General features: G+C 36.7%; 2 protein-coding genes across 2 annotated transcripts; both read left to right on the top strand.

The window, feature by feature from the left end:
• The first annotated feature begins 42,747 nt into the window (after positions 1–42,747).
• On the top strand, positions 42,748–43,538 carry LOC149222861 (uncharacterized). Its single transcript, XM_089387697.1, has 3 exons — positions 42,748–43,127; positions 43,238–43,283; positions 43,362–43,538. Exons 1-3 carry the CDS (start codon positions 42,748–42,750, stop codon positions 43,536–43,538), a joined length of 603 nt encoding a protein of 200 aa, XP_089243823.1.
• A 4,386-nt stretch (positions 43,539–47,924) lies between these two features.
• Positions 47,925–67,531, top strand: LOC149222860 (cysteine-rich receptor-like protein kinase 44). The gene is made up of 5 exons (XM_089387696.1): positions 47,925–47,958; positions 66,333–66,569; positions 66,689–66,825; positions 67,002–67,160; positions 67,265–67,531. Exons 1-5 carry the CDS (start codon positions 47,925–47,927, stop codon positions 67,529–67,531), a joined length of 834 nt encoding a protein of 277 aa, XP_089243822.1.
• The last annotated feature ends 4,558 nt before the right edge of the window (positions 67,532–72,089 follow it).

Genomic DNA, 72,089 nt, shown 5'->3' with positions numbered 1-72,089 from the left:
AATCTGGCGAAAAATCATCAAAAAACTCATGCAAAATCAGCTTTTTTAGGCCCAGCGCAGGCAGAGAGTCTTTCCCCTGCTCTGGAACTCAGTCTGCCTTAAGGCTGCCTGAAATACAGTGCAGATTTCGAAAGGGGAACCTGCGCTGATGCCAGGGCGCCCTAATGAAACCCCTGGGGCCCAGAAACTCTGAAAAACATGCATGAAACTGAAAAAGGAAACCATGAAAGTAAAGGGCTAAGGTTTAGCTCCTACCTGGTCCAAACGGCGCCGAAAATTGTCCACAGAATCTCCCGGAATCAGCTGGTGAAAATCAAGGAAGAAGAGGCACCTCCAAAGCTCCAACAAGCAAAATGCAAATGAAATGGTAAATGAGAGGTAAAAACCCCTTTTTATGACTTTTTACACAGTTTAAAGTTAAATATTAGGGTTATAATCTCGTTTTCATGCAAATATTGTTCATTTCTAACAAAATTTGTTGCAGCAATTGAAGATGAAGTACTACATTTGAAAAGAGAAAAGCTAGTAAAAGTAAAAAAAAAAATTAAATTTGACCATGAATCGAGCAGTTTTACCACGGAATTTATGCTCGTTAAAAAATAGAAAAGTGTGAGCAGAGTTTTTTTCCGCCAAAGTTCAAGCTCATTAAAAAATGAACCTATCTCGGTAAATAGCCATTGCGATCGCAAATTTATAAGCCTTAAAAGCCTTGGTCGTGTTTTCATCCATCACCTCCATTTCATTTGGCCGATCGTTCACCCCCATATGTGTGTTTACCTATTTCGAGGAACAGCTGCGAAGAGTGATTTCACCTAGCCATCCTTGTAACACTACCGTGATTGGAAAATTCCAATTTGTACCTGGAATCAGTTGCTATCCCTGTTTATCACTCGTTCCTCAAAAGACGAGTCTTCTTTGAGCTCTTTTCACTGACTCGTAAAATATGAAAAGTTTGCCGAGTTTTTGGCCTTCTAGCTCGTTAAACGACCGAAAGCTATCCCTCCTCTAGATTTTAATCTTTTTGGACCTGAGGGATTATTGCACAAAAAGATCGAGCGCTTGACTTGTTCGGCTCGTAAAAGTACCGAACAGCCATCCCTTCTGTATTGTTTTATACTTTTTCGGACTTAAGGGATTAGATGACGAAAAAGGAATTATGGAGTTAACTTTCTGTACCTTTTCAGACTCTCTAAACATGAAAAGGACCGAGTTTTCTTTGTCGTTAGACTCGTTAAAATGATTAAATAGCGACAAACTTGTCTTTAGGCGAGAACGAGTTTCCCTATCGCTAGGCTCGTTAAATCATAGCGATAGGCTTGCCCGAAGGGCAGGTTATAGAACAACCATATGTTATCCTCCTCAAGCTTGACAAAAATAAAGAGGTACTGGTCAGAAATGACTGGGGAAAAATTGGGAGAACATTCAAGATTTAATGGTAGCAAGTCACTCTTGAACATGACACTTTTCCTCCGTATCACATCGGGTTGGGTTGTTTTCATTCACCGGTCTCATCACCATGGTCCTCGCCACACCATCCACATTTGGGGTAATGCTACCGATCCATCGCATCAGTGTCGTTATATGTTCAAGAGGGGTCATTCTGAAAGTGTCAACCGTGTCCCATCCACTGCCACACATTATCCTTCATCCATTCATGATCGCCACCCTGAATCATATGTCACAGTTTGTTTTCACCTCCACTAAAGTCATTAGCTCCGTTCCGTGTCATTGATGTGGGATTCATTAAGGCCCTCCTTTGACGGATCGCTTCTTGTCGACTTCAGCTCATTATCCAAGAAGTTGATCTAGGAACACCCCCATCAGTACTTTGAAGCTTGCATGCCTCAATGGCAAGTTTCTCACTTCCGGCGACAGGTATACATCAATGACCTTCGACCAGAAGATTTTGCGTGGCGTTCGACGCCAAGTCCTTTATTCACGCCACGTGAATTGTACTGCAGTACCTTGAGGGTCATCGTCATTATTGGTGATTCCTCTCGCGCTTGTTAACGGTTTTCATTATTGACCGGTAATCAAGCGATGTCTTTCCATGTTCGACTTCAGCGCAATTCTCACATGGATCGATTTGTACTTAGAGTGAAGATCGAACGAGTTTGAAGACCCCGGATCTAGTTTCATCCATCCAGGCTGCGATGTATATTCAGGAAATATAAAAGCATTTGCCATGTACATCATTGCAGCAGATGATCATCCTACTCAAAGGATGATAATTTCAGCAGAAAATTATCAGTCTATCTTCAGACGATCGTCTGTCATATGTACCAAAATGTATTTATAAAAAAGCTGAGCATGGGAATGCCCGCCTCAGCTAGATCATGAGAATAATGATGAATGAAAAATAATGTATTGTATTGTATTGTATTACAGGGCACTCTCCTCAGCACTGGAACGAACTTCGGATCCTCTAGATAAAGCATTTCACCCGATAAACGGCCTCATACATTAGGGGGCAACTGTTATAGACATTTTTGTGCCTCGCGTCATGGAGCATGGAATGTCAATAATTACAGGGGTCCTCAGTCCCTAAACATGTTGTTCTTACCCCTAAAAGAACAAGGTCATCAAACAACAGCACTTCCAATCAGTTCTCCACCTGAAAACACTTCAAAACAGGCTTATTTTGGATCATGTCAGCTGCTTAACTGAGCTTCTGCGCTGGAATGCAACTGTCCCACTCTGTACCTGCGCTGGAAGTCAAAAGTAATGAAGGCTACCTGCGCTGGGCGAGATTGGCCAAGTGGCACAGTCATCCTGCAAGGTGTCAATTGCCCAGGAAGCTTCCAAAATGACACTTGGTTCATGAGATTCGCCCTGTGATGAGTAAGAGGTACTTGATCACCATGTGTAAGCAAGGATCTCCAAGTGGACACACGAACTGAAGATTAACTGAAGATGGAGAGGACACTAGTCAGCTATATGCCAGCCTCCAGCTGACTCATCCTTTCCTCTTCCCTCCTATATATAGAGCTCTTCTATGAGGTCTAGGGAGGCTGGAATTTTGTGTAAAGCAAGGAGGTGCTGTTGGATTACAGTTAGAGCTATTGGGTGATTGTTTTACTAGAGGTGAAGAGGAGAGTTCTTGCTGCTGGGGAGGTGCTACTGGATTGGAGCCATCATTGGTTGTAACCTTCTCAGAACCCTGTTACTTCTATCAATAAAGTTTTGCATGTTCTCCTATATACTTGTATTGCATTGATGTATTGTATTTACATGTATATTTGATTCACTCTAATCCATGCATCAGTTATGAGTACATGTATCTTGTAGTTTCCTCTCTTGTTTTGTGCAGGATCTGTGTGTAGCTGGACCGGCAAAGAGAGCAAGGAGCTGGGAACAAGAGACAAAGAGAGAGGATCAAGATCGACCAAGCGAAGGATACCAGGTTGGTTGATCATTTCTTCCCCCTCTCTGTACTTTCATAAAGGAAAACATCAAAGCTTTACTTTCAGTTGTTGCTAAAGACTGTCACCTTTAGAGTAGGGATAGGGTCATCCGCATCGGATACTTTTCCCCACAACAATATTGCTAAGGTCTCCCAAGAAATATATGACACACATCCATGGGCATCACATCACATACAATTTTATCCTTATATTTTCCCAACTGCAACTCCACTTCACATTGTTCATTCACGAACAACTGATGTCCCTTTTGTAAACATGACATCTTGTAAGGTGTTGGATGTCTCATTGTCTTCAGCTTCAATTTCTCCACCACTTCTATAGAGACCAAATTATCAATGCTGCCACTATCAATGATCATCTGACAGCATTTCCCTTGAACCTTACACACTGTTCTGAACAAAGTCTTTCTTTGTGATGGTTCAACTATCTCCTTTGCTGGCTTGAGCAAAACTTTATTGACTACCAAAGATTCTCCTCTCTCTGGTACATTTTCTTCTTCTGTCACTGCTGCTGCTTCTTCCTCAACTTGAGCAACAATTGCATTCCTCTGACTTGTTCCTACATTCTCTGGGCACTCAAAAGCTCTATGTCCCAGTTTGTTACACCTGTAACATCTTAATTCTCTTCCTCTGCCTCTGCCTCCTCTTCCTCTAGAAAAACTCCCTCTGCCACCTGCATCACCTCCTATGGTTGCATGCTGGTTTGAGCTGCTGCTAGCTCCATATTTAGGTGTTGTAGATCTTCCTCTACCACCTTGACTTCCTTTTCCTCGAAAAGTACCTCTTCCTCTGGCAGACTGCTTCCTCATGAGTTTTTCTTCAGCTTTCAGTACCATCTGATAAGCTTCTTCTACTATTTTAGGAGACAGTATACTTATCTCATCTTGAATGTCCATCCTAAGACCATTCACATATCTAGCCACCTTCTCATCTATATCCTAAGTTTGTCCAGCTCTTATACTTACCTTATAGAATTCCTCTGTATATTCCCTCACTATCATAGACCTCTGTCTAAGATTCTGCATCTGTCTGAACAAGGTTTGCTGATAATTACTTGGTAGAAACTTACCTCTTAGCTTTGCTACCATCCTATTCCAATTTCTGATTGGTTGCTTGCCAAGACTCTTTCTTTCTGCCTGCACTCCATCCCACCAAAGTGTTGCATGTCCTTTTAGCTTGGTGACAGCAAACTTTACTTTCTTCTCATCTTTTGTTTCTTCATAATCAAAGAATTTCTCCATGCCATTAATCCAATCTATCAATTCTTCTGGATTCAATCCTCCTTCATATATTGAAACCTCAGTTTTTGACCTAGCTGTGGATCTCAACACTGATTGGAAGAATCTCATCTCAACAGTAACCGCTACAATTTCCTCCTCTGTTTCAACCTCACGCTTACTAACATCTCCATCATCTATATTTCTCCCTGCTGTTAATGCTTCTAATCTAGCCTGCATCTGTTGCATAGCTTCCATCACCTTAGCATTTGCAACTGGTCGTCCTCTTCTACCACGTCTTCATCCTCTTCCAACTCTAAAATCCTTATTGGACTTCCTTCTCTTGCTTCTGAGATTCAATTCAGTGTCAACAGGTTGCTCTGATACCACTAATGATGGCAGTCTGGGTGCAGGCAGGAATGTTAATCTCCCAAACTGTGAGATTATATCTTCTACTTTCGTTTCCGGGTGTAATATCTCGTTCAATGGACTCTCTATCATCCACCGATAACCTTTAGAGCTTCACTAAGTTAGCGGGCTTCCAAAAATTGTCGAGTTTCACTAAACTATCACCATATCGGACCCGACAGCAATACAAACCTTAGTTTAATAAAATTTGAGGTCCGTTTTTTTTTTAAAACCCGAAACCACACGAATTAATCGATTTTCTTTATAAATCGGGATCGCAACCCTTTAGCGGAAATACATAGAATTACACGAAAAACAACGCGCCAACACAAAAGGCCGGATTTAAAATATTATATACTCACGTTTATAATTGTCGTCAGCTCTTTCTACATCGTTGATATTATCCAAGATCCAATGGTCACAACAATCCCCGACCTCGAACCTGCTCCACCTCTGTCAACCATTGATCTCACATCAATAGATCTAACGGGCCACACGCATATCGGCCGGCTAACCTGCGCACTGGAAACAAGCCTGATAAGTGGATTCTCTCTCTCTCCTCTCCGCTACATGGCACAATATGTATGGAATCGGAGCCGAAAGGGAAATACTGCTTACGTTCTTTCGTCCGCCCGAAATCCTCCCGCGGTTTCTTCAAACCTCTTCAACTTGTTAACTATTGGTTAACCTCCACACCGAACACCATTGATCTACCTCACCTTTGTCTGTGGTCTTGCTCCACAATCTCGACCTTCCGCTTAATATACTCATGGTTTACGATAAACTCAATTAAAAATAAAACCACGAAATTTACCACAAACAACACAATTCCATCCAATTTCACAAAACACCATCTAAACCTCGAATTTCACAATAAAACAGAGATTTCAAAGGAGGTTATCCTTCGATATTTGACAGAGAATTTATCATTCACATACACATAACTAAATCTTCCAAATCTATTGAATTCGCTCCAAGGAAGCCAAATTTCTTCAACAGTCAAAATCCCTTTACAATAGCGTGAAAATTACATAGGTACTGGTTCATTCTAACAACCAGATCCTACTTCAAAGGCTAAAATTTATTAATCCTATATGTTCTGCGAGGCATTCTCCTCGAGAATATCCACTACAGCTAACTAACTAAAACTTATTACATCATGATCAAATCCTATATTCTAGCTCTAAGCTTAACTAGAAAAAACTTGGAAATTGATGGCTAAAGGATCCCACTCCTTTGCTTGTAATTTTTATTTTATTTTTGGAATAAGTTTGAAGCCTTTTTCCTCCAAGTCTCATGCTCTTTCATCACACTTGGATACAACAGGGAGAGGAAACACGGAAAGCTAATGCCATGTTACTTGAAACCGTTCAGCAGTTGCGTGCCGAGATGACCAATTTTAGGACAAATAATGAACGGTTGTGATTGGAACAGGAGAGAATTCTCCGGATTTTATACAACCGACAGAACCAAAGAGATCCAGAACCTAGTCCAGAGGACAGATAAAAGACCCCAACAGCTCAACATGCAGAAGAGAATGCTAAGTCAGCAGAAAAGCACAGAGAAGATGAAGAGGGGCGCTCATAGGGTCTCGTTGATAGAATAGCCCTCTTCTCTCTATTTAGAGGATTCTCTATATGAACTAAGATAGCTATAAATATGACTTGGACACCTTTAGATAACCTCTCATTTGACTATTATAATACCACTGCAGAAACCCTAGTTTTTTCAGTCACATGTGTTAGATAACTAGCCCAAAAACAATGCCAATTACTTCGATCTTCCTCTTCCCTTTCTCATTGGTTAGTAAGTTGCCTTCTAACTGACTTCACGCTCCCTTTTCTTATTCAAATTTCAACCAAATTACAGAAGATAATATATCTAAAATTATGTCTCAAAGATGAAACCTGAGCTTCCTATAAATAGTAGTTTTCCTCTATAAATTAGCCGACATGAGAGAGCTGAGCTGACATGTCTCTTTGAGTAGGTTATTTACTCCATTTTCTAGTTGACTTGAAGGAGTTGTTTTGTGCTTGGTCTTGGAGGGCTTACATATTTTTTTAATGACATACAAAATGTAAATACCCAAGAAGGGTCCTTCATACATGACATAGACTCACTTTGACTTTTAGGAAAAATATTTTGTGGTTTGCTAATATAACTATATTTTATTTGTTAAAATATATTATTAAGATAATCATTGGTAACTTACATGATGCATTTAGCAGACCACAAAAAAAAGGCCAGACATGTATTAACATTTCAAATCCATATTGTTGAGAAGTTTTGATTTTTTAGTTAGAATTTGATAATAAAAAATAAAATAAAAATGAGTCGAGAGGCTCATTATATAGCTTAGTATGATGTGTAACTTTGTCCCTCTGTCATTAAATTGAAATTTTGGTCATGTCAGCGAAAATAAAAAAAAAATAAAAAAAATAAATTAAATAACTATACAAAACATTTAAAAATTTACGTGAAGAAATATGATCCCTCTCTGCTCATGTTAAATCCATATTTAAAATGGATCAATGCTAGTTTTATCAAATTTTCATCTATATGTTTAAACTATGTTTTCTTAATTGTATATATCCAACCTACCGTACATCCAACTTGCAACATACAGAGAATTTAACCTCATAATTAATCCTCATCGTACTCAATGTCCTGTGATGCAAAAAAAACTAATGTCCTCTCTAAAACTATGGATTCTGGACTGGCTTCAACAATATATAGACCAACCTATGGAGCATTTACTCTGAACTTAAAATTATTCCTAAATTGTAGGGTAAGTGTAACACCCCAGGCTACGTAGATTATTACTACAGTTACTGAGTTTGATTTTATGTTTCACTGCATTTAAAATTTTAAGTTATGTTGTTGAAAATTACAATGATTATGGTTGGAAGGACAATATATATTATTTACCTGATTAATGCATAATTAGGAATTGAGTTATGTTAATTAAAATAACAATTGTTTCAATAATTTAAAAGAAACGGTTATCAAGAAACAGTTTCCAGTTGCCCTGGAAAGGGAAAATATAGAGTTGGGAAAAGATTGAGGGATCTCTCCTAGAGCTGGGTGGAATAAACCAGTGGGAAGAATGCTCAAGAATAGTTTAGTAAGGTACAGAACTTGAGACTAGACGGTAGAGTCCTGAGGTCCAAGGTGCTCGACTGTATCTGGAAATACAGTCACCTAACTGTAAGGAAACGGAAGTGCTCGGGGGAGAGTCTGCACGTAATCGCCAAACTCGTGGCTGGGAGGAGAGACTTTCAGACAAAGATATATCATACATAGATTATCAAGCAGCAGACAGATAAGTAAACTAACCAGATTTCTGAAGAATTATATATAGACACTTAAATCATAAACAGATAAGTAAGATAACCTGCATTCAGAAAATTATGGATATATGTATAGATATGCAAACAATAGACAAGTTAGTAATTTAGCATGTGTGTGAAAGATTATATGTTCTTAAGCCAAGGGTAAACAAGGGAAGCATAGTGCTTCCAGTAAACATTATACAAGTGTAGACAATATTAATACAATCTGAAATAAATCAAATTAAGACGTTCAAAATGTATACTTGAACCAATATACAGTACAAAATCGATAAGATAGGCATAGACACTAAAAAGAATATGCAGTGCAGTGTCTATTAAATGGGATTTGTTGCATTGCAAGTTGATACTCTTAAGGTATTCTATAAATGTTGTAAACAAACCTTAAGACTGTAGAAGCCATTTTTCTTAAACAGTGAAAAGCAACGTCCTCGGGAAGACTTGTATCAGAACCTAGGATAATCATGCTCTTTATAAATTCGGAATCGCCATACCTTTCCTATGCAAAAACCGGAGTAACATTTATGAATGGACTATTGACTGCTTCGTGAATGTTATTCAAATCAAGGAAAGTGATAACGACGGGAAAAAGAAATAATTTTTTTATACATAGTAATAAAATGGCGGACCATACACGGTATGATATGTCCAAATTCCTTATAAAAAAATATGGATATGTTCATTACAGCAGTAATAATATTAACCATGCACACGGTGAAATTATAATCTGGGCTGACCCTAAAACCCTTTAAAAATACACAAAAAATGCCATCAAACCCTGCTTCTCTTATTAAAGAGTCTCAGCAGAGAAAAATTTATAATACGTTCATATAAATATAAGTTTGGGTTCTGCAACAGCAAACTCTCGATTTTACCCAGTAAATTCAATGCAATATTATACAGAAGCTCAATTAAAAACTAGAGAAACATTTCGGCCTCAGTCTCGACCTTGAGATAAAACACATGTGTAAGACTTCATAGCAGAAGCGATAAGAAACCAGAGAGAAGATTCAGACCTGGAAGAGACAGAAAGGTACAAGAAATAAGGACTCAGCATATACCCACACAACCATAAATGGAACTGATGTGCTGGAGGGGTTACCTGCAAGACAACCCTCTTATTAGAACCATTGAAGATTCAGATCAGGCCGAGCAATTAAATTAATGAAACAACTAGAGGAGAAGCAATTACCTGTGCGTAGAGAGCTCCTGTTGCTAGCATCCCACCTAGCTAGCCGTAGAAGCCATAAACCCTTGCATCAGTATCCTTGAATACCAATCTAATAATTTCTATATAACTAGAATGCTAACGGGTTATATCTTCTACCTTTGATAAGACTGTAATACACCAAGCCGTCTCCCATGGTAGCTGAAAACCCGAGTTGTACCTGAGTATGGATGGCTACCAGTCAACAAGCAACTCAGTCAGGTAGCAGTCATAGAACCCTACCTCGGCAACATGAAAATTTGGATTAAGTAAAGAAGGAAACGAGATAACTTGCATATCAGGCGAACAGTGGTCACCATGGTGGTGGCATCAAGAGTTCCGGGCAAAAAGAGAAGTTCGCAAGGAAGAGCAATTGCGGAGCAGAAAGAACCTCCTTCCACCAGCAAGAAAGACTAGCCAACCAGTAGATGGGGGGAAGGGGTCTTGTTGATCAAATATCCCTCTTCCTCTAGCACCATCGGATGGCCTTCGTAGATCAACAATCAAGAAATAAACCACCTGTAACCGTCTATCCTGTCATGCTAACAACTGTAGGCCGAAGGATGGGCCTTAAAGATGACATGTTATCTGGCCTTTAGGTCATTCAATAGGCATATCGTGAAACGAGACATTTTCCATGAGATATTAATGTGAGCGTTAAGGATTTTAAATGAAAGGTTAGCCAACTGTGTACAATACAGTAAATTAATTAATACTTATTCTTGTATTTTGTATCCACCGGATACATAATTAATTACCCCGATTTTTTTATCAATGTCATTTTTATGTTCCGGGATTCCAACAAATATTTTTTTTTTATGTATGTAGTTGTTACAAATGGCATCAGAGCTCAGGTTCGCACACTGAGACTCTTTGGGGATATATATATATATATATATATATATATATATATATATATATAGGATTCCAACAAATATTTTTTTTTTATGTATGTAGTTGTTACAAATGGCATCAGAGCTCAGGTTCGCACACTGAGACTCTTTGGGGATATATATATATATATATATATGCAAAGGAAAAATGTGAATCTCTTATGAACTTAACTAATTAAATGTTTATGCGCACACAGAGAACCACAACAATACAAAAGGCCACAATGCAACGGAGCCCAGTACCACCAAACCCGCCAGAATCAACTTATGTGAATGCTAATCCTAACATTTGGATACAACTGGGAGAGGAAAGGAGGCAAGTTAATGTCATGTTACTCGAAACCGTTTAGCAACGGCGTGTTGAGATGACCAATTTGAGGACAAATAATGAATGATTGCGATTGTAACAGGAGAGAATTCTCTGGAGTTTATCCCAGTGGAACCAAAGAGATCTAGACCCCAGTGCAGAGGACAGAGAAAAGACCCCAACAGCTCAGCATGGAGAAGGGAATGCTGAGTCAGAAGAAAAGCACGAAGAAGATGAAGAGGGGCACTCAGATAATGTCTCTGACCAGTGCAAAACAAAAAGGCAGAAATCTGAATTACAAGGAGAATTTAAGAAAATTAAATCGTCACTCTTCGAAGGAGAATTTGAAGAGGCAGTTGACGCTTGGTTAATTGATTTGGGAAAATACTTCCAGATTTATGATTACACTAATAAAATGAAAGTGCATTTGGCAGTCTATCAGTTGAGGGGTAAGGCTACCTTTGGTGGGAGGAAATCAAAACAGTAGGAAAAATTGATGAGGAACAAGTTACTTGGAAAGAGTTTCAAAAACATTTCAAAGATAAGTATTTGTCCGAGCGTTACTATGATGAAAAAGCAAAAGAATTTCATGAGTTAAGGTTGGGAACTTTAACCATGGATGGATATGTAAAACGATTTACCTCCCTGCTATGTTATGTGCCTTATATGCAACAGGAGAAGACCAAAATTCAGTGTTTCATCAGTAGCCTACCCAACTTTATGAAAGAAAAACTAGAATTGGATTACTTAAGATCAATGGATGATGCAGTGCGAAAAGCCCGCATCTGCTACCAACAAATGGAAAAGAAAAATGAAGGACCTAAGGGAGGAGTGAACAGAAAAGGGAGGAACCCGATCCCAAATATGCCAAGAAAGTTTGCTAATAACATAAATGTGCAGCAAAAACCCTTCAAAAAATTTCCAGTAAAGAACCAGCCTAAAGTTGCATATTCTAAAAACAAACAATCAGAAGGAGCTAATAAATCAGTTAATGACTAGTAGTCAAAACCACCACTGTAATACTGAGGATGCGGAGAACCCCATTATTATAAAAATTGTCTGAATAAAGCAAGAACGGAACAGTTGTCAAACATGCAAGAAGAATCCATGGTCGGTGAGGTGGCGAGGAGCATGCCCAGAATTAATGTTGCGTTGGAGGATCATCAAGCAGAATACCAGCCCACTATGATCGAATGTGAAGGTATGATCGCTAAGCAATCTGTTTCTGTTTTGTTTGATCCTGGTGTTAGCCTAAGCTATGTTAGTCCTAAGGTGTTATAAAAATGTCGACTGCAGAGCAGTAAGTTTCCAAAACCATGGCTAGTTCAATTAACTACTGGAACAAAAAGAAGAGTAGTTGCAAAAACCCAACATTGCCCCATAACAATTTCAGGGAAACCCATTTATGTTCACCTTAATATACTCTCTTTGGGTTCTTATGACATTCTAATCGGGATGGTTTGGCTGGAAACATGTTGGTCTTTAGTGGATTGCAAGCAAAAAACTGTCAGTTTTCTCGCTGAAACAGGCCAAAGGAAGGAACTCGAATGAATTAAAACCAATACTAAGTTACGCCATATCACTGCTAGTCGGCTAGGAAAATGTATTAAAAAGGGTTGCCAAATATATGTTGTTCAGGTGGGATTTACAAACTCCAAAAATAAAATGACCTCCTTGGAAAACATTCAGGTCATCCAAGAATTTACCGATGTATTTCCTGAATCCATTCCTAGATTTCCACCTAAATGTGATATCAACTTCACCATTGAATTAGTTCTGGGAGCAGCCCCAGTATCTAGGGCTCCTTATTGAATGAGCATACCTGGGTTAACAGTATCTAGGGCTCCTTATTGAATTAGCATACCTGAGTATATCCACACCATTGTGTCCCTTTGGGGAGCCCCCGTATTATTTGTACGAAAAAAAGGATGGAACCTTGAGATTGTGTATCGATTACCGTCAGTTAAACAAACTTACGATAAAAAACAAATACCCTTTGCCACGTATTGATGACCTATTTCATCAAGTGCAAGGAGCCAAGATTTTCTCAAAGATCGATTTAAGGTCTGGCTAACACCAAATAAGGATAAAGAATGAGGACATCTACAAGACCATGTTCAGAACTTGTTATGGTCACTACGAGTTCGTGGTGTTGTCCTTTGGTCTCACAAATGCCCCAACTACTTTCATGAGTTTGATGCACGGTATTTTCCAACCCTATCTCGATAAATTTGTGCTGATTTTTATCAATGACATATTAATATACTCCAAGAATCAAGAAGAGCATAAAGAACATCTGAGGATTGTATTGCAAACAATACGGGAAAACCAACTATATGCTAAGTACAGCAAGTGTGATTTTTTTAAAGACTAGATTCAGTATCTGGGTCACGTTATATCAGCAGAGGGGATAGTTGTAGACCCGGAAAATATAAAAACATTATGGAATGGACCGCACCAAAGAATTTCGCAGATATCAGATCATTCCTAGGCTTGGTCGGGTACTACCGTAGGTTCATCGAAGGATTTTCCAAAATCGCTTTTCCCATGACTTCTTTATAGAAAAAGGGACGTGCTTTCAAATGGATAGTCGAATGTTAGCAAAGCTTTGAAAAATTAAAGCACCTACTTACCACTCCACTAGTGTTAAAGGTAGCTGATCTGGAAAAATATTTTTTGATTCGCACGGATGCTAGTAAAGAAGGTGTGGGAGGAGTAATAACTCAAGAAGGGAAAGTCATTGCCTATGAATCACAAAAATTAAAGGAGTATGAGCAGTGATACTCAGCTTACGATCTTGAATTAACAGCAGTAGTGCATGCTCTTAAAATGTGGCGACACTATCTATTGGGAAAGAAATTTCTGTTGTTAACAGATCATAGCAACCTTACTAGTTTTTTTAATCAGTCTAGCCTAAATGCCCAGCAGGCCCGGTGGACAGCATTCTTAAGTGAATTCAATTTCGAGATGAAGCATCTCAAAGGGAAGGAAAATCGAGTGGCCGACGCTTTGAGCAGAAAAGTGCATGGTGTTTACAAATTCCAAATCAGTCAGGTACGCTCAAACATCCCTTAAATCATAAAAGAAGCCTCATGTAAGGATCTGGAATACACTTTCCTATTGCAACAAACAGAAACAACTCTGTTAAAAGGAGAAAAATCAAATTTTGACATAAGTCCCAACAACCTCCTTATCTTCAAAAACAAATTATATGTTCCTAACCAGAGCATGGTTAAACAAATGATAATGGATGAATTTCACAGGAAACCATATGTTGGTCACTCGGGTTACCAAAAATTGTTTTCAGCCATCAAGAAAGGGTATTTTTGGTCTGGGTTAAGGAAGGATGTCACTGAATATTTATCCAAATGTTTAGAGTTCTGGTTAGTGAATATGGAACACCAGCACCCTGTCGGCTTACTACAGCCACTGCCCATTCCGTAGTGGAAGTGGGAGACCATATCTTTAGATATTATCACCGGTTTGCCTCGCACCAGAAAGCAGCATGACTCAATTATGGTGGTGGTGGACAAATTGAGCAAAATAGCTCATTTCATCCCTGTAAAATCCACTTATAAAACAGTGGAGATCGCTAACATATAAATGAAGGAAATATTCCATCTGCACGGAATACATAGGGTGGTAATTTCTGACAGAGATGTAAAATTTACATCTACATTCTGGAAAACCCTCTTCTCAGGACTGGGAACCCAGGTTCAATTTAGTACAACTTATCATCCTCAAACGAATGGACAAACCGAATGTGTGAATCAGGTGTTAGAGGACATATTACGTATGTTTGTGATGCAACAACCACATAAGTGGGAGGACTACCTCCACTTGGTGGAATTTTCTTATAACAACGGATACCATGAATCACTAGGCATGAGCCCCTTTGAACTATTATATGGGAGAAGATGCAGAGTACCCATAGATTGGAACAACCCAGTTAATAACCTAGCTTTGGGTCTAGACATATTAGCAGAAATGGAAGAGAGAGTTAAGAAGGTTGGACAAAATTTAAGGGCTGCCCAGGATAGGCAGAAAATGTACGCAAATAAAAAGCAGAACTGCTAAGAATTTCAGCCAGGGGATCACGTTTGCCTAAGAGTGAAGCCTCGAAAGAGTTCTTTACAATGGAGGGGTTGTGCTAAATTAGCACCCCGGTATTGTGGACCCTTCCAAGTACTAGAACGGATTGGGCCAGTCACCTATAAACTTGCATTACGAAGCCATATCAGGGTCCATAACGTTTTTCATGTCTCTTTGCTAAAAAAGTATGTGTATAACCCACAACATATAGTTAGCTGGGAAAATATTTAGGCAATCGGGTAAGGAGAATGCTTAACTTTTGGATGAATTAAAAAAAAAAACAAAAAAAAAAGACTGCGAATTTTGTATGTGATGGTCAAACCGAAAGGAGAATTCCTGCCAGAACCTATTTTTATTCTCGAACGTAGAGAAACAACCTTGCGGAGGCGGATCATCCCCCAGGTTAAAATGCAGTGGAAGCACTTTGGCCCGAAAGAGGCCACCTGGGAAGAAGAGGTAATTATGCGAGAAGCTTACCCAACATTACTTTCTTAATCTGGATAACACCAAGGACAGTGTTCCTTAAAAGGTGGGGGAGATGTAACACCCCAGGCTACGTGGATTATTACTGCAGTTATTGAGTTTAATTTTATGTTTCACTGCATTTAAACTTTTAAGTTATGTTCTTGAAAATAACAATGATTATGGCTGGAAGGCAAATATATATTAGATACCTTATTAATGCATAATTAGGAATTGAGTTACGTTAATTAAAATAGAAACTGTTTCAATAATTTAAAAGAAACTGTTATCAAGAAACAATTTCCAGCTGCCCCGGAAAGGGAAAATATTGAGTTGGGAAAAGATTGAGGGATCTCTCCTAGAGCTGGGGTGGAATAAACCAGTGGGAAGAATGCTCAAGAACAATTTATTAAGGTATAGAACTTGAGACTGGACGGTGGAATCCTGAGGTCCAAGGTACCCGATTGTATCTAGAAATACAGTCACCTAAATGTAAGGAAACGGAAGTGCTCGGGGGAGATTCTGGACGTAACCGCCAGACTCGTGGTTGGGAGGAGAGACTTTCAGATAGAGATAGATCATACATAGACTATCAAGCAGTGGACATATAAGTAAACTAACTAGATTTCTGAAGAATTATATACAAACCCTTAAATCATAAACAGATAAGTAAGATAACCTGCGTCCATAAAATTATGGATATATGTATAGATATGCAAACAGTAGACAAGTAAGTAATTTAGCATGTGTGTGAAAGATTATATGTTCTTAAGCCGAGCATAAACAAGGGAAGCATAGCGCTTCCACTAAAAATTATACAGGTTTAGAGAATATTAATACAATTTGAAATAAATCAAATTAAGACATTCAAAATGTATACTTAAATCAATATACATTACAGTATCGATAAGATAGGGATAGATGTAAAAACGAATATGCAGTGCAGTGTCTATTAAACAGGATGTGTTGCATTGCGAGCTGATACTCTTAAGGTATTCTATAAATGTTGTAAACAAACCTTAAGACTGTAGAAGCCATTTTTCATAAATAGTTAAAAGCAATGTCCTTGGGAAGACTTGTACCAGAACCTAGGATAATCATACTCTTTATAAATTCGGAATTGGCAGACCTTTCTTAGGCAAAAACCATAGTAACATTTATGAATGGACTATTGACTGCTTCATGAATGCTATTCGAATCAAGGAAAGCAATAATGACGGAAAAAGAAATAATTTTTTTATACACAGTAATAAAATGGCGGACCAAACACAGTATGATATGTCCAAATTCCTTAATTAAAAAATATGGATATGTTCATTAAAGCAGTAACCATATTAACCACGCACACAGTGAAATTATAATTTGGGCTGATCCTAAAACCCTTTAAAAATCCACGAAAAATTCCATCAAACCCTGCTTCTCTTATTAAAGAGTCTCAGCAGAGAAAAATTTACAAGACGTTCAAATAAATATAAGCCCAGGTTCTGCAACAGCAAACCCTCGATTTTACCGAGTAAATCCAATAAAATATTATACAGAATCTCAAATAAAAACCAAAGAAACATTTGTCTACCTCAGTCTCGGCCTTGAGATAAAATACATGTGTAAGACTTCATAGCAGAAGCGATAAGAAACTAGAGAGCAGATTCCAACCTAGAAGAGACCGAAAGGTACAAGTAGTAAGGACTCGGCATATACCCATGCAACCATAAACGGAACCGATGTGCTGGAGGGGTTACCTGCAAGACAATGCTCTTATTAGAATCATTGAAAACGCAGAACAGGCCGAGCAATTAAACCAATGGAACAACTAGAGGAGAAGCATTTACCTGTACGTAGAGAGCTCATGTTGTTAGCAGGCCACCTAGCTAGTCGTAGAAGCCATAAACCCTTGCATCAGTATCCTTGAGTACCAATCTAATAATTTATATATAGCTAGAATGATTACGCATTATATCTTCTGCCTTTGATAAGATCATAATACACCAATCCATCTCCCATGGCGGCCGAAAACCTGAGCTGTACTTGAGTGTGGACGGCTACTAGTCAACAAGCAACTCAGTCAGGTAGCAGTCATAGAACCCTACCTCGACAACATGAAAATCTGGATTAAGTAAAGAAGGCAACAAGATACCTTGCATATCGGGTAAACAGTGGTCACCATGGCTGCAGCATCAACAATTCCGAGCAGAAAGAGCAGTTCGTAGGGAAGAGCAGCTGTGGAGCAGCAAGAACCTCCCGCCACCAACAAGAAAGACTAGCCAACGAGATGATGGGGGGAAGGGCTCTCGTTGATAGAATAGCCCTCTTCGTCTAGCACCGTCGGATGGCCTTCATAGATCAACGATCGAGAAATGGACCTCCTATAACCCTCTATCCTGTCACGCTGACAACCGTAGGCTAAAGGACAGGCCTTGAAGATGACATGTGGTCTGGCCTTCAGATCATTAAATAGGCATATCGTGAAACAAGATATTTTACATGAGAGATTAATGTGAGCGTTAAGGATTTTAAATGAAAGGTTATCCGACTATGTACATCACATTAAATTAATTAATACTTATTCCTGTATTCTGTATCTATTGGATACATAATTAATTACCCCGATTTGTTTATCAATGTCATGTTTATGTTCTGGGATCCAAGTAAATATTTTCTTTTTTTATGTATGTAGTTGTTACAAATAGCATCAGAGCTTAGGTTCGCACACTAAGACTCTTTGGGTATATATATATATATGCAAAGACAAAATGTGAATTTATTAAGAACTTAACTAAGTAAATGTTTATGTGCACACATAGACCCGCAGCAATACAAAAGGCCACAATGCAGTGAAGCCAAGTACCACCAAACCCACCAGAATCAACTTATGTGAATTCTAATCCTGACATTTGGATACAACTGGGAGAGGAAATGCAGCAAGCTAATGTTGTGTTACTCGAAACCGTTCAGCAGTTGCATGCTGAGATGACCAATTTGAGGACAGATGATGAACGGTTGCGATTGGAACAGGAGAGAATTCTCCGTAGTTTATCCAATTGGTAGAGCCAAAGAGATCCAGACCCTAGTGTGGAGGATAGAGAAAAGACCCTAAGAGTTCAGCATGGAGAAGAGAATGTTCAGTCAGCAAAAAAGCACAAAGAAGATGAAGAGGGGCAATCAGAGGGTCTCGTTGATCAAATAACCCTCTTCTCTCTATTTAGAGGATTCTCTATATGAATTGAGATAGCTATAAATATGTCTTGGACACCTTTAGATAACCTTCCATTTGAATATTATAATACCATTGCAGAAACCCAAGTTTTTTCAGTCACATGTGTGAGATAACTAGCCCAAAAACAGTGTGAATTACTTCGATCTTCCTCTTCCCTTTCTCACTGGTTAGTAAGTTTCCTTCTAACTGACTTCACACTCCCTTTTCTGATCCAAACTTCAACCAAATTGCAGAAGATAATATTTCTAAAATTATGTCTCAAAGATGAAACCTGAGCTTCCTATAAATAGTAATTTTCCTCTGTAAATTAGCCGACATGAGAGAGCTGAGCTAACATGTCTCTTTGAGTAGGTTATTTACTCCATTTTGTAGTCAACTTGAAGGAGTTTTTTTGTGCTTGGTATTGGAGGGCTTACATATTTTTTTAATGACATACAAAATCTAAATACCCAAGAAGGGTCATTCATACATGACGTAGACTCAATTTGACCTTTAGGAAAAATATTTTGTGGTTTGCTAATATAACTATATGGTAAGTAAATAGATCATTGTTTTATTTGTTAAAATATATTATTAAGATAATCACTGGTAACTTACATGATGCATTTAGCAGAACACAAAAAAAGGGCCAAACATGTATTAACATTTCAAATCCATATTGTTGAGAAGTTTTGATTTTTTAGTTAGAATTTCATAATAAAAAATAAAATAAAAATGAGTCGAGAGGCTCATTATATAGCTTAGTATGATGTGTAACTTTGTCCCTCCATCATTATATTGAAATTTTGGCCATGTCAGCCAAAATAAACAAATAAAAAAATAAATTAAATAACTATACAAAACATTTAAAAATTTACGTGAAAAAATATGATCCCTCTCTGCTCATGTTAAATCCATATTTAAAATGGATCAATGCTGGTTTTATCAAATTTTCATCTATATGTTTAAACTGTGTTTTTTTAATTGTATATATCCAACCTACAACATACAGAGCATTTAACCTCATAGTTAATCCTCATCGTACTCAATGTCCTGTGATGCAAAAAAAACCAATGTCCTCTCTAAAATTGTGGAGTCTGGAATGGCTTCAACAATCTATACACCAACCTATGGATCATTTACTTTGAACTTAAACTTATTCTTGAATTGTAGGGTAAGTGTAACACCTAAGGCTACGTGGATTATTACTTCAGTTACTGAGTTTAATTTTATGTTTCACTTCATTTAAACTTTTAAGCTATGTTGTTGAAAATAACAATGTTATGGTTGGAAGGCCAGTATATATTAGTTATCTGATTAAGGCATAATTAGGAATTGAGTTATGTTAATTAAAATAACAATTTTTTCAATAATTTAAAAGAAACGGTTATCAAGAAACAGTTTCCAGCCGCCCTAGAAAGGGAAAATATAGATTCGGGAAAAGATTGAGGGATCTCTCCTAGAGTTGCGGTGGAATAAACCAGTGGGATGAATGCTCAAGAACAGTTTAGTAAGGTACAAAACTTGAGACTAGATGGTGGAGTCCTGAGGTCTAAGGTGCCAAACTATATCTGGAAATACAGTCACCTAACTGTAAGGAAATGGAAGTGCTCGAGGGAGAGTCTGGACGTAATCGCTAGACTCGTGGCTGGGAGGAGAGACTTTTAGACAGAGATAGATCATACATAGATTATCAAGCAGCAGACAGATAAGTAAACTAAGCAAATTTCTAAAGAATTATATATAGACCCTTAAATCATAAATAGATAAGTAAGATAACCTGCGTTCAGAAAATTATGGATATATGTATAGATATGCAAATAGTAGACAAGTAAGTAATTTAGCATGTGTGTGAAAGATTATATGTTCTTAAGCCGAGCATAAACAAGGGAAGCATAGCGCTTCCAGTAAACATTATACAGGTTTAGAGAATATTAATACAATCTGAAATAAATCAAATTAAGACATTCAAAATGTATACTTGAACCAATATACAGTACAGAATCGATAAAATAGGCATAGAAGCTAAAAATAATATGCAGTGCAGTGTCTATTAAATGGGATGTGTTGCATTGCGAGTTGATACTCTTAAGGTATTCTAAAAATGCTATAAACAAACCTTAAGACTGTAGAAGCCATTTTTCTTAAACAATGAAAAGCAATGTCCTTGGGAAGACTTGTACCAGAACCTAGGATAATCATACTCTTTATAAATTCGGAATTGTTAGACCTTTCCTATGCAAAAACCGGAGTAACATTTATGAATGGACTATTGATGGCATCATGAATGGTATTCGAATCAAGGAAAGCGATAACGATGGAAAAAAGAAATATTTTTTTTATACACAGTAATAAAATGGTGGACCATACACAGTATGATATGTCCAAATTCCTTAATAAAAAAATATGGATATGTTCATTACGGCAATAACCATATTAACCACGCACACGGCGAAATTATAATTTGGGCCGACCCTAAAACCCTTTAAAAATCCACGAAAAATGCTATCAAACCCTGCTTCTCTTATTAAAGAGTCTCAACAGAGAAAAATTTACAAGACGTTCATATAAATATAAGTTTGGGTTCTACAACAGCAAACCCTCGATTTTAGCCAGTAAATCCAATGCAATATTATATAGAAGCTCAAATAAAAACTAGAGAAACATTTGTCGGCCTCAGTCTTGGCCTTCAGATAAAGCACATGTGTAAGACTTCATAACAGAAGCGATAAGAAGCCAGAGAGCAGATTCCAACCTGGAAGAAACCGAAAGGTACAAGCAGTAAGGACTCAACATAAACCCATGCAAACATAAACGGAACCGATGTGCTAGAGGGGTTACCTGCAAGACAACCCTCTTATTAAAATCATTGAAGATTCAGATCAGGCCGAGCAATTAAATCAATGGATCAACTAGAGGATAAGCAATTACCTGTGCGTAGAGAGCTCATGTTACTAGCAGCCCACCTAGCTGGCCGTAGAAGCCATAAACCCTTGCATCAGTATCCTTGAATACCAATCTAATAATTTCTATATAACTGGAATGCTAACGGGTTATATCTTCTACCTTTGATAAGATCGTAATACACCAAGCCATCTCCCATGGCGGCCGAAAACCCGAGTTGTACCTGAGTGTGGACGGCTACTAGTCAACAAGCAAATCAATCAGGTAGCAGTCATAGAACCCTACCTCGGCAACATGAAAATCTGGATTAAGTAAAGAAGGAAACAAGATACCTTGCATATCAGGCAAGCAGTGGTCACCATGGTGGCGGCATTAAGAGTTCTGGGCAAAAAGAGCAGTTCGCAGGGAAGAGCAGTTGCGGAGCAGCAAGAACCTCCCACCACCAGCAAGAAAAACTAGCCAACCAGCTGATGGTAAGAAGGGGTCTTGTTGATCGAATATACCTCTTCCTCTAGTACCGTCAGATGGCCTTCGTAGATCGACGATCAAGAAACAGACCACCTGTAACCCTCTATCTTGTCACGCTAACAACCGTATGTCGAAGGATGGGCCTTGAAGATGACATGTGGTCTGGCCTTTAGATCATTCAATAGGCATATCGTGAAACAAGATATTTTCCATGAGATATTAATGTGAGCGTTAAGGATTTTAAATGAAAGGTTAGCCAACTGTGTACAACATAGTAAATTAATTAATACTTATTCATGTATTTCGTATCCACTGGATACATAATTAATTACCCCGATTTGTTTATCAATGTCATGTTTATGTTCTGAGATCTGAGTAAAGATATTTTTTTTTATGTATGTAGTTGTTACAAATGGCATCAGAGCTCAGGGATAAGTATATATATATCTATATATATATATATATATATATATATATATATATATCTATATATATATATATATATATATATATATATATATATATATATATATATATAGATGTATATAGATGTATACATATATATATTTATACATATATATATGTATGTACACACACACACACACACACACACACATATATATGCAAAGGCAAAATGTGAATCTCTTAAGAACATAACTAAGTAAATGTTTATGTGCACATAGAGACCCGCAGCAATACAAAAGGCCACAATGTAGTGGAACCCAGTACCACCAAACCCGCCAGAATCAACTTATGTGAATGCTAATTCTAACATTTGGATACAACTGGGAGAGGAAACACGATAAGCTAATGTCATGTTACTCGAAACCGTTCAACAGCTGCATGCTGAGATGACCAATTTGAGGACAGATAATGAACGGTTGTGATTGGAATAGGAGAGAATTCTTTGGAGTTTATCCAATTGGTGGAACCAAAGAGATCCAGACCCCAGTGTTGAGGACAAAGAAAAGACCCCAACAGCTCAGCATGGAGAAGGGAATGTTGAGTCAATAGAAAAGCACGAAGAAGATGAAGAGGGGCACTCAGATAATGTCTCTGACCAGCGCAAAACAAAAAGGCAGAAATCTGAATTACAAGGAAAATTTAAGAAAATTAAATCGTCACTCTTTGAAGGAGAATCTGAAGAGGTAGCTGAGGCTTGGTTAATTGATTTGGGAAAATAGTTCCAGATTTATGATTACACTGATAAAATGAAAGTGTGATTGGCAGTCTATCAGTTGAGGGGTAAGGCTACCCTTTGGTGGGAGGAAATCAAAAAAGTAATAAAAATTGATGAGGAACAGGTTACTTGGAAAGAGTTTAAAAAACATTTCAAAGATAAGTATTTGTCTGAGCATTACTATGATGAAAGAGCAAAAGAATTTCATGGGTTAAGGTTGGGAACTTTAACCATGGATGAATATGTAAAACGATTTACCTCCCTGCTACGTTATGCGCCTTATATGCAATAGGAGAAGGCCAAAATTCAGCGTTTCATCAATAGCCTACCCAACTTTATGAAAGAAAAACTAGAATTGGATTACCCAAGATCAATGGATGATGCAATGCGGATAGCCCGCATCTGCTACCAGCAAATGAAACAGAAAAATGACGGACCTAAGGGAGGAGTGAACAAGAAAGGGAGGAACCCGATCCCAAATAGGCCAGCAAAGTTTGCTAATAACAGAAATGCGTAGCAAAAACCCTTCAACAAATTTCCAATAAGGAACCAGCCTAAAGTTGCATATTCTGAAAACAGACAACCAAAAGGAGCTAATAAATCAGTTAATGACCAACAGTCAAAACCACCACTGCAATGCTGGGGATGCGAGAACCCCATTATTATAAAAATTATTGCATAAAGCAAGAATGGAACAATTGTCAAACATGCAAGAAGCATCCACGGCCGGTGAGGTGGCGAGGAGCATCCCCAGAATTAATGCTGCGTTGGAGGATCATCAAGCAGAATACTAGCCCACTATGATTGAATGTGAAGGTATGATCGCTAAGCAATCTATTTTTATTTTATTTGATCCTGGTACCAGCCTAAGATATGTTAGTCCTAAGGTGTTATAAAAATGTTGACTGCAGAGCAGTAAGTTTCCAAAACCATGGCTAGTTCAATTAGCTACTGTAACAAAAAGAAGAGTAGTTGCAAAAACCAAACGTTGTCCCATAACAATTTCAGGGAAACCCATTTATGTTCACCTTAATATACTCCCTTTAGGTTCTTATGACGTTCTAATTGGGATGGTTTGGCTGGAAAAATGTTGGTCTTTAGTGGATTGCAAGTAGAAAACTGTCAGTTTTCCTTTTGAAACAGGCCAAAGGAAGGAGCTCCAAGGAATTAAAACCAATACTAAGTTACGCCCTATCACTGCTAGTCAACTAGGAAAATGTATTAAAAAGGGCTGCCAAATATATGTTGTTCAGGTGGGATTTACAAACTCCAAAAATAAAATGACCTCCTTGGAAAACATTCTTGTCATCCAAGAATTTACCGATGTATTTCCTTAATCCATTACTGTATTGCCACCTAAACATGATATCGACTTCACCATTGAATTAGTTCCGGGAGCAGCCCCGGTATCCAGGGCTCCTTATCGAATGAGCATACCTGAGTTAACAGTACTCAAAATGCAGCTTCAAGAGCTTTTGGATAAAAGGTATATCTGCCCCAGCGTGTCCCATTGGGAAGCCCCTGTATTATTTGTACAAAAAAAGGATGGAACCTTGATATTGTTTATTGATTATCGTAAGTTGAACAAAATTACGATAAAAAACAAATACCCTTTGCCACGTATTGATGACCTATTTCATCAAGTGCAAGGAGCTAATATTTTCTCAAAGATCGATTTAAGGTCTGGCTACCACCAAATAAGGATAAATAATGAGGACACTTGCAAGACTGTGTTCAAAACTCGTTATGGTCACTATGAGTTTGTGGTACTGCCCTTTGGTCTCACAAACACCCCAGCTACTTTCATGAGTTTGATGCACGGTATTTTCCAGCCCTATCTCAATAAATTTGTGTTGATTTTTATCGATGACATATTAATATACTCCAAGAATCAAGAAGAGCATAAAGAACATCTGAGGATTGTATTGCAAACAATACGGGAAAACCAACTATATGCTAAGTACACCAAGTGTGATTTTTTTAAAGACTAGATTCAGTATCTGGGTCATGTTATATCAGCAGAGGGGATAGTTGTAGACCTAGAAAAGATAAAAACCATTATGGAATGGACCGCACCAAAGAATGTCACAGATATCAGATCATTCCTAGGCTTGGTCGGGTAATACCGTAGGTTCATCGAAGGATTTTCAAAAATCACTTTTCCCATGACTTCTTTACAGAAAAAGGGATGTGCTTTGAAATGGACAGCCGAATGTCAGTAAAGCTTTGAAAGATTAAAGCACCTACTTACCACTGCTCCCGTGTTAAAGGTAGTTGTTTCGGAAAAATATTTTGTGGTTTGCATGCATGCTAGTAAAGAAGGTATGGGAGGAGTATTAACTCAAGCAGGGAAAGTCATTGCATATGAATCACAAAAATTGAAGGAGTATGAGTAGTGATACTCAACTTACGATCTTGAATTAACAGCAGCAATGCAGCTCTTAAAATGTGGCGACACTATCTATTGGGAATGAAATTTTTGTTGTTAACAGATCATAGAAGCCTTACTAATTTTTTTAATCAGTCTAGCCTAAATTCCGGCAGGCTCGGTGGACAACATTCTTAAGTGAATTTGATTTTGAGATGAAGCATCTCAAAGGGAAGGAAAATCAAGTGGCCGACGCTTTGAGCAGAAAAGTGCATGGTGTTTACGAATTCCAAATCAGTCAAGTACGCTCAAACATCCCTGAAATCATAAAAGAAGCCTCATGCAAGGATCCAGAATACACTTTTCTATTGCAACAAACAGAACCATCTCTGTTAAAAGGAGAAAAAATAGATTTTGACATAAGTCCCGACAACCTCCTTACCTTCAAAAACAGATTATATGTTCCTAACCAGAGCATGATTAAACAAATGATAATGGATGAATTTCACAGGAAATCATATGCTGGTCACCCTGGTTACCAAAAATTATTTTTAGCCATCAAATAAGGGTACTTTTGGTCTAGGTTAAGGAAGGATGTCACTACATATTTATCCAAATGTTTAGAGTGCCAGTTAGTGAAGACGCAACACAAGCACCCTGCCGGCCTACTACAACCACTGCCCATTCTGTAGTGGAAGTGGGAGACCATATCTTTATATTTTATCATTGGCTTGTCTTGCACCAGAAAGCAGCACGACTAAATTATGGTGGTGGTGGACAAATTGAGAAAAACAACTCACTTCATCCCTGTAAAATCCACTTATAAAACGGTGGAGATCGCTAACATATAAATGAAGGAAATATTTTGTCTACACAGAATACCCACGGTGGTAATTTTTGATAGAGATGTAAAATTTACATCTACATTCTGGAAAACCCTCTTCTCAGGACTGGGCACCCAGGTTCAATTTAGTACAACTTATCATCCTCAAACGGATGGACAAACCGAACGTGTGAATCAGGTGTTAGAGGACATATTACATATGTTTGTGATGCAGCAACCACGTAAGTGGGAGGACTTCCTCCACTTGGTGGAATTTTCTTATAACAACGGATACCATGAATCACTGGGCATGAGCCCCTTTGAACTATTATATGGGAGAATTTGCAGAGTACCCATAGATTGGAACAGCCCAGTTAATAAGCTAGCTTTGGATCTGGACATGCTAGCAGAAATGGAAGAGACAGTTAAGAAGGTTAGAAAAAATTTAAGGGCTGCCCAAGATAAGCAGAAAATGTATGCAGATAAAAAGTGGAACTACAAACAATTTCAGCCAGGGGATCACGCTTACCTAAGAGTGAAGCCTCAAAAGAGTTCTTTACAATGGAGGGGTTGTGCTAAATTAGCACCCCGGTATTGTGGAACCTTCCAAGTACTAGAACGGATTGGGCCAGTCACCTATAAACTTGCATTACCAAGCCATATCAAGGTCCATAATGTTTTTCATGTCTCTTTGCTAAAAACGTATGTGTATAACCCGCAACATATAGTTAGCTGGGAAAATATTTGGGTAATCGGGTAAGGAGAATGCTTAGCTTTTGGATGAATTAAAAAAAAAAAAAAAAGACTGCGAATTTTGTATGTGATGGTCGAACCGGAAGGAGAATTCCTGCCAGAACCTATTCTTATTCTCGATCATAGAGAAACCACCTTGCGGAGGCAGATCATCCCCCAGGTTAAAATGCAGTGGAAGCACTTTGGCCCGAAAGAGGCCACCTGGGAAGAAGAGGGAATTATGCAAGAAGCTTACCCAACATTACTTTCTTAATCTGGATAACACCAAGGACGGTGTTCCTCAAAAGGTGGGTGAGATGTAACACCCCAGGCTACGTAGATTATTACTGCAGTTATTGAGTTCAATTTTATGTTTCACTGCATTTAAACTTTTAAGTTATGTTCTTGAAAATAACAATGATTATGGTTGGAAGGCCAATATATATTAGATACCTTATTAATGCATAATTAGGAATTGAGTTACATTAATTAAAATAGAAACTGTTTCAATAATTTAAAAGAAATGGTTATCAAGAAACAATTTCCAGCTGCCCCGGAAAGGGAAAATATAGAGTTGGGAAAAGATTGAGGGATCTCTCCTAGAGCTGGGGTGGAATAAACCAGTGGGAAGAATGCTCAAGAACAATTTATTAAGGTACAGAACTTGAGATTGGACAGTGGAGTCCTGAGGTCCAAGGTACCCGACTGTATCTGCAAATACAGTCACCTAACTGTAAGGAAACTGAAGTGCTCGGGGGAGAGTCTGGACGTAATTGCCAGACTTGTGGCTGGGAGGAGAGACTTTCAGACAGAGATAGATCATACATACATTATCAAGCAACGGACAGATAAGTAAACTAACCAGATTTCTCAAGAATTATATATAGACCCTTAAATCATAAACAGATAAGTAAGATAACCTGCGTTCAGAAAATTATGGATATATGTATAGATATGCAAACAGTAGACAAGTAAGTAATTTAGCATGTGTGTGAAATATTATATGTTCTTAAGCCAAGGGTAAACAAGGGAAGCATAGCGCTTCCAGTAAACATTATACAGGTTTAGAGAATATTAATACAATTTGAAATAAATCAAATTAAGACGTTCAAAATGTATACTTGAACCAATATACAGTATAGAATCGATAAAATAAGCATAGATGTTAAAACGAATATGCAGTGCAATGTCTATTAAACGGGATGTGTTGCATTGCGAGCTGATACTCTTAAGGTATTCTATAAATTTTGTAAACAAACCTTAAGACTGTAGAAGCCATTTTTCATAAACATTGAAAAGCAACGTCCTTGGGAAGGCTTGTATCAGAACCTAGGATAATCATACTCTTTATAAATTCGGAATTGCTAGACCTTTCCTATGCAAAAAACGGAATAACAGTTATGAATGGACTATTGACTGCTTCATAAATTCTATTCGAATCAAGGAAAGCGATAACGACGGAAAAAAGAAATATTTACTTTATACACAGTAATAAAATGGCGGACCATACATGGTATGATATGTCCAAATTCCTTAATAAAAAAATATGGATATGTTAGTTATAGCAGTAACCATATTAACCATGCACACGGCAAAATTATAATCTGGGCCGACCCGAAAACCCTTTGAAAATCCACGAAAAATGCCATCAAACCCTGCTTCTCTTATTAAAGAGCCTCAACAGAGAAAAATTTACAAGACGTTCATATAAATATAACCCCGAGTTCTGCAACAGCAAACCCTTGATTTTACTGAGTAAATCCAATGCAATATTATACAGAAGCTCAAATAAAAACCAAAGAAACATTTGTCGGCCTCAGTGTCGGCCTTCAGATAAAACACATGTGTAAGACTTCATAGCAGAAGTGATAAGAAACCAAAGAGCAAATTCCAACCTGGAAGAGGCTGAAAGGTACAAGCAGTAAGGACTCGGCATATACCCACGCAACCATAAACGGAACCGATGTGCTGGAGGGGTTACCTACAAGACAACCCTCTTATTAGAATCAGTGAAAATGCAGATCAGGTCGAGCAATTAAATCAATGGAACAACTAGAGGAGAAGCAATTACCTATGCATAGAGAGCTCCTGTTGCTAGCATCCCACCAAGCTGGTCGTAGAAGCCATAAACCCTTACATCAGTATCCTTGAATACCAATCTAATAATTTCTATATAACTGGAATGATAATGGGTTATATCTTCTACCTTTGATAAGACCGTAATACACCAAGCCATCTCCCATGGCGGCCGAAAACCTGCAATGTTCTTGAGTGTGGACGACTGCCAGTCAACAAGAAACTCAGTGAGGTAGCAGTCATAGAACCCTACCTCGGCAACATGAAAATATGGATTAAGAAAAGAAGGCAACGAGATACCTTGCATATCAAGCAAACAATGGTCACCATGGCTGTAGCATCAAGAGTTCTGGGAAGAAAGAGCAGTTCGCAGAGAATAGCAGCTGCGGAGTAGCAAGAACCTCCCGCCACCAGCAAGAAAGACTAGCCAACCGGATGATGGGGGAAAGGGCTCTCGTTGATTGAATAGCCCTCTTCCTCTAGCACCATCGTATGGCCTTCGTAGATCGACGGTCAAGAAACAGACCACCTGTAACCCTCTATCTTGTCACTCTGACAACCGTAGGCCAAAGGATGGGCCTTGAAGTTGACATGTGGTCTGGCCTTTAGATCGTTAAATAGGCATATCGTGAAACGAGATATTTTCCATGAGAAATTAATGTGAGCGTTAAGGATTTTAAATGAAAGGTTAGCCAACTGTGTACAGCACAGTAAATTAATTAATAATTATTCCTGTATTTTGTATCCACTGGATACTTAATTAATTACCCGATTTGTTTATCAATGTCATGTTTATGTTCTAGGATCCGAGTAAATATATAATTTTTTATGTATGTAGTTGTTACAAATGGCATCAGAGCTCAGGTTCGCACACTGAGACTCTTTGGGGATATATATATATATATATATATATATATATATATATATATATATATATATATATATATATATATATATATATATATATATATATATATATTTATATATATATATATATATATATATATATATATATGCAAAGGCAAAATGTAAATCTCTTAATAAGTTAACTAAGTAAATTTTTATGTGCACACAGAGACCCACAGCAATACAAAAGGCCACAATGCAGCAAAGCCCAGTACCACCAAACCCTCCAGAATCAACTTATGTGAATGCTAAGTCTGACATTTGGATACAGCTGGGAGAGGAATCGCGGCAAGCTAATGTCGTGTTACTCGAAACCGTTCAACACCTGCGTGCTGAGATGACCAATTTGAGGACAGATAAGGAAAGGTTACGATTGGAATAGGAGAGAATTCTTCAGAGTTTATCCAATCGGTAGAACCAAAGAGATTCAGACCCTAGTGAAGAGGACAGAGAAAAGACCCCAACAGCTCAGCATGGAGAAGAGAATGCTAAGTCAGCAGAAAAGCAAGGAGAAGATGAAGAGGGGCCCTCAAATAATGTCTCTGACCAGTGCAAAACAAAAAGGCATAAATATGAATTACAAGGAGAATTTAAGAAAATTAAACCGTCACTCTTCGAAGAAGAATCTGAAGAGGCAGCTAAGGCTTGGTTAATTGATATGGGAAAATACTTCCAGATTTATGATTACACTGATAAACTGAAAGCGTGATTGGCGGTCTATCAGTTGAGGGGTAAGGCTACCCTTTGGTGGGAGGAAATCAAAACAGTAAGAAAAATTGATGAGGAACAGGTTACTTGGAAAGAGTTTCAAAAACATTTCAAAGATAAGTATTTGACCAAGCGTTACTATGACGAAAAAACAAAACAATTTCATGAGTTAAGGTTGGGAATTTTAACCATGGATGAATATGTAAAACGATTTACCTCCCTGCTACGTTATGTGCCTTATATGCAACAGGAGAAGGCCAAAATTCAGTGTTTCATCAATAGCCTACCTAACTTTATGAAAGAAAAACTGGAATTCGATTACCCAAGATCAATGGATGATGTAGTGCGGAAAGCCCGCATCTGCTACCAGCAAATGAAACAGTAAAATGAAGGACCTAAGGGAGGAGTGAATAGAAAAGGGAGGAACCCGATCCCAAATAGGCCAGCAAAGTTTGCTAATAATAGAAATGCGTAGCAAATTTATAGTAAAGAACCAGCTTAAAGTTGCATATTCTGAAAACAAACAATCAGAAGGAGCTAATAAATCAGTTAATGACCAGCAGTCAAAACCACCACTGCAATGTTGAGGATGCGGAGAACCCTATTATTATAAAAATTGTCCACATAAAGCAAGAACGGAACAGTGGTCAAACATGCAAGAAGCATCCACGGTCAGTGAGGTGGCGAGGAGCATGCCTAGAATTAATGCTGTGTTGGAGGATCATCAAGCAGAATACCATCCCACTATGATCGAATGTGAAGGTATGATCACTAAGAAATATGTTTCTGTTTTGTTTGATCCCGTTGCCAACCTAAGCTATCTTAGTCCTAAGGTGGTAGAAAAATATCAGCTACAAAGCAGTAAGTTTCCAAAATCATGGCTAGTTGAATTAGCTACTGTAACAAAAAGAAAAGTAGTTGCAAAAACCGAACGTTGCCCCATAACAATTTCAGGGCAACCTATTTATGTTGTCCTTAATGTTGGCATTATGATTCAAGTGTTGTCCTTGATGGCAACTCGCTCAGAGGTTGGTACAGGTGCTCAGAGGTTGGTACAGGTGATGGCATCTTAATCAGAAGACAGATCTTAGTACAGCATGCCAAGGAAGTTCATATACGCAGGTTCGTTAAGCCCAAGTCGCGTGTACACGCTAGTTGGATTCAGAAAAAGCGCGTGTATGTGGAAAAGTACCTTTTGGTCCATGGTGGTTAGTCCTTGGAAGTTGTGCCTATGATTTCGGACCATTGTGTCTCGACGGGCGTGTCGATCCCTAGTTTTGAAGTTGATGGTATTGTGTTACTATGGTTTTGGCTCTTGGTATTGAGCAAGGCCTAAGGCTATATAAGGAGAAGAAGATCATTAGGCAAAGATATCTTTTGACAAGGCTTGAATATCTAAGAGTGAAAGAGATCTGATATGCAGGTTCTGGGTTGCTTGATCTAAGCCAAGGAGAGATCACATCGGTTGATGGAAGACTAGATCTAAGGATAGATCGGGATCTAATGGTTTGAAATGCACTATCATGATATGGTTGATTATGCGTATTTCTAGATCTGCATATTGTCGCAATGTTATGTTCTGGGTCTAACTAATGTCTGGTACAGCTGCAAATTGAGAAAGTTTATTTTTAGATCTGTACGCAGGTTGGCTTTGGTAAAAGCGCGTGTATACGCGGGTTTTTCTCATTGAAGTAGCGTATATCTTTTGAAGCTTGATTTTGGGTTTACAGTGGGGTCTGACTGTTATTGCAGAGTTCTGTAGTCTGCTCTGTGTTCTGGTAACTGGTGATTGACAGGGTTCAGTGGTTCAGTGATTCAAAGTTTGGTTGTTTTATGCTTCAATGATCTGTTGTGGAAATTGAATGAATTGTGGTCTTCAGATTGTAATGTTGTGCTTCAGGAATATCCAAGTCTGAAAATGTATGAAAAGTGATACCTGAAAGAAAGAAGATTGTAGGTCAGCACCTACGTACTAGTATCTTGGCTAGTACAAGAGCAAAGGGGGTTGGAGCTCCCTTCCAAGGAAGTTTGGAGAACGAGAGAAGGTTGTAGCCTTCTGCAGGTTGTAGCCTGCGTACTGGTATAAGGCTGCACCAGTACAAAAGATTGTAAACTGAAGTTTCATATTAAAGAAAGATAGAGACAACTTGCAGCAGGTGGTTTTCACCCACATTGGGTTTCCACCTTATATCTTGGTGTTCATGTGTGTGGCTTTTGATCTGTTCTGTTATACTGCACATGTTTACTGTTAATGTGGTGAATAATGTCCTGATGCACTTAACTGAAGAATAAGCTAACTAAATTGTGAGTTTTCTTCGTATACGCTGTTTTACTTAGTCACAGTAGCGTGTACACGCTGGTTCACTTAACTGAAGTAGCGTATATGTTTCTGAGCATTGAAAAGTTTGATTGATCTGATAATACTGATTCACCCCCCCCCCCCTCTCAGTATTATTTCCAACAATTGGTATCAGAGCAGGTCCTTCAGAGAAGCTTGATCGCTTGAAGGTAGATCATTCATCATGAGCAACTACGAGAAAGAAGCATCAATCAGGCCACTGGTTTTTGATGGAACAAATTTCAATTATTGGAAGGTAAGAGTTACTGCATATCTTCAATCTCTTGGTACAGAAGTTTGGAACATTGTAGAAACAGGCTATGCTTTTCCTTCAGCTACTCCTACAGATCCAGCTGAGAAAAAGACATATGAAACAAATGCAAAAGCAGTCAGTACTCTATTAGGAAGTATATCCCAAACAGAATTCATGAAGGTCATGCACTTCAAATCAGCAAAAGAGATATGGGACAAAATGATCACTAGCTATGAAGGAGATGAACAGGTAAAGCAAGCTAAACTTCAAACTCTCAGGATTCAATATGAGACTCTCAAGATGTATAATGATGAAAGTGTGGCAAATTATTTTCTTCGGGTAGATGAGATTGTTAATTGTATGAAAAATTTGGGTGAAGAAATAAGAGAGACTATAGTAGTTCAAAAGATTCTAAGATCATTATCCCCCAAGTTTGAATCTAAAGTATCTGCAATAGAAGAAAAGGAAAATCTCAAAGTTCTCACTATGTCTCAGCTACATGGAATTCTAACTGCTTATGAAATGAGAAAGGGAGGTCCATCAGACAGAAGGGAAGCTGCTTTTAAGGCATCAGGAAAAGAAGATTACTATGAAGCAAGCCATGTTCCAGAAGAAGAGGAAGAAGAATCAAATTTTGTCAGAAATCTTCAAAGGGGTGCTGGAAGGTTCAGAGGTAAGCTACCTTTCAAATGCTTTGCTTGTGGAAGAGTAGGTCATTATGCTGCAAAATGTCCTTATAAGGATAAAGGAAAAGAACCTGCTAGATGGAACAAGAAACAAAGTGCAAATAAGAAAAGCTACTACACCCATGAAGATAGTGATGGCTTATCAAACAGTGATGAAGATGAACAAGGTAATAAATATAAGCTGTTAATGGCATTTGAAGATGATGATTATGAGGATGCTGTAGATGTGGATAATCTCTATAATGAAATTACTAGACTCAAGAGATGCATAGAAGAAAAGAGTGTGATCATTGATACTTTGCAATTTCAAATTGATGAAAAGGAAAAACATCTTGAAAAACTAGAAGGTGAAATTGTTGGTCTCAGAAAAGAAATTGAAAAAACAAAAGCTATTAATCTTAAGTTTGTCAAAGGATCTGAAACTTTGGATGAGATTATCAATGTGCAGCGGTCTCCTCTAAACAAGACAGGTTTGGGCTATAATGGAGAAACCTCTCAAGCATCCACCTCAAAAAGTTATCTTGATGCAGCAAGAAGAAATGAGCAGAAGAACAATGAAGATAATCAGGTAAAACAGGGACGAATTACAAACAGAAACTATCAGGGACAATCCCTCTTAAGGGTGAACAAAAGCTACAACCAACCACAGGTAAAATCTTCTCAGTTTGGCACAAGAATAGATGAAAATAGAAATTACAATCAGTTGGCTGGTAGATTCAATAACCGCAGAAGCTTCTTCAATGGACAATGCTTTTCTTGCCATAACTTTGGTCACAAAGCAGCTCAATGTGTTGCATATAAAACAATCATGACTAGGGAAGCTCAAAAACAAAGAAGTATGACAGGGATTACAAAGAGGACCTATAACAACTTTTCGGTTCTTGAAAATGAAGTTGAATGTTCTATTTGCAATAATTTTGGTCATAAAGAGTCTGAATGCAGGAGCAGGTTTCAGGAGAAAAAGGAACAAGCCACGAGCACCAAAAAATGGAGAATAAAGGAACCTCAGACAGAAAGATGTGGGATAGCTTTTTATGCAGAAGGACAGGAAAATCTATGGTACATTGACAGTGGATGTTCGAAACATATGACAGGTGATAAAGAAAAACTTGAATCTTATTCTACTTTAGAAAAGGGAAAGAAAGTTTCTTTTGGAAATGATACTCCTGCAACTATAAAAGGAAAAGGTATTGCTCCTTTGAAGAAAAGGTCAAGGCTGGAAATGTTTTGTATGTTGATGGATTGAAGCATAATCTACTAAGTGTCAGCCAGATGTGTGATCAAAAAACCGAGGTTATTTTCAGATCGAATGGATGTCTTGTTCGTGATCTTGATACAGGTAAAACAGTTCTCAAAGGCAAAAGAACTCCAAATAATCTGTACATATTTGAAGAAGGACAACAACAATGCTATCTTAGCAAGGATGAAGAGCACTGGTTATGGCATCGAAGGTTGGGACATCTAAGCTTCTCACAAATAAGGAAAGCATGCAAATATCAGGCAGTTCGCGATCTTCCAGATATCAAAATTCCAGACAACACCATATGCAAATCTTGTCAGTTTGGAAAGCAAACCAGAACTAACTTTCCAGAGAAGGAAGGATCAGCTAGCTTGCCTCTTGAGCTAGTCCATACAGATGTATGTGGTCCATTTAGGAAAAGGACACCTCGAGGAGAAGAATATCTGATATTATTCATTGATGATTTCTCAAGGTTTGTTTGGTTAGGGCTTATGAAGCACAAAGATGAAGCATTCGAAAAATTCAAATCCTTCAAAGCATTGGCTGAAAATGAATCAGGACACAAAATTAAGTGCCTCAGATCTGACAGAGGTGGGGAGTTCACATCAAATGAATTTTTCGATTTCTGTGATGAACATGGGATAAGAAGAGAATTCTCTACAGCTAGAACTCCTCAGCAAAATGGGGTTGTGGAAAGAATGAACAGAACTATCCAACAAATGGCTCGTGCTATGCTCGATGAATCAGGTACTCCTGCAACCTTCTGGGGTGAAGCTGCACATGCTGCTGTTATCATTCTTAACAAAACAAATGTCCGAGTAAACAGCACTCAAACACCTCATGAGCTTTGGAGTGGTAAAACTCCTTCCGTGAAGCATTTCAAAATCTTTGGGAGCAAATGTTATATTAAGAATACTGATGAGCAACTTGGCAAACTTGAACCTAGAGCAGATGAGGGCATTCTTCTTGGTTATTCTCCACATAGCAAAGCATACAAGTGCTACAATAAAAGACTTGGCAGAATTGTTGACAGTATTGATATAGTGGTTGATGAGAAGGGATATATTCCTAGGCAAGTTCATCATGAAGACATTGAAGAAGATGAAGGTTACTCTCAAAGGCGAAATGATGAAGAAGAAGAACCTCAAGAAGAAGAAGAATCTCAAGAAGAACCAGAGGAGCAGACAAGAATAGAAGAGAAGACTCCATCCAGATATGTCCAAAAGAATCATCCAGAAACTCAGATTGTGGGGCAGAAAGAAGCAGGATACAAACAAGAAGGACACTTGCAGAAGCTTCAAGCTACTTGGCTCTACTCTCCTCCATTGAACCACAAAATGTGAAAGAAGCATGCAAAGATGAATGTTGGGTCAAAGCAATGGATGAAGAACTTGAGCAAATCGAAAAGAACAACACTTGGGAATTAGTTCCTAGACCAAAAGATAAGAATGTAATAGGAACAAAATGGGTCTTCAAGAATAAATTAAATGAAAATGGAGAAGTAATTAGAAACAAGGCCAAACTTGTTTGTAAAGGGTATGCACAGCAAGAAGGAATAGATTTTGAAGAGACCTTTGCTCCTGTGGCAAGACTAGAGGCCATCCGAATGTTCCTTGCTCTCTCAAGCTTTCAAAACTTCAAAGTATTTCAAATGGACGTGAAATCAGCCTTCCTGAATGGAGACTTAGAAGAAGAAGTATATATTGAGCAGCCAGATGGTTTCATTCTTGGGAATGATCCAAACCTTGTATGCAGATTGAAAAAGGCACTCTATGGGCTCAAACAAGCTCCAAGGGCTTGGTACTATCGATTGGACAAATATCTTCACCAACAAGGCTTTTCAAAAGGATCAGCAGATAGCAATCTCTATATAAAAGTTGAAAATAACAAATTGCTAATTCTTGTTGTTTATGTAGATGATATTATTTTTGGCAGCAATGAAGAGACTATGAGTCAAAACTTTGCCTTGGTTATGCAGAAAGAATTCGAAATGTCACTTCTTGGAGAATTGACATATTTTCTTGGATTGCAAATCCAACAAAATGAAGGAGGTATCTTCTTGTCTCAAACCAAATACCTCAAGCAGATCTTGAAGAAGTATGGCATGGAAGAGTCAAAGCCAGTTTGTACACCCATGGTTACAGGATGCAGCCTCAGTGCTAATGATGAATCAGCAGCAGTTCACCAACCCACTTATAGATCCATGATTGGGAGTTTGCTTTATTTGACAGGTACTCGACCAGATATTACACATGCAGTAGGAATGGTTGGAAGATTTCAAGCCAACCCAAAGGAAACTCATCTTCAGGCAGTCAAAAGAATCTTCAAATATCTTCAAGGGACCCAAAACTATGGCTTATGGTATCCTAGAAATGCAGATCTCACTCTTCATGCTTACACAGATGCAGATTGGGCTGGAAGTGTGGATGATAGGAAAAGCACAAGTGGTGGTGCTTTCTTCATGGGTTCCAGATTAGTATCTTGGTTCAGCAAGAAACAAAGTTCGATTGCCTTATCTACAGCTAAAGCAGAATATGTGGCTGCAGCATCTTGTTGCACTCAACTTCTTTGGATGATGCAGACCTTGCAGGACTTTCAAATCACTTGCACTCCACCAGTTTCTATCTTATGTGATAATACTAGTGCAATCAGCATTTCAAAGAATCTTGTCATGCACTCAAAGACCAAGCACATACCAATCAAGTACCATTTTCTCCGGGAACAAGTGCTTGAGCAGAAGGTCAAGTTGGAGTATGTTCCTTCTAAGGAACAAGTTGCTGATATTCTCACAAAACCACTGCCCAGGGAAACTTTTGAATATCTCAGACAAAAGCTGGGAGTAGTTGATGCTTCATCCTGCTGTTGAAGCTTGTCTGTTCTACAGAAAAGTTGGTATACGCAAGTTACGAAAGGTATATACGCGTATACACGCGGATTTATGGTGGGAAAGTCGCGTGTAAGGTGTACGCTTGTTGCAGGATTATATCCGCGTACATACGCTGTTTAATGCAGGATAAATCGCGTATATGAAGTTCTGAACAGCAAGGGCAAACTCTGGAGTTCTGAACAGCAATGGGTATGTCAGAATTCTTCAGGCACGGTTTCAGGGGGTGCAGCAGGCACAGGTTCAGGGGGAGCAGCTTAAAAGTCTCATAAAGCATTATTGGCATTCAGATGTTTTGGTTGCTGATTTCAGGAAAAGGAGCTCAGAAAGAAATCCTGGTTGCTGATCTAAAAAGATTTTTATCATATGCTGCTGGTGACTTTCATAAGTCTTGGTCTAGATCTGTTGTCTCTATGTCATGTATCTCTCTTGCGATGTCTCTTTTATGGTGTCAAGGTCATGTAACGGCCTATGTTGGTTTCCCCACTATGCCTGGGATGAATGCTGTAATATAGATATAATTGGTTGTTTCTGATATGTCCCCTCTTGGTAGGGAGTATGGATGTAAGTATTGAGTCTTTTAGTGATAGGAAAGTCCCTTATGGTGTATAAGTCTTGGTTCTTGTTGAAGAACATCTTTTGCAGATCTGGTCTACTGTCAGGGGGAGCATGAGTCAGCACAGTCAAGCAGAGGTATCAGCATGTCCTCAGGGGGAGCACAGCCCTTTGCCCTTGATGTCAAAGGGGGAGAGTGACTTGGTGTGGTGGTTGCCATCAAGTCCAAAGGGGGAGATTGTTGGCATTATGATTCAAGTGTTGTCCTTGATGGCAACTCGCTCAGAGGTTGGTACAGGTGATGGCATCTTAATCAGAAGACAGATCTTAGTACAGCATGCCAAGGAAGTTCATATACGCAAGTTCGTTAAGCCCAAGTCGCGTGTACACGCTAGTTGGATTCAGAAAAAGCGCGTGTATGTGGAAAAGTACCTTTTGGTCCATGGTGGTTAGTCCTTGGAAGTTGTGCCTATGATTTCGGACCATTGTGTTTCGACGGGCGTGTCGATCCCTAGTTTTGAAGTTGATGGTATTGTGTTACTATGGTTTTGGCTCTTGGTATTGAGCAAGGCCTAAGGCTATATAAGGAGAAGAAGATCATTAGGCAAAGATATCTTTTGACAAGGCTTGAATATCTAAGAGTGAAAGAGATCTGATATGCAGGTTCTGGGTTGCTTGATCTAAGCCAAGGAGAGATCACATCGGTTGATGGAAGACTAGATGTAAGGATAGATCGGGATCTAATGGTTTGAAATGCACTATCATGATATGGTTGATTATGCGTATTTCTAGATCTGCATATTGTCGCAATGTTATGTTCTGGGTCTAACTAATGTCTGGTACAGCTGCAAATTGAGAAAGTTTATTTTTAGATCTGTACGCAGGTTGGCTTTGGTAAAAGCGCGTGTATACGCGGGTTTTTCTCATTGAAGTAGCGTATATCTTTTGAAGCTTGATTTTGGGTTTACAGTGGGGTCTGACTATTATTGCAGAGTTCTGTAGTCTGCTCTGTGTTCTGGTAACTGGTGATTGACAGGGTTCAGTGGTTCAGTGATTCAAAGTTTGGTTGTTTTATGCTTCAATGATCTGTTGTGGAAATTGAATGAATTGTGGTCTTCAGATTGTAATGTTGTGCTTCAGGAATATCCAAGTCTGAAAATGTATGAAAAGTGATACCTGAAAGAAAGAAGATTGTAGGTCAGCACCTACGTACTAGTATCTTGGCTAGTACAAGAGCAAAGGGGGTTGGAGCTCCCTTCCAAGGAAGTTTGGAGAACGAGAGAAGGTTGTAGCCTTCTGCAGGTTGTAGCCTGCGTATTGGTATAAGGCTGCACCAGTACAAAAGATTGTAAACTGAAGTTTCATATTAAAGAAAGATAGAGACAACTTGCAGCAGGTGGTTTTCACCCACATTGGGTTTCCACCTTATATCTTGGTGTTCATGTGTGTGGCTTTTGATCTGTTCTGTTATACTGCACATGTTTACTGTTAATGTGGTGAATAATGTCCTGATGCACTTAACTGAAGAATAAGCTAACTAAATTGTGAGTTTTCTTCGTATACGCTGTTTTACTTAGTCACAGTAGCGTGTACACGCTGGTTCACTTAACTGAAGTAGCGTATATGTTTCTGAGCATTGAAAAGTTTGATTGATCTGATAATACTGATTCACCCCCCCCCTCTCAGTATTATTTCCAACACTTAATATACTCCCTTTGGGTTCTTATGACATTCTAATCGGGATGGATTGGCTAGAAAAATGTTGGTCTTTAGTGGATTGCAAGCAGAAAACTGTCATTTTTCTCGCTGCAACAGGCCAAAGGAAGGAGCTCCAAGGATTTAAAACCAATACTAAGTTACGCCCTATCACTGCTATTCAGCTAGGAAAATGTATCAAAAAGGGCTGCCAAATATATGTTGTTTAGGTGGGATTTACAAACTCCAAAAATAAAATGACCTCCTTGGAAAACATTCCAGTCATCCAAGAATTTACCAATGTATTTCCTCAATCCATTCCTGGATTTCCACCTAAATGTGATATCGACTTCACCATTGAATTAGTTCCGGGAGAAGCCCTAGTATCCAAGGCTCCTTATTGAATGAGCATACCTGAGTTAACAGAACTCAAAATGCAACTTCAAGAGATTTTGGATAAAAAGTATATCTGCCTCGGCATGTCCCCGTGGGGAACCCCCGTATTATTTTTACAAAAAAAGGACGGAACCTTGAGTTTGTGTATCGATTACCATTAATTGAACAAACTTACGATAAAAAACAAATACCCTTTGCCACGTATTGAAGACCTATTTGATCAAGTGCAAGGAGCCAAGATTTTCTCAAAGATCAATTTAAGGTCTGGCTACCACCAAATAAGGATAAAGAATGAGGACATCTGCAAGACTGCGTTCATAACTCGTTATGGTCATTACGAGTTCGTGGTGCTGCCCTTTGGCCTCACAAACGCCCCAACTACTTTCATGAGTTTGATGCACAGTATTTTCCAGCCCTATCTCGATAAATTTGTGCTGATTTTTAGCGATGACATATTAATATACTCCAAGAATCAAGAAGAGCATAAAGAACATCTGAGGATTGTATTGCAAACACTACGGGAAAACCAGCTATATGCTAAGTACAGCAAGTGTGATTTTTTTTAAGACCAGATTTAGTATATGGGTCACATTATATCAGCAGAGAGGATAGTTCTAGACCTGGAAAAGATAAAAACCATTATGGAATGGACTGCACCAAAGGATGTTGCAGATATCAGATCATTCCTAGGCTTGGCTGGGTACTACCGTAGGTTCATCGAAGGATTTTCAAAAATTGTTTTTCCCATGACTTCTTTACAGAAAAGGGGACGTTCTTTCAAATGGACAGTCGAATGTTAGCAAAGATTTGAAAAATTAAAGCACCTACTTACCACTGCACCCATGTTAAAGGTAGCTAATCCAGAAAAATCTTGTGTGGTTTGCACGGATGCTAGTAAAGAAGATGTGGGAGGAGTATTAACTCAAGAAGGGAAATTAATTGCCTATGAATCATGAAAATTGGAGTATGAGTAGCGATACTCAGTGTACGATCTTGAATTAACAGCAGTAGTGCATGCTCTTAAAATGTGGTGACACTATCTATTGGGAAATAAATTTCTATTGTTAACAGATCATAGCAACCTTACTAATTTTTTTAATCAATCTAGCCTAAATTCCCGATAGGCCAGGTGGACAACATTCTTAAGTGAATTCGATTTCGAGATGAAGCATCTCAAACGGAAGGAAAATCAAGTGGCCAACGCTTTGAGCAGAAAAGTACATGGTGTGTACGAAGTCCAAATCAGTCAGGTACACTCAAACATCCCTTAAATCATAAAAGAAGCCTCGTGTAAGGATCTGGAATAAACTTTTCTATTGCAGCAAACAGAAGTAGCTTTGTTAAAAGGAGAAAAATTAGATTTTAACATAAGTCCTAACAACCTCCTTACCTTCAAAAACAAATTATATGTTCCTAACCAGAGCATGGTTAAACAAATGTTAATGGATGAATTTCATAGGAAACCATATACTGGTCACCCAGGTTACCAAAAATTGTTTTCAGCCATCAAGAAAGGCTACTTTTGGCTTGGGTTACGGAAGGATGTCACTGAATATTTATCCAAATGTTTAGAGTGCCAATTAGTGAAGACGCAACACCAGCACCCTGCCGGCCTACTACAGCCATTGCCCATTCCGTCGTGGAAGTGGGAGACCATATCTTTAGATTTTATCACCGGCTTTCCTCGCACCAGAAAGCAACACGACTCAATTATGGTGGTGGTGGACAAGTTGAGAAAAACAGCTCACTTCATCCCTATAAAATCCACTTATAAAACGGTGGAGATCGCTGACATATTTATGAAGGAAATATTCCGTCTGCACGGAATACCCAGGGTGGTAATTTCTGATAGAGATGTAAAATTTACATCTACATTCTGGAAAACCCTCTTCTCAGGATTGAGCAACCAGGTTCAATTTAGTACAGCTTATCATCCTCAAACGGATGGACAAACTGAACCTGTGAATTAGGTGTTAGAGGACATGTTACGTATGTTTGTGATGCAACAGCCACATAAGTGGGAGGACTACCTCCATTTGGTGGAATTTTCTTATAACAACGGACACCATGAATCACTGGGCATGAGCCCCTTTGAACTATTATATGGGAGAAGTTACAAAGTACCCATCGATTGGAACAACCCAGTTAATAAGCTAGCTTTGGGTCCGGACATGCTAGTAGAAATGGAAGAGACAATTAAGAAGGTTAAACAAAATTTAAGGGCTGCCCAGGATAGGCAGATAATGTACGTAGATAAAAAGCGGAACTACAGAGAATTTCAGCCAAGGGATCACGTTTACCTAAGAGTGAACCCTCGGAAGAGTTCTTTACAATGGAGGGGTTGTGCTAAATTAACACCCTGGTATTGTGGACCCTTCAAGTACTTGAACGGATTGGGCCAATCGCCTATAAACTTGCATTACCAAGCCATATCAGGGTCCATAACGTTTTTCATGTCTCTTTGCTAAAAAGGTTTGTGTATAACCCACAGCATATAGTTAGCTGGGAAAATATTCAGGTAATCGGGTAAGGAGAATGCTTAACTTTTGGATGAATTAGAAAAGAAAAGAAATGACTGCAAATTTTGTATATGCAGGTCGAACTGGAAGGAGAATTCCTAGCAGAACCTCTTCTTATTCTCGATCAGAGAGAAACCACCTTGTGGAAGCGGGTCATCCCCCAGGTTAAAGTGCAGTGGAACCACTTTGGCCCAGAAGAGGCCACCTGGGAAGAAGAGGGAATTATGCGAGCTTACCCAGCGTTATTTTCTTAATCTGGAGAACACCAGGGATGATGTTCCTCAAAAGGGGGGGGAGATGTAACACCCTAGGCTACGTCGATTATTACTGCAGTTACTGAGTTTAATTTTATGTTTCACTGCATTTAAACTTGTAAGTTATGTTGTTGAAAATAACAATGATTATGGCTGGAAGGCCAGTATATATTAGATACCTTATTAATGCATAATTAGGAATTGAGTTATGTTAATTAAAATAAAAATTGTTTCAATAATTAAAAGAAACAGTTTCCAGCTGCCTTGGAAAGGGAAAATATAGAGTTGGGAAAAGATTGACGAATCTCTCCTAGAGTTGGGGTGGAATAAACCAATGGGAAGAATGCTCAAGAACAGTTTAGTAAGGCACAGAACTTGTGACTGGACGGTGGAGTCCTAAGGTCCAAGTTACTCGACTGTATCTGCAAATACAGTCACCTAATTGTAAGGAAACGGAAGTGCCTGGGGGAGAGTCTAGACGTAATCGCTAGACTCGTGGCTAGGAGGAGAGACTTTTAGACAGAGAGAGATCATATATAGATTATCAAGCAGCGGACAGATAAGTAAACTAACCAGATTTCAGAAGAATTATATATAGACCCTTAAATCATAAATAGGTAAGTAAGATAACTTGCGTTCATAAAATTATGGATATATGTATAGATATGCAAACAGTAGACAAGTAAGTAGTTTAGCATGTGTGTGAAAGATTATATGTTCTTAAGCCGAGGGTAAACAAGGGAAGCATAGTGCTTCCAGTGAACATTATACAGGTTTAGAGAATATTATGACAATCCAAAATAAATCAAATAAAGACGTTCAAAATGTATACTTGAACCAAAATACAGTATAGAATCGATAAGATAGGCATAGACGCTGAAAAGAATATGCAGTGCAATGTCTATTAAACAGGATGTGTTGCATTGCAAGCTAATACTCTTAAGGTATTCTATAAATGCTTTAAACAAACCTTAAGACTGTAGAAGCCATTTTTATTAAACAATGAAAAGCAGCGTCCTTGGGAAGACTTGTACCAAAACCTAGGATAATCATACTCTTTATAAATTTGGAATTGTCAGACCTTTCCTATGCAAAAACCGAAGTAACATTTATGAATGGAATATTGACTGCTTCATGAATGTTATTTGAATCAAGAAAAGCGATAACAATGGAAAAAAAGAAATATTTTTTTTATACACAGTAATAAAATGGCGGACCATACATGGTATGACATGTCCAAATTCCTTAATAAAAAAATATGGATATGTTCATTACAGCAGTAACCATATTAACCACGCACATGGTGAAATTATAATCTAGACCGACCCGAAAACCCTTTAAAAATCCTTGAAAAATGCCATCAAACCCTGCTTCTCTTATTAAAGAGTCTCAGCGAAAAAATTTACAAGACGTTCATATAAATATAACCCTGAGCTCTGCAACAGCAAACCCTCTATTTTACCCAGTAAATCCAATGCAATATTATATAGAAGTTCAAATAAAAACCAGAGAAAGATTTGTCGGCCTTAGTCTCGGCCTTCAGATAAAACACATGTGTAAGACTTCATAGCAGAAGCGATAAGAAACCAGAGAGCAGATTCCAACTTGGAAGAGACCGAAAGGTACAACCAGTAAGGACTCGGCATATACCCATGCAACCATAAATGAAACCGTTGCGTTAGAGGGGTTACCTGCAAGACAACCCTCTTATTCTAATCATTGAAAATGCATATCAGGCCGAGAAATTAAATCAATGGAACAACTAGAGGAGAAGCAATTACCTGTGCATAGAGAGCTCCTATTGCTAGCAGCCCACCAAGCTGGTCGTAGAAGCCATAAACCCTTACATCAGTATCCTTGAATACCAATCTAATAATTTCTATATAACTGGAATGATAATGGGTTATATCTTCTACCTTTGATAAGACCGTAATACACCAAGCCGTCTCCCATGGCGGCCAAAAACCTGCGATGTACCTGAGTGTGGACAGCTACCAGTCAACAAGAAACTCAGTCAGGTAGTAGTCATAAACCCTACCTCGGCAACATGAAAATATGGATTAAGTAAAGAAGGCAACAAGATACCTTGCATATCAGGCAAACATGTAATATCCCTCCCCTTAATAATAAATAATAAATAATAAAAATAATAAATAATAAAAATAATACAAAAATAATAATTAACAATAAAAATAATGAATAATAATAAATAAATCACTTAATAATAAATAATAAAAATAATAAATCATAAATGTTAAATAATAAATAATATATATTATATAAAAAGAAATAAATAGTAATAACCATATTAAAGCTCTAAATAAGAATAAATAAAAATAAAACAAGAAAACTATCAAAAAGAAGGAAATAAAACAAGAAAGCTAAAAATCAAAAGAAAAGTAAAGAAATAAAACAAGAAAAAAAAGTTGCATGCAGACACATGGAGTGTGTGCATGTGGTTCCCCTTCCAATGTTTTGTTCTATTTAATAGATGGTGAGGAAGATGAGAGGCATTCCGGCATTCCATCTTTCCGAGATTCTGTCTTTCATTCTCTTGGGAGAATGGTATACTAAGACCTAGGAGTCACTGGCAGTAGAACGTTGATTGAGGGCTCGGGGGTGGCCAGTTGTAGCAAGACGTTGCACAATTGAGCCTACGGTTGGGTGGAGAGTCGTCCCCAAAACCTTGTTGCAGATAGCAGACTTCAACCGAAATCACAGGTAAGTATTCTAATCATAGTTTTGAACTTGAAGTTAATCAGTTGAATTGCATGTTGAATATCAATTACTTGATTAATTACATGTTTACTTCGGGCTGTTACATATGGTATCAGAGCAAGGTTCAACCCTTAAGGCCTATGGGCATCTTAGAGAAAAAAAAAAAAAAAAAAAAAATTGATGTGTTGGAATTTTTAACTTGACTTATTTTAAAGTTACAGGTTGATTACTTCCAGGAAGCCGCATATTTTTCTAAAAACCCTCACTATGCCATAAATTTTCTTATTTCAACTTTTTATTGGCTTTGGTTATTATTTATAAGTGTTATGACTTAGAATACTAATGAAATACTATAGCATGTTGATCGCACCTTTTAAAATATCGATGATAGATTTTGTTCTGTATCTTGTCTTTATTCAATATCATAAGGAAATTCGATAGTATTATCTTGATGCAAGCTTTGGATTATGGTATGTACTTACCCTTGATTTTCCTCTGTTTCTTCCTTCTATTCGCATTTAAATTCAGTTTTTCCACTAATAGTGAGAAGAGATTCTTTTCATGAAATTGAATAAAGCGAACACTATTGTATATAGGTGAACACTGGTACATGTTTATGGCAAATAACTTCCATGATAACTATTTTTCGCTTTGAAAGACAATCAGAATTAAAAATAGTTTATACAGTGAGAAGGTTCACTAAAAGTCGATCATATGATATAGAAAGACAATCAAAATTAAAATTTGTATTATACAGTGAAAAGTTTCATTAAAATATGACAGAGAGAAAATCAGAATTAAATATAGTTTATATGTTGTAAATATTGTTACAGGGAAAGAAATATGTGGTGAATATTATCGCCTGGCCAAATTATCTGAAAATGTGTTGTTCTGTAAACATTGGTTTTGGGTAAATAAGAATCGAGTTCACATATAGTCCAGGATTTGGTAGAAAAATCAAAAACCATCAGGAATATCGAAAAAAAAGACTCGAGAGTTCTTCGAAACGCTAGACAATGAGATTTAAATCTCGGTAAATATTTAGGATGCCGAGACCCTGAAAAATTCAAGAAAATCGAAAATATCAGAAGATATCAGAAAATGTTTACAGTCAAAATCAAACAGCAAAGAAAAGTATCGAGTAATAATTACCCTAATCATTTTCTTCCGAGCATGGAGCTCTTGGCGCACAGAGAAGTTTACTGTGCTCATCCTCGTTTGGTGAAACAGAGAAATTTATGCTCCTGAATTATTTCCTTCTTGGATACAGAACGACCTTTGAAAGGAAAGCTTGATTTTAGCAGATATCAGTAGGGTCAAAATAATGAGGTTCAATACTTCACTAATTTAAAAATCAGGGATCTAAGTTCTGATTTCTGTAAGCGTCGTTGCAGTTCTTTCGCTGCAATTAGTTTAAACCTGATACTAGTATTTAACTAATGACTTCAATGACTTGTGGCTAACATCAACCTGTTACTTACGCAATAACGTTAAGAGGAAGAACACACAGGAAGAACTCTAGCAAAGGTGACCGAGCTAGGTCTCACATCTGCCAGTTTTATTTGTTGAGATATCTTCAAAGTCTCATCATAATACGCATTGCTTGAATACCCCGCGATAATAGAACTCGAAGACACTACACCCATTTTTGAGCTGCCAAACGGGAACATGCCGGAAAAACCGTGGCAACAGACGACCACAGGTATCAGGATCGGCATCACACCCAATTGCTCTATTCCAAACACTCCAAATGCTAGATGAATTGTTGTTTTCCTGTTGATTCTCTGTACGATTTCTGTGTGTAGAAATTTAATATTTAACACCCAAATCAGATAGAGTTGTTTTCCTCTATAAGCCCATCTGAATCCGGTCCAATTTTGCAGGGAAACTTCATCACTTTACCAATCTATGACTGACATAGATTGATATGAATTCAAAATATAAGGGGCAGCCAAATTCATTTGTCAAGCACTCGACGATTTTTCTTCTTTCTGTCTGGCTTAAACAAGCTCTCTAGGTATAGCAGTAAATGCACCTTGAATAGGGCACGACTGTTGGGAATGACTATATGTATTGCATGATATAACTGTGCCATTTGATGATCTTTTAGGGTGGTTTTGGGTGTTTTATATTTGCGTCCATAGGAGTAAGGATCGATATCAAAGCCATCTTCTCAAAACCCTAACGCTTGCAACATTCCGTTATTAGGTAATGCTTCTTCTCATGTTAGTAATTTGGTGTATCTATTGAGTGGCCTGTCGTGTCATAGTTACTTGAACAATGCAACACTGTTGTTTGTAGTCTGCCTATACCCTTGATATTGTGACCAATCTATTTGTTATATTCTTGTAGCGATATGAATAATTCTTCCGTCACAACGCTGATCTGGTTTCATCATTATAATGTTTGATTTATTAGCAGCTTTGGATGCATTTAATACCCTTTGCATGCATTGATATACAATCTCATGGCATTGTTTATGATAATCTCTATGACTGTCCTCCTTTTGATATCATTTCCATACATTGTCTACTTTCGATATAATTTCCAATCACACAGTATTTTAATGCAATCCTTACTCGTTTTGATATAATATCAATCACAATATTGATACAATGTCATCACATGCAATTCATAATTAAATATATAACTCTGAGAATCTGGTTAGTATACAACCTACACAACATTTAAAATATACGCCTTTTCAATAATTAATATAGCCTCCCATCACAACGTTGTTTTAATACGACTTTTAGCCACCGTCGCTTTGAATATGATATTCATTGCATAATTTTATATAAGGTTTGACATATTATCTTCACAGAAATCTGCTTGCGCTGATTTATAATACTATCATAGTATAATATGCAGCTCTGACAATTAGAAAATAGGTCCTCACACCATAACAGTTTGACCATTCAATTATATTTACTTTATATCGATCCACATTCAATTTAGCTTTAGTATCAATGATTATCACAGAAGCTCTTGGCCTCGTAATCGGTTTACTTTTAAAGGTTGCAAGGGTTTTAATGAATCTCCAGGCTATTCACTTTTAGTAAAGTTGTTGAGGACTCTTATAGCATTGTTCTCCCTTTGAATTTTTAATGATTTTATTCGATAGTGATCGATACTTGAAACATGAGAGTTATAGTTGTTTTGAATGGTTGGAATTTGTCTTTTCCTAGATTTTTACCATTGTCCTGCAGAAATTGGATTGATTTATGGACTCGATTTCTGCCATTGATATTTTTTTGGTGATACTATCATACAAAGTATTTGTTTGGAGGTTATGGTGGTCAATACTCATTTAAATTGCCTTCATCACCGTAGACATCACGCTGACTTCCTTGCCACTAGCATACTTGGGAATGTTCTTGAAAGGAAGAATTGTTGCCTTTCCTTTGTGTAATTATCTGTTGCGAGAAATTCATTATACAAATAACTTGAAAAGGCGTTTTTCGGTGTCACCAGATTGGCCTTACGCACATCACTCACCAGTTTAGCCTAACTTATATGAAGAACCTTGAAGGCGATCTTGCTCTCTCATACAATTCTAACTGAAACAACTTGTTTGCCATATCGTCTGATGCAATTATTTGGAGCTGCTATACGACTTTGAAAACCAATTTACCCAATTAGTGCTCGACATACATCCTCATACTTTGCATTATCAGCTGATCCATCAAGCAAACTGTATAATGAACTCATGAATTTTGCATACAAATTAGGAGGTGTTATATCTTTCACATTCTTCCAATTCCGCTCTGCAGTTAATGCATTCTTCTTTGCAGAGAGTATCTATTCATATAAAGTCTGATGCAGCCTAGAAAGCACATAATAAGTATCATTGCCATAGAAAACAGATCTCTTCTCTCATATGTTGCTTGAAGTAGTAGAGTAGAAATGCTATGACAGAGACAGAAAGCGATCCATCACCATCCATCACCATTTCCAGATTCACTTCCTGAGATATCTTCACCACCATCAGAAGCATTCTCACTATCACCAACTGATTTGGGTGCACTCAGTTTAGAAGATCGTCTCAAATTTGGTTTTAGGGCATAATTCTCTTAATACTATTGTTTTACGTCAGAAATTACAACCATACATATGTGACATTTGGTTTTAAAATTTTAAGGAGATGTTCTTCTTTGGATGGTTGCCTGAATTGATTTATTTTATGTTAATATTTTCATAGTCTAAAATATATTCTAGTGGGTGATTTAGTGATTTATGGGTAACTACTGAAGAATTCAAATGACTGGCGCTTTATTTAGGAGTCACTACTTTTCTTTGTCGACTATACAAAATTCTCAAGAAGAGAAAAAGGTAAAATAATATATTGGTTGACTTGAAGCAAATGATTTCCTTGATCTTTGATTACTCTATATCCATTGATGTTTAGTTTCTACATCTGCTCACTGGTAACTAGCATAAGAAAGTTGTGTTTATATGGATAATTAATGCACTAAATAATGTAAATATTGTGCTATTGCATTTGTTTTATTTTATGCTCCACATTATTAACAATGATAAGGAAAATTCATGAGAGGCAATTAAAAGTATGAAATAATCGATCAACTTTTGTTAAGCTCTCTATAAAAAGTCAATTTTCATAAATAACGTAGGAAAATATTGAAATTTCCTTAGTAGATGTATCATTGATGAATTATGTAATTGGATATGTCAAAGTATTGGGAGTGAAACAATGTTTTATAGAACGTTGGTAAGGCTAGTAATAGCTTAATTAAAGGTTAAGGCTCTAGATGTTGAAACTTGCAAATAAATAGACTACATCAGAATTGTAGCATACAAATTGTGTGATGAACTAATTAGGAGTGCTTACTTAGCTAAGACAGTTACCTTTATGGACAATCTAAATAATGTTTTATTGTTTAAACTTTATGATGCATCTAAATCGTACACTATGATTTTAGTTTAGTTAATTGTTATGATGTTGAGTATAATGTTACATGAGGTTTCGTGATATAATCGTAGGAGGATATGACCTCTCTACACTGCTATACAACTGCTTTGTGTAACAACTAATAAAGTTGAATAATAAAGAAGATCATTTCAATGGCGTAAAAGGTATGATAACATTAGACTAAAGAAGAGAATCCATAATAAAAATGAGCAATTCAAGGAAGATAAGTTATTATATTGGAAGAATAGTAGCAACATTTCAAGTGTAACATGTTTTAAATTGAGACTAAGGGAAAAATAAATGGTATCTATGAATATATGGTAGGAGGAAGTAAAGCATGTTTATGTCAAGAAGAAAATTCTCTTAATGATATTAATGATTGAACCGAGCAACATGATTGGTAAGGTCAAAGTGATGGCCTATATAAGTGTCATTATAGGAAGTTCTAAGCACTTGTAATCGGTGAGAAATGACAAATGATAAACTAGGAAAATGTTCCGAGGATGATAATTGTTTAACTTTTTGAAAAAGAAATACATGATGTAGACTAATGAGAAAACATTGAGCATGAAGTGTAGGAAGAAATATTGTTGGAAATATAGTTGGAAATTCTATAATGAGACTTTGATAAGGATTACATATAAATTGGCAAAAGAAGTGAGATTCAACTAATAAAGGGTGCAATTGAATAAATTTCACTCACGAGGGGATTGATCATATATTGTTACCTCATACAAAACAACTTATTATTGTGCGTCATTAGTATTGAAAGAAGTTATGGTCAAAATACAATGGGCATACCAAATCATTCATAGATGATAATGAGGGTAGTGGTTCCAATCATTTCAAAGTCTAAACTGAATGATTAATGAGTGAAAATTAAAGTGGAAGAATCCCTATTCCAACTTGAACATGGGTGAATCTACGATAATAGAGATCAAGTGGAAACTTGATGAGAAAAGCAAATCTTTTTAGGATGAACAATGAAAATTATGCAACTAATGAATAAATCATGAGGGGGCAACAAGCCCTCATGCAGGTAGATTAAGCATAAAATAAGACTTAAATAGGGATGACCTCTTGTATGTGCGCTATTTGGTTAAGAAAAATATGTATAGTGATCATGGAATTTTAACTTGATATTGATGATTTAAATGATTATACAAATGGTAATATCTTAACAATGAATTTCACCAGAATTTCCTTGGGGAAGGAAGAAAATATGACGAGAGATTAAGACTCAAGATGATGAGGCTCATGTGAAATTTAACAATGTATTTAGATAATTATACCTATGGTGTAAATGGTCAACTTCTTAGTTGAAAGAAGTCGAAATGATTATTGAAAAACTAATTGGTGTCTTGATGAAAACATCACACTAATAACATTGATGAGATAACATAAATCCTAGATGGATGTTGAATAATCTTAGTTCATAGTTGAATGTTTGTAAAGTAAATGAAATTCATTTTTCTAATGAATCATGATAAGAATGCTTATAGAGTATTATTCTATATTTGATAAGTATTGAGATGTTTTTCATATTGATGATGTTTCATAATATGATGGTATGAGGGTGATCATGCCCATGTGGTTCATATTTATATACTGGTTACAATAGTGATGATGTATACTTATGATGAGGCATTATGATGTTATGTCAAGGTAAATTGACATATTCATTTACTACGTGATGATAGGTATTTAATGTTGAAAACTCATGATGGATATGATATGCATAACGTGGCATAGGAATTATGATGCTATAATATGAGGTTTATTGACATGTGGTTCATTTATTATGTGAAGTCATGATATATTTTTATTGCAAATATGTTGATGTTATAACTTATGATGGTATTTCATGAGGTGAAGCAGGTGATACTTTCGTAAAAATTTATGACATGCATGAGCATGTAGTTCGTTATTATTCATAATGTTGCGATTAACAATGATGAATGTTACATGATGACATGCAAGACTTGGCATGTGGATTATTTTCTATGATACTATGATGGTAGAGCTAATGCATTGGTTGCATGTTGAGGTGTGATGATTCACAGGACTCCACAAATGGGCCGAGAGGGTCGGTTTATTTGATGATCTTGTGCGAGCCCATACGCACGAGGGAGAATAAAAAACACCATATGGGCTGGGGACAAACTCAATCAACACTACATATGCCAGTGGTTCCTTTGTCTTGTGTATAGCTCTTGATGGATAGCTCTAGAAGAGCTATGGGACCATCTTGAGGAGGCCAAGTGCCTGATGTTCTAGGCTTGGTGCCTGTTATTGGATTGGGATGCCGAAGTCTGGAAGGGATGTAAAGGACTTCGATGCCTGGAGCTGTGTGCCTTAGTAGTTGTGGAGGGAGTGGGCCAGCCTTGCCAGATGCCCGGGGTCATTGAGTACCGGATCGGATGCCTGCCTTGGGGCAGATGAGGTCTGAGTCAGGCGCGAGCCTTGGGGCCAGCCTTGGACTAGGATACAGACCGGGTCAGGCTTAGCTTGGTGCCGAAAGTGGGAAAAGGACAGAGATTCCTTGAGATTTCCCGGGGTGTTGGGGACTTTCGATGCCTGCTGGTTATATTAGTTCAGTAGAGGGTGTTGGCAACATGAAGTTAATAAATAATTCAACTTAACTTCGGGACGAAGTTCCTTAAAGTGGGAGAGTATGTAATATCCCTCCCCTTAATAATAAATAACAAATAATAAAAATAATAAATAATAAATAATAAAAATAATACAAAAATAATAATTAACAATAAAAATAATGAATAATAATAAATAAATCACTTAATAATAAATAATAAAAAGAAATAAATAGTAATAACCATATTAAAGCTCTAAATAAGAATAAATAAAAATAAAACAAGAAAACTATCAAAAAGAAGGAAATAAAACAAGAAAGCTAAAAATCAAAAGAAAAGTAAAGAAATAAAACAAGAAAAAAAGGTTGCATGCAGACACATGGAGTGTGTGCATGTGGTTCCCCTTCCAATGTTTTGTTCTATTTAATAGATGGTAAGGAAGATGAGAGGCATTCTGGCATTCCATCTTTCCGAGATTATGTCTTTCATTCTCTTGGGAGAATGGTATACTAAGACCTAGGAGTCACTGGCAGTAGAACGTTGATTGAGGGCTCGGGGGTGGCCAGTTGTAGCAAGACGTTGCACAATTGAGCCTATGGTTGGGTGGAGAGTCGTCCCCAAAACCTTGTTGCAGATAGTAGACTTCAACCGAAATCACAGGTAAGTATTATAATCATAGTTTTGAACTTGAAGTTAATCAGTTGAATTGCATGTTGAATATCAATTACTTGATTAATTACATGTTTACTTCGAGCTGTTACAAAACAGTGGTCACCATGGTCACGGCATCAAGAATTCCGGGCATAAAGAGCAGTTCGCAGGGAAGAGCAGCTGTGGAGCAGCAAGAACCTCCCACCACCAGCAAGAAAGACTAGCCAACCGACCGATGGGGGAAGGGGTCTCATTGATCGAATAGCCCTCTTCCTCTAGCACTGTCGAATGGCCTTCGTAGATTGACAGTTGAGAAATGGACCACCTGTAACCCTCTATTCTGTCACACTGACAACCGTAGGCCGAAGGACGGGCCTTGAAGATGACATGTGGTCTAGCCTTCAGATCATTCAATAGGCATATCGTGAAATGAGATATTTTCCATGAGAGATTAATGTGAGCGTTAAGGATTTTAAATGAAAGGTTAGCCAACTTTGTCCAGCACACTAAATTAACTAATACTTATTCCTATATTCCGTATCCACTGGATACATAATTAATTACCCTAATTTGTTTATCAATGTCATGTTTATGTTCCAGGATCCGAGTAAAGATACTTTTTTTTATGTATGTGGTTGTTACAGTAAGCATTATGTGTCATCTTCAGCAATATTTATTTCCATTATGTATTCTTCAATATTTTGAATATTTAATGGAAATGAGTAAGTCAACTTTTTTACTTCAATCCAAATTTCCAAAAACACTCAAATACCTCTTAAATCACAACGAATCTTCCCCACATCTTCCGATTAGTGTATGCAGATCCTTTAATTTTGATTTTCATTTCCATCACAGTTCATTCATACAGAAGGTCGAATGTTCCACACAATTTTACATCATCTTTCGCCGAAATATCACTTTCGGCATTCCAATTCCAATTCAAAGCAATGTGGCGATTTTGCAACCCTCGTCCATCTGTTGATTTTCCTTCCCCATCGATCTAGGTTGTTGCTTCTTGTGTTTCATGATGTAATTCCACCAATGTTATCATAATCCCATATTTATGAGAATCTTTGACAGACCCTACCAGTTCGAACATCTTGTTCAACATGTATATATTTTTAAACTTGGCTAATTCTCATAAAACAAGCAGCTATTTTGTTTCATTTCATCGGTTTACTGTTCATCACCATTTTTCCTCCCGTTACATCACATATTAGCTCACATGCATGCAGTAATGCCTCTATTTAGGCCAATGGAAGTACATTTTTTGGCGATTTAAAAAGTTTTTCTTTTCAGAAGAAAAAAATGCTATCTCTTATATAAAAAAAGAAGAAGAGTACAAGTACATAGATCTTTCTATCTTCTATATAAAAATGAGAGTACAAGTACATAGATCTTTCTATCTTCTATATAAAAATGAGAGTACAAGTACATAGATCTTTATCATTTCATCTCATTATGACTCTTACAAAGACATGAGCTTTTTCATTTCAGCTTATCCAGACTCTTACAAAACCATGTGAATCAAAAAACAAGAGTGCTATATATATAAGTTTTGGAATTGAAATTGCTAATACAATCGTTACTATTTTTTCATGTGTATAATTTGACCATGGAAATAGAAACTGAAGCACATATAGTGATTTTTTTGTTGTTTAAAATATATTTTTGAATCTATAAATGAATTGAATTTACTGGGTATTCAAATTAAACAACAATTTAAATTTAAATTTTTAAAAATCCTTCTTGAATTTAGTTTAAAATTAAACAAAAAAATTATTCTAGAAAAAAGGTCTTTTCATCTATTATTGTGTAGAGAGGTTCATGTTATAACCCAGTTACAAAATATTTAAATAATATATGTTCATAAAAAAAATTACATGTTAAAAAATTGGATTATTGAACCGAGAGGCTCATTCTACAGCCGAGTTACAAAATATTTAAATAATATTGGTTCATAAAAAAATTACATGTAAAAAAATTAGATTCTCAGCTCATATTAATCCGTATTTAAAATAAATCTATGCTAATTTAGACTATTCATTAAAAAAAAAAAAAATTAACAAATTATTTATAATAAATAATTTATTAATCAAATTTTATCCTTCATAATCATTCAAATTATGATTTTTTTTTAATTCAACTCCCATCGAAAATGGAATGAAATGACAATCATAAGAAGACCATGAAAACCAATCCGAAGATGTTGTGATATCATGGTGTGGTGATTCTCGATGATCATCTAAATTCGAACCATGTTTCATGCCCCACTTATTTAACCAATATAAAATTACCCAAAATTGGTAAATCAAAGATATTTCCCTCTAATAAATTGAGAAGGCATTGTTAAAATATATTATTAAGATAATGATTGATAATTTACATAGTCCAAAATATATTACTAAGATAATGATTGATAATTTAAATTGTCGAAAATATATTATTATTTTTTTAACACATGGTGAATCGGTAACTGCCAGTCCTAATCTATGGGAGACCCAGGATCAATCCTCGTAGTTGTCTCCATAACACCAGGGGTACATCCAACTACCTGCAAGTTGGATATACTAAGATCCTATGATTTTAGCAAGAACAAGACTCACGGGAAAGGGGAATTCGCTCCTTTAGCTACCACCACAGCAGGTCATTGTACTCCATGAGATTTGAACCTGATAATGATTGAAAATTTATATGGTCCACGTAGCAGACCATCCACCGACCATGTAAGAAACCCATACTAATAGAGAAAAAAGCTAAAGAATGTTGGACAAGTAGAAAAGGCATGTCTCGTTTAGCACCAACCAATCCGTGTACGAATTTTTGGGGCAACATGTTCGGACGGCTAGAGGTGGGAAACAATGAATAGGTGCCATGTCAATTTTTATTTCTCCAACTTACACAAAGAGGTGGAGAAAACCAATGGCCTTTTCTCCCTAACTATGGACTTGGTTTATTTTAACAATTTGCCTAAACATTAATGCCAATACAGAGCATTTCGCCTAAAAATTAATGCCAATACTTGTCATGTGAATAATGTGATGTATAAAAAACCGATTTTCTCTAAAGTTGTGGGCTGACTTTAACAATGTCCACACAAGAATATGGAATCCCTTCTTAGTTTTTAAAATATGAAAAGAGTGTTTGAATAGTGTTTAGGGTGGAAATGTATTCAGTATTATCAAAAACGGTTAGTCCTTTAAAATCGATGTTGTAGCTATTGTAATTTGATAATTGTAATCTAGGTTAATCTTGATAACATGTTGTTGTTATTGTAATTGGATAGTTGTAATCTAGATTAATCTTGATAACATGTTGTCGCTATTGTAACTTAATAGTTGTAATCTAGATTAATCTTGATAACATGTTGTCGCTATTGTATCTTGATAGTTATAATCTAGATTAATCTTGATCCAATTAACACTATAATCCAAATTTCCAAAAATTTATACAGTAGGAAAATTTCCATGATTTTTGCCATAGTCGAATGTACACAAGTACACAAGGTCAAATGGTCCACGCGTGTTTACATCCTCTTTCGCCGAAGTATTGCTTTCGGCATTCCAATTCCAATTCTAATTACAGTACTCTGTTGTAATTCGAAGCAGTGTATCGATTTTGCAACCCTCTACCCTCGTCCATCTGACGATTTCCCTTCCCCATCGATCCAGGGTGTTGCTTCTTGTGTTTCAATGATGTAATTCCACGTATGATATCAGAAACCTATATTTATCAAAATCCTTGACAGAGCCTACTCGTTCGAACATCTTGTTCAATATGTATATATTGTTAAACTCGGCTAATTCTAGCAAACAGGTAGCTATTCTATTTCATTTCATCGGTTTACTATTCATCACCATTTTTCCTTCTGTTACATCACAAAGTAGCTCACACGCCTGCAGTAATGCCTCTACTTATGCTAATAGAAGTACTTTTTCGAGCGATTTGAATAGGTTAATGGGTGATCTAATGAAGAATGAACCTCAAACAAGGTTCAACACTTCTTCCAATGGCAAAAGTCCTAACAGAATCAATGGCCTCCTCCAGTGCACAGGTAACAATCAGAGAACACAAGACACAGCAGATTGAACTGAACACAAACACTCAGAAAACTTGCTCATTTGATTACCAAGCAGGGAGTTTTATACATGGCTAAGAATTTTCTAGATTCTGGTTGTCAGTGGCTTCTTCAAGACGCTACCTGAAGTCTCCAGAAGTCTCGAGTGAACTCTTGAGACGACTTGACACCTAACATGCACCTAACAGAGTTAATGTTGTGGTTGGAATTAATGTTTTTCCAACACTCCCCCTTAATTCCAACCATAAGATAAACACACAAAATACACTATAGCACAATGCATAAGACACAGTCATACTCTTAATTGACATGTTTATTGGTCTAAGTCTCAGCTAGGCTTACAACATAGTTTGGATTTTCTACAACACATAAATTACTTCTACAAAACTCAAATTTTGCCTTCCTAAGATGCTTAGTGAATATGTCAACTACATTCTCGTTTCTATTACAATATATTACATCAATTTCTTTTGATTGGACCTTTTCTCTGACAAAATGATATTGTGTGCCTATATGCTTTAAGCCTGCATGACATACAGGATTGTTCCCCAGTTTGATGGTGCTTTGATTATCACATCTGATTATTGTAGGTTCTTGTTGACATTCACCAACATCTTCAAGTATTCTTCTAAGCCATATAGCTTCACAGGTGGCACTACATAATGCTTTATACTTTGCTTCAGTTGATGACAAGGAAATTGTTGCTTGTTTCTTACTGCTCCATGATATAGCTCCCGATCCTATATTGAAGACGTATCCAGTGGTGGATTTCCTGTCATCTGGATTTTCGGCCCAGTCAGAATCAGAATGACCTATCAATTCAACATTACAAGCATTAGTATATTCAATACCAACACTAATAGTTCCTTTTAAATATCGAAGGACCCTTTTTGCAGCTATCCAATGGCATTCATCAGGCTTAGCCATGAATTGACTAAGTATGCTAAAAACATAAGCAATGTCTGGTCTAGTGGTAGTGAGATAATTCAAACTTCCCACTAATTTTCGATACAATGTTCCATTCACCTCTTTTGTTTCATCTTCACTTCTCAATTTGATATTTTGTTCCAATGGAGTAATCACTGCTTTACATCCATTCATATGAAATCTCTTTAGTACTTCATTTGTATATTTGCTTTGTGTGATTAAGGTCCTTCCATCATCTCTCCATACTTCAAGACCTAGACAATAGTGCATCTGACCAAGATCCTTCATCTCAAATTCCTGTGATAACTTCATTTTTATATATTTAATCAATTTATCAGCACTCCCTGTTATTATTAGATCATCAACATATATAGAGAGTAATACTATATCCCCATTTATACATGCCTTGATATACAAATTAGGATCATTTTTTCTTTTGTTAAATCCTTACTGAAAGAAGAATTTGTCGATTTTCTCATACCAAGATCTGGGTGCCTGTTTTAGTCCATATAAGGCCTTTTTTAACTTGCATACAAGATGTTCTTGTCCCTTCTTTACAAATCCTTCTAGTTGAACAAGATAAATCTCCTCTTTTAAGTCACCATTTAGAAAAGTTGACTTCACATCTAATTGATGTAGCTTCCAATCATATTTAGTTGCCAATGCTATCATTATTCTGATTGTATTCATTTTTGCAACCGGAGCAAAGGTATCTTCATAATCTATACCTTCTTTTTGTGAATAACCTTTTGCAACCAATCTTTCCTTATACTTGTCTATGCTACCATCTGCATTAAATTTTGTCTTGTACAACCATTTTGATCCTATAGGGACTTTATTTTCAAGTAATTCTGTTAATTCCCAAGTTTCATTTTTCATTATAGAGCCATATTCTTCTTTCATAGCTTCCATCCATTCTTTATGATTTTTAACTTGTTCATAATTTAAGGGCTCAAAAACAGTGATTACTTGAGACATTAAAGCATAATCTTTATACCTGATAGGGGCTTGAATCTGTCGTGTTGACCTTCTTAGAGCTTCATTACACTGTGGAGTACCTTCTCCTATTGTTCTTCTCTATGGAGTGCCTTCATCACTTCTTTGTGGACTTTCACTCCTTGACATGTCTTTTGGAATGTCCATGTGTTCTTGAGTTGATTCCACAACTTCTTCTTCTTCCTTAAAGTTGTCATAAGGAGGCTTTCATACATTACATTCATCTTCTTTTATTTGTTTATCTGCATGCTCATGAAATATAACATCTCTACTTGCAAAGACCTTGTGAGTACTTGGATCATACATTTTATATTCTCTTTGATCAGTACAATATCCAATGAAAATACATTTGATGGCTTTGCCATCTAACTTTCTCCTATCCTCTTTAGGAATATGAGAAAAGGCCTTGCATCCAAATATCCTTAAATGACTAACTTTAGGTTTAAAACCATAAAATGCTTCAAATGGTGTTTTTTGCTCAAGATACTTACTAGGGCTTCTATTTTTAAGATATACAGCTGTATTAATGGCTTCAGCCCAAAAATTACTAGAAAGTCCTTTGTTTTTTAACATACTATGAGCACATTCAACTAATGTTCTATTCTTTCTCTCAGCTACTCCATTTTGTTGAGGTGTATGTGGTACTGTAAATTGTTGCATAATTCCATTTTGTTTGCAATATTTGATAAAATCTCCTAAAGTGTACTCACCACCTTTATCTAATCAAAGAATTTTAATGCTCTTTCCTGTTTGCTTTTCAACCATACTCTTGAATTCTTTAAAGTATTCAAACACATCACTTTTGTTTCTTATAAAGTACACCCAGGTGTATCTAGTGCTATCATCAATAAATATAAGAAAGTAATATGCTCCACCAAGTGACTTAGTTTGCATTGGACCACATACATCAATATGCACTAGTTCAAGTATTTCATGTTTTCTTCTATTTTCATGCACATGAAATTCTTCCCTATGTTGTTTTCCTAGTGCACAACCTTCACATTCAAAGTGTTCACCCTTAATATTTGGAAGACCTTCTACCATCAATTTCTTTTGTAGTAACATTAGGTCATTATGATTTAAGTGTCCATACCTTTGATGCCAAAGCTCTATATTTGACATGCCTGTTGATGCCAAAGCTTGATGCCCATTCTTCATTACATCCAACTTGTATAATCCTCCAACTCTCATTCCTTTTGAAACAACCTTGTAGTTGTCCTGCACATCCTTTACCAAACAATGTGATTTCACAAATTCAACTTTTAAATGTTGATCTGTAATAGTAGAGACTGAAATTAAGTTCTTCTTTAATCCTGGAACATACACCACATTTTGAATTTGTTTTTCTTGTCCATTAGGCATCATAACACTTATATCACCATATCCTTTAATTTCATGTGATCTATTATCTCCTAAATAGATGTGTCCACCATTATTAATCTCATGATAAGTATCAAACCAATCTCTTTTGCATGACATATGGATTGATGCACCAGAATCTATAAACCAAGCATTATCATCATCAATTTATGTTAATAAAGCAGCATTGGACACAAACAATTTAAGATTGCTAAAGTCATGACTAATTGCTTCATCTCTATCAACATAATTTCCTGAATGCCTTCTTTGTTTAAATTGATTAGACCTTCTTTTCATGCAATTCTTAGCAAAATGACCAGGTTTTCCACAGTAATAACACACATCATCTCTACTTGATTTGGCATTTGTCCTTGGTAAAGGTGTACCTTGAAATGATTTTACCTGTGGCTTTTTGCCTTTATTTTTCTCCCACTGTTTGCCTTTGAAGGACTGCTTCCCTTTGGCCATCAATGCCAAATCTGAATTGGGAGATTTCTGTTTAAGGCTTCTTCTCCACTCTTCTTCCTGCATAAGTATACCTGCCAACTCATCAAAAGTAGGAGCCTTCTCTCTAGCTGAAAGACCAGTGATAAACATTTGATATTCATCAAGCATTCCATTTAATGTCACAGTAACTAAGTCTGTACTAGATATTGTTTCACCAATGTCACCTAATTTATCCTTTAGATCCTTAATTCTAGAAATAAAATTACTCACACTTTCATTTTCTTCCATCTTAAATGAAAGAAGCTTACTCTTTAAATACAATATTCGATTTGTAGTCTTCGTCTCATACAAATTTTTGAGAGTGTCACATGTGTCCTTGGATGTTTTGCACTCTCTAATGTGTGGAATAATGTTGTCCTTAACGGACATCCACAAAAGCACCTTCGCTTTGTTTTCCCGTCGCTCCCAATATTGAATTGCAACATCTGTGGCTTGAGGGGATACTGATTTGACTTCAGCTCCAGACACAATCGTCCATATATTATAGCCTTCCATTAAAGTCTGCAACTTAAACTTCCAATTTGCATAATTTTCACCATCTAACTTGTTAGAATCTGATAAATAAGATTCTGCTAATACATTTGCCATTATCAATAACCTTATGAATCTTTAAATACCAACCACCAAGATACAATTTTATCACAACTTCAATAATTTTTTTAATAACACCTCACCTTTTTAAAACTAATTTTTACTTACTCCTTACCCCTCTCTTTATATATATATTACTTTATTTCATTAAAAAAAATACAAAGAGTAACCATACTCTTACTTCAATCAATGGATCGTTCCTTCCAACAACGAATTCTTCGCCTTCAGAATTTCTTAAAAAAAAATCCCCTGTGCAACACTTCAGCGCATTCTCAAAAGACATCTCTGCAACACTTCAATGCATTCTCAAAAGAAATATGAGACATTTATTTTTGCACCAAAATCATACTTCACCAAGAGCACCATAAGTAATTCATCACAAAACCAGCAAAACAATATATCATATGTTAAATCTAAACAATTATATCCATTAAACTTTTGGCGGCCTGCAGACTTTCATTCATTTACATGCTTGGGAAACGTAACACACTGAACATTTTCTAATTTAAAACAACTTCAAACACTACAAGATTCAAAGAAATAAAAAACGTGGACCTTCCTAATGCTTTTCCAGCTCGGTCCTGGCTTGCTTGAATACCATCCTCCACAAAACACTATTCCACACCGTTTAGGAACCCTCGAACAACTAGTCCTCTGCACCAGGCAGTTCTTACAAGCAGGCAGACTACAACTTCAGAGCAACGGGTTCCTACACACAAGCAGACGTATTGCAACTTTACAACAGCAAAAAACTCACACACGGTCCTTCGTCCAGATTGCCCTTCCACACAGCGGTCTCTCTGGAGACTTTTTTTTTTCAACACCTCTCAGCACACTGATCTCTTACACAACGATCTCTCACTCTCGGTCTGATTGCTCACAAACAGGAACCTTACTCTCTCAGCAATCAACCTCACCTCTCTCTGATACCAAATCATAGAACACAAGACATAGCAGATTGAACTGAACACAAACACTCAGAAAACTTGCTCATTAGAAGCAGGAAGTTTTATACACGGCTGAGAAGTTTCTGGATTCTGGTTGTCGGTGGCTTCTTCAGGACACTACTTGAAGTCTCTAGAAGTCTTGAGTGAACTCTTGAGAAGACTTGACACCTAACATGCACCTAACAGAGTTAATGTTGTGGTTGGAATTAATGTTTTTCCAACAGTAACATATCTAGCCAAGACTGTTCAATATGTTCACAACAAGCAAACGATAACAATCTACAACTTTGCGAAAGAGACGTAGGCGCTCGAGTATGGTTAGAAAGCTGCTTCCTGCGATACGAGAACTTTAGCTTCTTTTCAAAGCTAGACACCAATGGGACTTATCTGGTTATGGTAATTGAAATTAGTACAAGTAATCTATACAATTTCAAGACCACTACTTCAAATCTGCTTTTTAACGTGTCTGATGAGGCTTGCAATTCTGCAAATAAGGGATTCACTCAAGGCTCAGCTACATGTTCTTCCAATGGTACCGTTTACGGTTTAGTTCAATGTTGGAGAGATTTATCCAGAGAGGATTGCAGATCTTGCTTTCAACTACCAACGAATAACCTCCACGGATGTCGTTCTCTGAATGGAGGAGCCTATGCACTATCGGGAAGCTGCAGGGTTCGATATGAAATATACCCTTCTTTTAACATTAGTACTCAAGGGAATAGTACTAGTCCACTTCCATTCTCTAACTCCTCCGGGGCAAACCCTCCTGCCCATATGACTCAGGCGAATGGAGCTTCACACACCACGTTAAGTAATCTCTCTTGGCCACATCTAATTTTATTATTTCCCCGCTTTTGGGGATTATACAAATTGATTGTAACTTCAATGTTTGTAAATAACAGTACAATACATTACATGTTTTGCTCTACAGAAAATTCTCTCGGGATTGTGGCAGGCATCTTTGTAGCGTTAATGGTATGTTTGTTTGCCCTAAGGAACATATTGAAATCTGTCTTTTCACGGAACCCAGTAAACAGTGAGCAGAATGAAGGTAGAACCAGTTGAACTTATCTTGATTACCGATTCTAAGAATAATTAACCTTATTCTTGTTTATCCTATTCAGTTGAACGACTCTAGGAATAATTAACCTTGCTCTTGTATGGATTCCAGAATATTCTCTACAACTACACTAGAGAGATAAAGATAAATATATAACTTGGCACACAACCCATCCAAATTTATGTTTGTTTTTTTCAGAGGAAGAAAAGACTTCTGATTTATATTAAAAAAAATAGATAGTACAATTTTCATAGTTTTTCTAAAAGACCCTTTTATCAAAGTTACAGTACTTTTGTTACTACTTTTTCTTCTATGAAAAGTGCTATTTTTTCTCCTATGAATCTTATCATCATTGTAATCCATAGCCTCAGTTCTTTCATCTACTGTCCTAAAAACAAAAACTATATTTCTAATAACAATATGACAGAGTGATCTCCTCAATCAATTTTTCTGATGTTCCTTACATTATCCAAAAAAACTACAAACCATCATACCTCTGCATTGCTCTAAGAAAAGTTCATGCTGCGAGCATTTGTCATGATTCCTTGTTCATATACAGAAAAGAGAACCTTACCAGGTTCTTCGTCAATTCCTCTCTTTGATAGTAAGTCTAATGCAGTTTTTCTCCCTGTAAATGTGATCGAAATTGATATGATGATAGGTGTTTACCCGTGTCCTGATGCGTTTCATCCAATTGGTTAATATGGGAGGATTGAAATTGTTATATCCTTTCCCCTAGTCTATGATTCTCTTTGCATAACCATAGATCTGTATGTGTTCCAAACCTAGCCATTTTGCTACGATCAGTACTCCCCATAGTGCAATGATCTCTGCTTTACTATTTGTGCCTTGTCCCCCTTCCCACCAGAAGTGGAAGAATTTACCTAGTTCTATAACTATGTAGACACCATTGAAAAACCCAACTCGATATGTTTGCCAAATGTCTCTGCATTTGAATATTCTAGATTTGTTGTTATTCTTGGATCGTCCATATTCATTGTAATATGCAACAGTTTTAATGACATCCTCCCTCACTGCCAAATATTTATTATAAAAAATAAGTACATTTCCGCTGAGCCAGATGGACTATATAAGATATAAAGGAAGAATTATGTATCTATCATGTGTTTTGAGCCAAATTCTCAAACAGCACTTCAAAAATGGATAATGTTGAAATGGTACTATGCAGAAAATCCAAATTTATGTTATCTATTGAAGTTAGATTCTTCTTTACCTTTTGTTTTTCTACTTATTGATCCAGAATCGACACTAATCGAGCACGAGCAAATTCTCTTCACCCTAGAAGCACTCATAGAAGCAACGGATAATTTTCATGAAACATGAAACTTGGAGAGGGAGGCTTTGGCCCTGTATACAAGGTATTTACCTACCCACTATTGTTTGTAAGTTTATTTCTATCACTTTACATCATCTTTCAGATAAAGGAACAGGAAGAGGGGTTTTTCCATGGATTTTTTATGGACTGATTCTTCCAGGGACAGCAGTGAAGAAGTTGTCTGTAAGATCTGGACAGGGCAAACGAGAGTTTATGAATGAAGTGAAGCTTGTTACCGATGTTCAACACCGAAATCTGGTAAATATTGGTGCTGAGGGACTGGAAAGGTTGCTTGTTTATGAGTATTTGCGAAACAATAGTCTTGACACCTTCCTGTTTGGTATGTCATTTTGGATTTTTTTTTGTTGTATGAGGGAAAGATGATCAATTTTTCATAAATTAATGAGATTGATTATTTAAAAAGTTTTGAAAAATAATATTCTTGGAATACAAATACAGATCCAGAGAAAAAGAGACATCTTGACTGGAAAAAGCGTTATAACATCATAATGGGAATAGCTCGTGGTCTTCTTTATCTTCATGAGGATTCACAGTTGCGAATAATTCATAGAGACATTAAAGCAAACAACATCTTGGTTGATGAAAGGTTGAATCCTCATGAAGACTCTTTCATGAAGACTTTGGGTTAGCAAGACTCTTTCCTGAAGACGAGACTCACATCCAAACAAGAGTTGCAGGGACATGGTGAGAATATTCCCTCTACCCTTGTCTATCCAATTTGTTTGAAATTAACAATCAATTTGTTAAACAGCTTAACATTCATGCAATCATGTGCCACAATCACCCCAACTTATTTGAAGAGTTTCCGATTGGAGTATGTAGCGGTTACATGGCGCCCGAGTATGCAATGCGGGGGCAACTATCCTTGAAAGCCGATGTCTATAGTTTTGAAGTATTAGTCCTCGAGATTGTGAGATATAATTTTTTGCCCAAAAATGCAAAGCCTATCAGAATGGGTAAGACTTCAATTCATGATTTTTTTGGTATGAATAATAGTGGATTGCAATAAATTAGATGGATTTACCTTCGATGGGATGCAGGCAAGGGTGTCTTCTGAATATGATTGATTCCACAGTAATGGAAACATGGAAGCAGGAGGAAGTTGTAAGATGCATTGAGGTTGCTCTTCTATGCACGCAAGCTGATTCAGGCATCTGTCCAACTATGTCTAGTGTTATATTAATGATCTCCATCTCTCCTATAACATTACTAAATCCAACACAGCCAGCATTTCTTAAAAATAGTGAGAGTAACGTCATTACTGAATTAGAAGCTACATAGGTCCCTTTAGGGTTGATTGTAAATATAAATATGTAAGGTAGACGGGTGGGTTAGGAGATTGAAATTATTTTATTAATAATTCATGGCGTCGCGGGAATTGGATTTTCTAGCCGCTTAGGATCTCCAGCAAAATGTCCAATGTGTGCACATAAGTGGTGATAAAACAGCGGTGATTTCATGGTACTTTGTTTCAAAAAAATTAGAGAATAAATTGTTTGTATAACCTTTCATATTTTGTCATTACATGGTTACGGTTTTGATTTTACTTATTTTATAAATCTTTATAAGTGTAGCCTAAAAAGACTTGTAAAATAGTTTAGAAATTTTGGCCAGATTATGAAAATTTTGGCAGAAAATTTTGAAAATCTTGGTTATTGTTGTCAAATTTCAGGATTTTGGGTGCTAGGGGTTTTGATAGTACTGAATCTATTTCCACCATAAAAAAAAAATGATTCAAACACTCCAACTTTTGATCTTATTCATTTTACTAAATTATTGTATATTTGATTGGTTTAAACATTTAAATTAAAATTTCTCATTTTAAATATAGATGTAAAATTATGTGGTGAATGTACAATAAATACAAAACATAGAGTAAATAAATCTATTTTTTAAAACTGAGTGTTGATATAAATAAAGATTTATATATGAAACTTGCAATGTATTTGAATGAATATAAGCATGGTAAGCTAACCTCCATGGGGTGAAGGTATTTTATCCTTTGAAACCTGGAGTCTTCAAAAGGGGAAGGTTGTGTTAACCATGCTCCCTTAAACATGTGATGGCCATTTCCAATTACCTATTGAGGAAGCCATGAGGAAGCTTGGTCAAATAGTTGATGCTTCTAATTATGGATTCTATTTGGCATTAGGTCAATATAGTTCACACTCTAGATTAGTTCAACAAAAGAATGATAAGATATGAAACATTGAAGTAGGTTTGGGAGGAAGGATGATTCAATGTTAGTTGAAAATACTTCTTGGGGAGTAGATGTGTCATTCTTGTTTTTCTACTAGGTTCCTATTGTGTTTAGAACATTTGTTTTGATGCATTTTTCACATTTTTTTGTGTGTTGATCAATGATTGGTGATTATAGTAATTTTGTTATTTAAGATTATTAAGTGATGCATTTACTTGATTTATTGCCCTACATTATTTGATGTGAACATATAGCAATTATGCATTAAAGGTAAGGATTACTTTTCACTAATGCATGTGCAAGTTATCTATATCACAACTACACATACATACTTTAGACATGTACACTAGTATAGTTAATTGAGGTATTGATTATTAAGCTTAGTTTTTAAATCTTAGCTTGAGTGGACCTAATGGTTAAGAACATGTGTTTCCTTGTAAGAGGTCATAGGTTCAAATCAAAAGACAAAAGAGAGTATGTACACCTCCATAGACTTAAGTAATCAAATTGTTGCACAAAGGGTGTATGGGAGCATAGAGTTTTAGGCACTACATTGTATGTGCAAAGTTTAAGACATTGAGGAGCTTATGCTACAACAAAGAATGTAGATCAATCAACTTTCTTGCATGAAGTCAGGGAATTAGGTCACTCGGTAGTAGACCTATTGGTCACCAAAATCCACAATAAATAAAAAATTCATTGGTTAACTGTAAGCTAAGGGTTTATGTGGATTTCTTCTAAGTCTCTTATTGGTTCACCAAAATCCACAATAAGCTAAGGGTTTATGTGGATTTCTTCTAAGTCTTACCTTTAGCGAATTTCACCTACTCGACAAGTTAGTAAATAGCACTACATTCAAAGAAAAATTCTGCAAAGTATCTTCTCTTCAAGGTGTTTATGGCAAAGCCCCTAGTCTCTAAGCCACATCCTATATGAAGTCTCTTTAAGGAAAACCTTTGGTGGCCTAAGTAGAGTTTCAATGTGCCCTAACACCTTCCCGTGAGCATGTCAAGAAGAAAGCAATCAAAAGATTAAACCCTAAACTAAAGGGACCATTGGGCGGAGATACAAGGTCCTTCCTAATATAGTTTTTCACACCTAAAAATTGGTGAGTTCCTATAGCCACAAAAGGTTTTATTCTATCAATCCTATCCTTTAGTAATCAATTCCACTTCTGCAAGCATAAACCCAAGTTTGGGATAAAGCAAGGAAGTATAAAATCGAATTGTGAATAACTATAAAGCCAACACACACCATTTTTCTTATGGGGAAACTAATGAGCTATGGTTTTTTCGTGGCCAAAGGGTCAGCTTCAGTTATGTAAATTCTAAATTCTGTGAACTTGTTGCACATTGTGTCAAGTAACATACCAACCACACAAATTCTAGTTAATCATTTGTGACATCCACAATAGATCCGAGTACAAAGAACTATAAACACTTAATTCATCAAATAACTCAATTAAGAAACAATCCACATTGTAAATGCATCACACAGGATATAATACAAAGGGAAACGTGGTTGGATTGGTGGGCCCTTCCCATCCAACACATGTTTCATGTGAGAAACTTAAATCAAATGCAAATAGCACGCAATTTCATATCAAAGAAATACCAATTTAGATTCATATCACAATTATCCTTGGATTACATTACGTGCACAAACGCCCAACAGTCTTACTCGGTCTGCTTTACAAATAAAACTATATCATAAGAATATTGTTAACCTTTGTTTATAGGGACTATAGTCATTTATATAATTTACAATGTACATTCTTATGACCATAGGGTCCATTCCCACAAGCCTGACTCAACAACAGGTGATCCGAATGGACCCCCTTTCAATTTTTAAAATGAGCATGATTTATCTAATATAGAACTAATAACCATGTACAAATTTCACAGGTCTATTATACAAGTCCATAATTTGGTGAATACTTTCCCCTCATAAACCTCATCCAAGATTGATCGTTGAGGTGCCGCTGGGATGGAAGTCCTTTTGTGCCTTCTTCAATAACCATCGGTTCAGTTGAATAGGGGAGAGACCTTCTTGACAAATTCAGGGAAAGAACCCATGTTTTGATTTCTATTTTGGAGGTGCACAAATAAACTAACAATGGAATCATGTTACAAGAACCTGTGTAAGTTACAGGATCTATCATTTGAAAAGGAACTAAAGGAAGTGGAGTTTGTGTTGCAAGATGAAGAATATGACCTAGTAGAGGAACCTAATTTATAAGAAGAAAAACCACATACTCTTGGACTGAGGAGATCAGTTTTGGAAAGAAGGGAACTAGAAAGGTATACTTCACTAGATTTTTGTTTTAGTTTTGCTTTGTCTATTGTTGATGATGATCCTAGAACTGTTAGGGAAGTAGTGAATCGAGAGGATGGTAAAATCTGGAGAAAGGTCATGGTTGAGGAAATGGTATCCTTGGACGAGAATAAGGCTTGGGATCTAGTTGAGTTTCCGTTTGGAAGAAATTTGATTGGTAGTAAATGGGCATTTACAAAGAAGTTGAATTCCTAAGGTAATGTGAAGAAATACAAAGCTTAATTAGTAACAAAAGGTTATACCTAGATTCATGAAATTGACATTGGTGAAATTTTGTCTCTTATTGCTAAGTTAAAATCTATTATATTTATCTTATTTGTTGTTGTTTCTTTTGATCGTCAAGTAAAAATATATGTGAAGACAACATTCATACATGGGGATTTGGAAGAAGAGATCTACATGAAACAAAGGTTTTACAATAAAAGGTAAGAAAAAAACTAGTTTGGAAGTTTAAAAAGAATCCCTATATGGATTTAAAAAGCTCCAACAAAAAACATAATTAAATGGAAACCTTTTTTTTTTAAATGGAAAATTCAATAACAGTGTCAAGCTTAAATGTTATATTCATTGAATAGTGTATGAAATCCTGGGTAAAGAGTTTGTTGCTAACCAAATGTGTAAATAAATAGTAGATAATTTATAACATTTTATGTCAACCAAAATTAAATAAACAATAAATTAATTAAAAAATAATTAATTAGAACTCTAGTGATGATTAGAAAATGAAATAATTATATTAATTAATTACTACTATATTTTAAATAAATAAGATAATAAAACTAAATAAAAAATGTAATGCCATTAATAAAATAAAATTAAAACATATTAATTAAAGATATAATAATAATTAAATTTAAAAATTTAATAATAAAATATAATAAAAAAATGAAATGACTAATCAATATAATTAATCAATTTAATAATAAAATTAATTATAGTATTATTAATCATAATAAAAGATGTAATATAATTAATAAATAATAATAATTATGATAGTGATCAAATTAATCAATATAATTGTATATTGATGGCATGGTAACTCCCGTAATTTTAAGAAAATAAAACAGGAAAGAGATGTATGTGAAAGGTTCACAATTAGTTTTAATACTTTTATTGATTTTATATTAGTTTTTTTGTTTTTAGAAATGTTAATAATTATTATTATTATTATTATAAAATAATATATATAAATAATTTTGAATATATATATATATATATATATATATATATATATATATTTGAATAAATTTAAAATTAATATATTATTTTTGGGTAGTTTAATTGGTGATGATTGTGTTTAAGAGG

Source organism: Pinus tabuliformis, chromosome Q, assembly GCF_031772625.1.
Source record: "Pinus tabuliformis cultivar Carrire ecotype Pingquan chromosome Q, CPIR1, whole genome shotgun sequence".
Taxonomy (NCBI): Eukaryota; Viridiplantae; Streptophyta; class Pinopsida; order Pinales; family Pinaceae; genus Pinus; species Pinus tabuliformis.
Note: the sequence above shows the minus strand (reverse complement) of the source record. Positions and strands in the feature narration are given on the sequence as shown.

What these genes read in the sequence shown, in the direction of transcription:
- LOC149222861 (XM_089387697.1), top strand. Translation starts at nt 42,748, where the DNA reads ATGTTACGTATGTTTGTGATGCAACAGCCACATAAGTGGGAGGACTAC. An exon ending in TGTGCTAAATTAACACCCTG is followed by an intron (nt 43,128 to 43,237) that starts GTATTGTGGACC and finishes TTTGCTAAAAAG; the next exon opens with GTTTGTGTATAACCCACAGC. An exon ending in TTAGCTGGGAAAATATTCAG is followed by an intron (nt 43,284 to 43,361) that starts GTAATCGGGTAA and finishes TTGTATATGCAG; the next exon opens with GTCGAACTGGAAGGAGAATT.
- LOC149222860 (XM_089387696.1), top strand. Translation starts at nt 47,925, where the DNA reads ATGCCGGAAAAACCGTGGCAACAGACGACCACAG. An exon ending in GTGGCAACAGACGACCACAG is followed by an intron (nt 47,959 to 66,332) that starts GTATCAGGATCG and finishes ATCATCTTTCAG; the next exon opens with ATAAAGGAACAGGAAGAGGG. An exon ending in TTAAAGCAAACAACATCTTG is followed by an intron (nt 66,826 to 67,001) that starts GTTGATGAAAGG and finishes TTTGTTAAACAG; the next exon opens with CTTAACATTCATGCAATCAT.